Here is a 72,089-nt window from a genome sequence, read left to right on the forward strand (position 1 = left end):
TCTAGACGTTCCGCTAGCGGAACACCTGCTCCAATATCCAATGATAGGCGTGGCGCGAATTACAAATTCCTCAAAAATACAAAAACTTCAATTTTTCAAACATATGACTATTTCACAGCATTTTAAAGACAAGACTCTCCTTTATCTAACCACACTGTCCGATTTCAAAAAGGCTTTACAGCGAAAGCAAAACATTAGATTATGTCAGCAGAGTACCAAGCCAGAAATAATCAGACACCCATTTTTCAAGCTAGCATATAATGTCACAAAAACTCAGAAGACAGCTAAATGCAGCACTAACCTTTGATGATCTTCATCAGATGACACACCTAGGACATTGTGTTATACAATACATGCATGTTTTGTTCAATCATGTTCATATTTATATCAAAAAACAGCTTTTTACATTAGCATGTGACGTTCAGAACTAGCATACCCCCCGCAAACTTCCGGGGAATTTGCTAACAATTTACTAAATTACTCTCGATAAACGTTCACAAAAAGCATAACAATTATTTTAAGAATTATAGATACAGAACTCCTCTATGCACTCGATATGTCCGATTTTAAAATAGATTTTTGGTGAAAGCACATTTTGCAATATTCTAAGTACATAGCCCAGGCATCACGGGCTAGTTATTTAGACACCCGGCAAGTTTAGCACTCACCAATATCAGATTTACTATTATAAAAGTTTGATTACCTTTTGTTGTCTTCGTCAGAATGCACTCCCAGGACTGCTACTTCAATAACAAATGTTGGTTTGGTCCAAAATAATCCATCGTTATATCCGAATAGCGGTGTTTTGTTCGTGCGTCCCAGACACTATCCGAGTGGTAAAGAAGGGTCGCGCGCATGGCGCAATTCGTGACAAAAAAAATCTAAATATTCCATTACCGTACTTCGAAGCATGTCAACCGCTGTTTAAAATCCATTTTTATGCCATTTTTCTCGTAAAAAAGCGATAATGTTCCGACCGTGAATGTCCATTTAGCTAAACAGAGGAAAGAAAACAAAGCTTTCGGTCGACGCGGGCACGAGCCTGAGTCTCACAGTACTGTAACCAGCCACTACCCAAACGCGCTACTTTGTTTCAGCCAGAGCCTGCAAAGCCACGATCCAGCATTTTGCCGCCTTCTGAGAACCTATGGGAGCCGTAGGAAGTGTCATGGGACAGCTAAGATCCTCACTCTTCAATAAACAGAGACAAGAAGAACGACACCTTGTCAGACAGGCCACTTCCTGCATGAAATCTTCTCAGGTTTTTGCCTGCCATATGAGTTCTGTTATACTCACAGACACCATTCAAACAGTTTTAGAAACTTTAGGGTGTTTTCTATCCAAAGCCAATAATTATATGCATATTCTAGTTACTGGGCAGGAGTAGTAACCAGATTAAATCGGGTACGTTTTTTATCCAGCCGTGAAAATACTGCCCCCTAGCCATAACAGGTTAATGAATGTCTCTTTGAAAGATCCATTCTAACCGAGAGAGAGAGAGAGAGAGAGAGAGAGAGAGAGAGAGAACTCTCCAACAGAACGACTCTCCAACAAGGATCCCGACGACACACTGAGCGTAAATATATATTGATTGCAATTGTTCCCGAATGAGTGAGCGTTCATGTGCAAATAATTAGCATATCAATTGTTAATATTAATGAACTCTGTGTGCCTCCTCAGCTGACCATTTATGACCCTTTGTTTAACAAGACACCAGCCATGCCGGTTTAGCCCACTAGGGCACATTACTCTACCAATTCTTTGTGACGATAATTACTGTTTGTATGCTTTCTGTGAATTACTTAGTTTAGTAAATAAATGATTTTAAGACAATTGATGTATGGATGACTCTTAGTAAAGGCTGGGTTCGTGCAGATACAACAATTTACGACGTTTGGAATGAGACTGGATGCGAGGTAAAATACACCATTTAAACCAGAAGATAATCGGCCTATACTATAATAGAATATGATATATAGTGTTATAATATAGGAAAGTTATATTAGGAAAATTATAACTTTGTAATCAGAATATTTTCCTTGGTGCCCCGATCTCCTAGGTAATTACAATTAAACGATTAATCATTTTAATCGCGTGATAATAATTACAGGGAGTTAATTGATAAACATGTCTTCAGTTTAATGGTACCCCAAAGACACAACACATGTATGGAGAGTATATGGTATAAACCTGGAAGAATATGTAAAGCATATGATAATATTGTGTTTGCTATCTATTACATGTCTGAAGATATGAAATGTGTTTAATAGTATTATGTTACATACACACAATCCTACAGTATGCTAAAATAAAATCTAACACTAATCACAATTAGACATGTCATGATGAGTGGAGACATTATACAGTATGTCCCACTTGCATCAGGTTATCCCTTAGTAGCTTAGACCACTGCAAGCCTAATCTTGGTTGTAAATCAGTGGCCCAGTGACATATTGTCAGGTTTGGTTATTCTGATATACTGTAGTGAAAAAAGCCATTGGACACTGTTCACGTTTTGTAAATAAAGTTGGCATACCCACTTGTACTTAGTAAATCTTCTCCACTAAGAGAAAGATTATAAATACCAACAACTACCATCATGAGTATCTCCTCAAGATTTGATTGACATGATGGCGCAATTTAGAGAATCTATAGTACATGCTTCTTTATGATGTGGGATAAACTCAGGTACAGTTCTAGGATCAGGTTCCTCTGCCCCAATGCTAACCTTAATCATTAGTGGGAAAAATGCAAAACTTATCAGCGTCTACAGGGACAACTTCACCCTTTCCTAATCTAGGTCAGCCAACCATACTGCCCAAGGAGACGGCCATCTCCAAACACTAATCAACGTTTGAGAAAGGTTTTCTCAATTTTGATTCCCGGGGGGAGCCACGCGTCATTTCCAACCCTCCCCTCCCTCAGACCAGTGGTAGACAAATACCCGGAGGCAATGTTTACTGGATACCCCAGTAAAGTCTTCCTCATCAAAGCATGTTCATGTCTGGCATGGAGACACGATCCGCATGCTAACTCTCATCTGGTCAGATTTCTTGACTTGGATTTGTATTAATTGGTAATGCGTACTTTGTAACTGTCTAAGATGTTAACGATTTGATACATTATATCTATTCAGCAATAACTTCCATTGAAATATTCCAAAGCATACCCACCTGACTCCATTTGTAATATTGTCTGACGACATAGACATCTGGCAATAAGCTGTGATTTGTGGTAGATTAGTATATTATATGTGTGTGATATCCGTCTCATCACTTCATCAAAGCAGGGCCCCTTTGATGAACATTCAAACAAGCCTTGTGATCATAGCGAGAGCGTGTTATATTTTCCTCACTTTAATACATTGGATTTCCTTTAAGGGAAAATAATTGATAATCATGTTTTTTTTTTCCTCTCTCTCTTTTTAAAAGTAAATCACTGATTAGTCGTTGTGAGATCCCTGAGGACATCATAATCAAATGATGCTCTGGTCCTGTGCCACCACCTGACAGCTATTTCAGGGTTGTCTGATAATTGGCATCAAGGGGCCTGGGGTTCAGGGGCCATGGGGTTGATGTGTGGCTGGTAAGCTTCCTTACACACACTCACACTCACACTCACACTCACACCAACACGTCCCATCTGCCACCCCCACCCTTCCCCGTGGAGCTGCAGAAACACATCTGATTGGGGCTGTTATGTTGTCCCCCGTCATCTTGCCTGACGGAAAATAAAATATGTTCCGTCAATTATTTGCAATTTAAGTTATTCTCCATTCACCATTCCTGAGGTTGTCTCAGTACTGAAATTAAACGGGACAGCCTTTACTTTAGCTGGTTAGGTCTAAAAAGGTCACCAGGTTGTCCCATTTTCACACTGAATGTAATGCCTCCGCGATGAACAATTTGGAATTGACTAGAGAGCCTGACATCACACAGCCAGAGGGCCTGACATCAGACAGCCAGGGGGCCTGACACCACACAACCAGAGGGCCTGACTTCACACAGCCAGGGGGCCTGACACCACACAGCCATTGGACCTGACTTCACACAGCCAGGGGGCCTGACTTCACACAGCCAGAGGACCCGACTTCACACAGCCAGGGGGCCTGACAGCACACAGCCAGGGGGCCTGATAATCACACAACCAGGGGGCGTGACATCACACAGCCAGGGGGTTTGACACCACACAGCCAGGTGGCCTGACATCACACAACCAGGTCCGTTTTCAATAAGCACCAAACAGAATAATTTTTTTATTTAATTAAGAACAAATTCTTATTTACAATAAAGGCCTACCCCGTCCAAACCCTCCCCTAAACCGGACGACACTGAGCTAATTGTGCGCCGCCTGATCACGGCCGGTTGTGATACAGCCCGGGATCAAACCATGGTCTGTAATGACGCCTCTAGCACTGCGATGCAGTGCCTTAGACCGCTGTGCCACATGGGAGCCTAAAAAGAGAGGGACAACCTGGACTTGTTCTGTATGAAACGTTCCTATATTTAGTTTTCCGTTATGTGCCCTTATGAACACAACCAAGAACAAATACAAACATATAGGAGCAAGGTAGACACACTCAATAATTGACTTAAGAAATGATTTTTCTTCATAGCCTATTAATCTCTAGAGCACATGTCAATAGGATTTTCTTATTGCCAGGCAACCATAACTACCTAACAATATTTATGTCGATCGAATAAATCAAATGATGTGGACAACTCACAGCCATATCATGTTCAATATGTTTTACAGATGGAGAGAGTGCTGTGGTGTGTGGTCAATAGTGGTTAATAGACAGAGCTGGTTTTAATAAGTAGGTCATGGAGAGGTTAAGTCACTCTGTTAGTAACATAACCCTCCTCGTAATGGTAGAAATAATAATGGAATCATGTAGTAACCAAAAAAGTGTTAAACAAATCAAAATATATTTTATATATGAGATTCTTCAAAGTAGCCACCCTTTGCCTTGATGACAGCTTTGCATACTCTTGGCATTCTCTCAGCCAGCTTAATGAGGTAGTCACCTGGAATGCATTTCAATTAACAGGTCTGCCTTAATAAGTGCATTTGTGGAATGTCTTTCCTTCTTAATGCGTTTGACCCAATCAGTTGTGTTGTGACAAGGTAGGGGTGGTAAACAGAAGATAGCCCTGTTTGGGAAAATACCAAGTCCATATTATGACAAGAACAGTTCAAATAAGCAAAGAGAAATGACAGTCCATCATTACTTTAAGACATGAAGGTCAGCCAATCCGTAACATTTTAAGAACTTTGAAAGTTTCTTCAACTGCAGTCGTAAAAACCATCAAGTGCTATGATGAAACTGCCGTGTCTTTGTGAGAAGCAGAGTAGGTGAACGTATGACCTCTGCATATGTGGTTCCCACCATGAAGAATGGAGGAGGAGGTGTGATAGTGTGGGTGTGCTTTGCTGATGACACTGTCACTGATTTATTTAGAATTGAAGGCACACTTAACCCTTGTGTTGTCTTAAGGGTCAAAAATGACCCGCCACTATGTTAAAAAGCAGAGAAAACCCCCTAAATGATATTTTTTCAACTTTAAATTTGATGACTTTTCCTAAAGTGACCCCAAAATTAGAAAAAGTGAAACATTGCCTTTGTTCATATTTCCATGAAAGCTGTACACCACCAGGGTACAAATATTGTCTTGGGGTCACTTTTGACCCGGCATTAATAAAATAATTTACACACAACACAAAAAACACAAAGACACACACACACACACACACACACACACACACACACACACACACACACACACACACACACACACACACACACACACACACACACACACACACACACACACACAATGAGAAATTGAGATTATGTGTGGTACTGATTGAACTCAGCCAGCAGCTCCTGAAGAGGAAGATCACCATGGTTGGCACAGTTAGAAAGAACAAGCCTGAGCTCCCCCCTGCACTCCTCGCAGCAAAGGGGAGAGAGGCCTTCTCCTCAAAGTTTACCTTCACCACCACCACCATTCTATTTTTTTACCTCTCAAAGCGGAACAAGAATGTGGTCCTCCTGAGCACACTGCACAAATCGACTGAGATCAGTGATTGTGAGGACAGGAAGCCAGCCATCATCCTGGACTACAACCACAACAAAGGAGGCATGGACAACCTGGACAAGGTGATTGGAACTTACAGCTGCAGGAGAATGACTGGCCCCTGGTCATCTTCCATAACATCATTGATGTGTCCTCATACAATGCCTTTGTGATATGGAACAAGATCAACCCTACCTGGATGCCTGATAAGCGGAACAAGAGGAGGGTGTTCCTGGAGCAGCTGGAAAAGGCACTAGTAACCCCACACATTCAAACGGAGCACCTCCCCCAGACAGCAGCCTCTGCAGTGCTTGTGAAAGCTGTTCAAGGGGCTGAATCTTGTCCTGATCCACCGTAAGCTGCAGCTTGGGCAGGCAAAGGGAGGAGATGCCAATTATGCCCCCAAAGAAGGACTGTAAAACAAATACACATCTGAGAAATGCATCTGCAAAGTCCATGCACACACACTTGCATAGTGTCCTACATGTGCTAATTAGAGTTGATTGATTTATGTTCTTCACGTTTTTGCTTTGTATCTATTATCTTATTTTATTCTTGGTAACAATGATTAGGGAGACAGGCGCAGGAATGCGTAATAGTTTTTTTTATTATACCCAAAATTACGGCATGCCGTGAAAGGGCACGGGGACGAAGACCAAACAAACACGTAACAAAAACACAGGATTGAAACCCAAACAAAAGAGCGAGGAGTACCTCGAATAAATAACATGCACGAATGATGATTAACACACGGGATGAGACCCGTAATCATCTGCACAATCCACAAGGGCACGAAAGACCAAAACACACAGCACAGGTACTCACACGCACCAATGGACATAGTAACAATAATCGGCAGCCCAATGGAAACCAAAGGGCACACCTACAGTATACAAGTACAAATCAGTGGGAATAGGGGCAGGTGTGCGCAATGAAAATTACAGAGGGATCCATGACATATTGTTGTTGTTTATACACCTTGTGGGTGGGGCAATGGTTCAAAAAATGGAAGAAGACTAGTATTTTGTAGTTGAATTCCTCATTGTACACTATATAAGAATATATCAATATGTTGCCTAAAAAGTTCAAGACTTACTGTTTCCCTTCAATAAAATGGATTCAAAACTACTTTCTGCACATTTCTGCTACTTTCTTAGGCTTTACAAGTTCTATCTCTTGCTAAAAAACAATTATGTTTATACCTTTAGCAATAATAATAATAATACATCTCTACTTTAGTAAAGAAAACAATTATGACAAGTGTGTCCACTGATTAAATGCAGTCTTTCTGCATTGTGAAGAGGGAAAACCCAGATATTCAGGTATGACAGGTTGTTTCTTCATGCAAAATATATTTGGGGTTTAAAATTCAACTAAGCTGCTTTATTTTAGGGATTTAGTGAAGACGGGTATTTTTTTTCCATTAGAACAAGGGGAGTATACAGAATGATAAGACTACACAAGGGTTAACCAGCATGGCTACGACAGCATTCTGCAGCGATACGCCATCCCATCTGATTTGCACTTAGTGGGACTATCATTTGTTTTTCAACAGTACAATGACCCAACACACCTCCAGGATTTGTAAGGGCTATTTGACCAAGAAGGAGAGTGATGGAGTGCTGCATCAGATGACCTGGCCTCCACAATCACCCGACCTCAACCCAATTGAGATGGTTTGGGATGAGTTGGACCGCAGAGTCAAGGATGAAGGAAACGCAGCCAGCAAGTGCTTAGCATATGTGGGAACTCAAGACTGTTGGAAAAGCATTCCAGGTGCAGCTGGTTGAGAGAATGCCAAGAGTGTGCAAAGCTGTCATCAAGGCAAAGGTTGGCTACTTTGAAGAATATAAAATATATTTTGATTTCTTTAACACTTTTTTGGTTACTACTTGATTCCATATGTGTTATTTCATAGTGTTGATGTCTTCACTATTATTCTACAATGTAGAAAATAGTAAAAAATGAAGAAAACCCTTGAATGAGTAGGTGTGTCCAAAATGTTGACTGGTACTGTATGTTCTGAATGCATGTGAAGGGGTGTATGTGTCAGAGTTCATCAGCATGACTGTGTTTGGCTGTACAGTATGGTGTATTTGGGTTGTGGAGTACTCTGTGATTAATGATTATCATATCATGTGTTTAATTCTTAAGGATATCCACACAATCCATCATCTTCTCCTTATTAAGTGGTAACTTGATGAGAGTTGTAACTTGATGAGAGTGGAGCCATTGAGGTGAGATACAGTAAGACATTAGACAAGACATCTCTGACTTCTGGTCCATTGTAGATGGGAATTACATCACACTAGCACTGGACAATTAATACTGGAAAGTGAATAGAACAAAAACACTTTCTTCCCACATAAATCTATATTGGAGTGGTGAACTGCCTGGAGTTTTAGTACATTGATCAACATGAGGTAGTTTTTATCCCATAAGATTGAGTGAGGGTGAAAAGGTCTTGACCTAATGGAAATCATCCACACCACCGGGAGAGGTAAATCTTTATACATCTAGATACTGCAATAGAAATGTGTGTGAAACAACCTGATCTTTCGCCAGATTCTCAACAATGTAGCAATTAGGTTACTCATATTCTCAGACATAGATTTACAGGTGGGGTCATAAAAGTAAACCTGAAACAAAATTGTGTGGAGGAATAGCCTTTTCAACTATAACATTTTATTAACAGAAAGTAATTTCATTATTTCAATGAAGTATTAAAAAAACTAATAATGCAAAATGTTGACCTTCTTGACATCTCCTAGAGAAACCATAACCTGCTAGAGACTATCTTTCCTATCTATTCTTAACAAATACCTTTGGCAGATTAAAAATAATTTTAAATTACGCATCATTAGTACATAGCTTATCACATCCTCATAACACATCAAGAATATTAACATAAATTGAAACAATATTTGGAATACTTAACTCAGCGGGTGATGAAATCGTATGAAAACTTATTTTCCGAAACATTTGACTCTATTTTTCATAATATGAAGGGTAAATTAGAATTTAACTAGCATTCACTCTCCTTATGCTTTCAGGCATTATGCTAATAGTCAGAGTGGATGTGACAGATGTGGTATATTTTAATTAAAGCCTGGGCATTTCTGAAAGGCCAATCCCCTCATTTCTGCTGCCTCATTCTGGTTTGTAAAGTGAAACTTAACTATAATTATAGTGCTTACATAATCCTGTCATAAGACTGCCGATGCACCTGTCATAGGAACTAATTTTGATCTTAGACAAAAGGCAGCAGTTGAACTCAACTTGAACAGAGGTTATTTCCTTGTTGGTGATGTTATTGTTTTCTACCTGGAGGCGGAGAATGGCCAGCAGGTGTTTAGGACCTGATGGGAGTTGGGGAAAAAACATTTTTCACTCTTGTCAGTCATGCTTGTTGAGTAAGAGTTACGGCTGAATGGTCATGAAATAATCACGGCCGGGCACAATGCAGGTGTTTCCTTTTCTGAATGTTTTTGCGCTCGTCTTTCTCTCTGGGAATATGCTTTACCGCTAAACCATTCTCGTAATTACTTCCTTGTGTATGACTTCCCCTCTCCCATTGGTCACTTAAGGCAATGTGACAGGAAGTTATTACTCACCTCGGCAACGCTTGACACATTCTATTACATGTACATGGTCAAACGAATTACAAATCACTAGCTCATACATGTACTGTAATCGTGTATGCTTCAGAGAAACATCACTACCCAATGTGCATAATGATTCCGGACGTGGTGGCGATACACTTTTGCCTTTTTTGAATTTGCATTTCAGCGATTAGTTAGGGAAAGCATTCTCTTCATACACTTTACCAAGAAGACTCTTTATTCTCTTGAAAAGGGATTGTTAGGAATCCTGGGTAGGCTAGTGATCGCTTTCAAGAAATAATGCACAAATTGCAGAATTCATTCATTAAAGACAGATGTTAATAGCTCCTGTCAAGACACATGGTACCATTAGCCGGCGCAGGGTATTAAGATGATTGTTTATTAGCTGTCTGTTTACCCAGCACTTTGACGTATCGTACAAGCGAATTTAGAAAAATAACCATAATGCACTGCTGTTTGCTCTTTTTAATGAGGGAACGCAGACTCTGAACAGACAATAAAACAGACATGTATTCAGGGAAGGGTGTTCATTCTCTCTTCCCAAACCTCCTGCAGCACCTTGATACATCTCAACTCTAGCTACTGAGGTACCTAGATAAATCTCAAATCTAGCTCCTGGGGTAGCTAGATACATCTCAACTCTAGCTACTGGGGTACCTAAATAAGTCTCATCTCTAGCTCCTGGGGTACCTAGATATGTCTCAGCTCTAGCTACTGGGGTACCTACATACATCTCGGCTCTAGCTCCTGGGGTACCTAGATACATCTCAGCTCTAGCTACTGGGGTACATAGGTACATCTCAGCTCTAGCTACAGGGGTACCTAGAGACATCTCAGCTCTAACTACTGGGGTACCTACATACATCTCAGCTCTAGCTACTGGGGTACCTACATACATCTCAGCTCTAGCTACTGGGGTATCTAGATACACCTCAGCTCTAGCTACTGGGGTACCTACATACATCTCAGCTCTAGCTACTGGGGTACCTACATACATCTCAGCTCTAGCTACTGGGGTACCTAGATACATCTCAGCTCTAGCTACTGGGGTACCTAGATACATCCCAGCTCTAGCTACTGGGGTACCTACATACATCTCAGCTCTAGCTACTGGGGTACCTACATACATCTCAGCTCTAGCTACTGGGGTACCTAGATACATCTCAGCTCTAGCTACTGGGGTACCTACATACATCTCAGCTCTAGCTACTGGGGTACCTAGATACATCTCAACTCTAGCTACTGGGGTACCTAGATACATCTCAACTGTAGCTACTGTGGTTCCTAGATACATCTCAGCTCTAGCTACTGGGGTACCTACATACATCTCAGCTCTAGCTACTGGGGTACCTACATACATCTCAGCTCTAGCTACTGGGGTACCTAGATACATCTCAACTGTAGCTACTGGGGTACCTAGATACATCTCAACTGTAGCTACTGTGGTTCCTAGATACATCTCAGCTCTAGCTACTGGGGTACCTAGATACATCCCAGCTCTAGCTACTGGGGTACCTAGATACATCACAGCTCTAGCTACTGGGGTACCTAGATATGTCTCAACTCTAGCTACTGGGGTACCTAGATATGTCTCATCTCTAGCTACTGGGGTACCTAGATACATCTCAGCTCTTTTTCCTCCCCTCTGGCTCAACATGTTTCAAATGCAATCACTTCCGTCAATTCTCTGTTTACCAGCTAATTCAGAGAGTGAAATAGGATGATCAGCCTGTGTGTGTTTTCATCTCGTAATATCCTTTTCCCCTTTTCGTTCTCCTGAAGAGGCATGAGCGTACATTATCATAGCTGCAATAAAAAAGGCTGTTGGAAGTGTAACAAATTGCTTTTTTAATAGGATTATTTTGAAACGTTGCACACTGTGTTTTCCTGTTTTCCTTTGGCTTCATTTTACTCAGTGATTGGATTGTAATTTGAATTTATTTCAAACCAAAACATTCGCTTTGGATCTCTAATTTGTCCATTGTTTAGTGTTCTGATAAGGTACATAAGGATATTGATTTATATTTTATATTGTGCTAGCAAAGAAATGTCACCAAACTTTACATTACAAAACATAGGCCTCATACCAGACAAACTATACCAGTATAACTTTTGTCAACAATTATTTTTATTGAGTCAGGTTATCAGTACAATCAATGGGAAACAATTCTGTTTTTAACAGTCCATCCACCCCCCTATAATCTATGTAATTACTGAGTAACAACCATGTGCCTTGTACTTACAGTTCATGTTTTAGTATTGTCATGTGAAAATGAGATTCACAATCATAAACATTGTCTTTGAAAATGCTTGTAGTTACAAGTGTTGCCAGTGTGGGTGGGTATGTGTGTTGGTGCGTGCATGAGTGTAACGGGGTGCGTACTGGCAGCAGAGAAGTCAGGCGCAGGAGAGCGAAAACTGATTTACAACGGTGTCGTGTAATAAACATAAAAACCACCGTAAACAGAACAATCAATGAATGGGTCAAACAAAACCTGGTATCCATCAGCATAACGTAGACAAGCACTACACGAAACAATTCCGGACAAGGACATGGGGGGGAAACAGAGGGTTAAATACACAACATTGATTGAATTGGAACCAGGTGTGAGGAAGACAAGACAAAACCAATGGAAATTGAAAGGTGGATCGGCGATGGCTAGAAGGCTGGTGACTTCGACCGCCGAACGCCGCCCGAACAAGGAGAGAGACCAACTTCGGCGGAAGTTGTGACAATACCCAACCCCCCGTAACGCGCGGCTCCAGCAGCGTGTCGACACCGGCCTCGGGGATGACCCAGAGGGCGAGGCGCAGGGCGATCCGGACGAAGACGGTGGAACTCCTGCAGCATTGAAGGGTCCAACACGTCCTCGACCGGAACCCTGCACCTCTCCTCCGGACCATATCCCTCCCACTCCACGAGATACTGAAGGCCCCTCGCCCGAAGCCTCGAATCCAGGATGGAGTGAAAGGAGAATGCCGGGGCCCCCTCGATGTCCAGAGGGGACGGAGGAACCTCCCGCACCTCAGACTCCTGGAGCGGACCAGCCACCACCGGCCTGAGGAGAGACACATGGAACGAGGGGTTAATGCGGTAATCGGGGGGAAGCTGTAACCTATAACAAACCTCGTTCACTCTCCTCAGGACTTTAAATGGCCCCACAAACCGCGGACCCAGCTTCCGGCAGGGCAGGCGGAGGGGCAGGTTTCGGGTCGAGAGCCAGACCCGGTCTCCCGGTGTTCGCCTCACTGCGGTGGCGGTCTGCGTTCTCCTTTTGGCGCAGAACGGCCCTCTGAAGGTGAACACGGACAGCTTCCCATGTCTCCTCCGCCCGCCTGAACCAGTCGTCCACCGCAGGAGCCTCGGTCTGACTCTGATGCCAAGGCGCCAGAACCAGCTGGTACCCCAGTACACACTGGAAGGGAGAGAGGTTAGTGGAGGAGTGGCTAAGGGAGTTCTGCGCCATCTTGGCCCAGGGCACGAACGCCGCCCACTCCCCCGGCCGGTCCTGGCAATAGGACCGCAGAAACCTGCCCGTTACTCTTGGGGTGAAACCCTGAAGTAAGGCTGACCGAGACCCCCAGACGTTCCATGAACGCCTTCCAGACCCTAGACGTGAACTGGGGACCTCGATCAGACGCTATATCCTCAGGCACCCCGTAGTGCCGGAAGACGTGCGTAAACAAGGCCTCCGCAGTCTGTAGGGCCGTAGGGAGACCGGGCAGAGGGAGGAGACGACAGGACTTAGAGAAACGATCCACAACGACCAGGATTGTGGTGTTACCCTGTGAGGGTGGAAGATCAGTCAGAAAATCCACCGATAGGTGCGACCAAGGCCATTGTGGAACGGGTAAGGGGTGTAGCTTACCTCTGGGCAGGTGCCTAAGAGCCTTACACTGGGTGCACACTGAGCAGGAAGAAACATGAACCCTCACGTCCTTAGCCAAGGTAGGCCACCAGTACCTCCCGCTCAAACAGCGCAATGTCTGACCGATCCCAGGATGAGGAGGGTGACGTGTAGGCCCAATAGATAAACCGGTCACGAACAGCAAATGGGACGTACAGACACCCAGGGGGACACTGCATGTAACGCCTGCTAAATGTCCGTGTCCAGCTCCCACACTTCCGGCGCCACCAGGCAGGAGGCGGGGAGTAAGGGAGTGGGATCCATGGGTCGCTCCTCTGTGTCATACTGTCAGGAAAATTTGTCTGCCTTCACGTTCTGGGAGCCTGGTCTGTAGGAAAGGGTAAACACAAAATGGGTGAAAAATATGGCCCACGTTGCCTGGCGAGGGTTCAGTCGCCTCGCTGCTCGGATGTACTCCAGATTGCGGTGGTCAGTCCAGATGAGAAAAGGGTGTTTAGCCCCCTTAGAAAGCCCCCTAGCCATAACAGGTTAAAGACAAGACTCTCGTTAACTTGTTAGGGCTAGGGGGCAGTATTGACACGGCTGGATAAAAAACATACCGATTTAATCTGGTTACCACTCCTACCCAGTAACTAGAATATGCATATACTTATTACATATGGATAGAAAACACTCTAAATTTTCTAAAACTGTTTGAATGGTGTCTGTGAGTATAACAGAACTCAAATGGCAGGTCAAAACCCTGAGAGATTCCTTTACAGGAAGTGGATACCTGTGTGACCATTTCTTGAACTTCTTTTCCATCTCTATCATTTACTAAGGATCTCTGCTCTAACGTGACACTTCCCACGTCGTCCATAGGCGCTCAGAGCCCGGGAAAAAACAGAATGTCGTCATTCCAGCCCCAGGCTGAAACACATTATCGCCTTTCTCAAGTGGCCGATCAAGGGACACTGGGCTTATGCTCGTGACCCGACCGCCCCCGCCTTTGGGATTTTTTCCTCTGTTTGCCGAAAAGGAGATTCCCTGTCGGAATATTATCGCTTTTCTACGAGAAAAATGTCGTAAAAATTGATTTTAAACAGCGGTTGACATGCTTCGAAGTACGGTAATGGAATATTTAGAATTGTATTGTCACGAATTGCGCCATGCGCGCGACACTTCTTTACTATTTCGGATAGTGTCTGGAACGCACTTCCTGTAAAGGAATCTCTCACGTTTTGACCTGCCATTTCAGTTCTGTTATACTCATAGACACCATTCAAACAGTTTTAGAAACGTTGGAGTGTTTTCTATCCAAAGCCAATAATTATATGCATATTCTAGTTACTGGGCAGGAGTAGTAACCAGATTAAATCGGGTACGTTTTTTATCCAGCCGTGTCAATACTGCCCCTAGCCCTAACAGGTTAACAGGAAGCCTGTGTCGGGAGGCTAACACTGGAGTAATATAATATGATCACATTTTTTTGGTTCTAGTCAGGGTTCTAGCAGTTGTATTTAGCACTAACTGAAGTATATTTAGTGCTTTATCCGGGTAGCCGGAAGGTAGAGCATTGCAGTAGTCCAACCTAGAAGTAACAAAAGCATGGATTAATTTTTCTGCATAATTTGTGGACAGAAAGTTTCTGATTTTTGCAATGTTACGTAGATGGAAAAAAACTGCCCTTGAAACAGTCTTGATATGTTCTTCAAAAGAGAGATCAGGGTCCAGAGTAACGCCGAGGTCCTTCAGTTTCTTTTGAGACGACTGTACAACCATCAAGATTAATTGTCAGATTTTACCTGTTAGGGACAGACGTTCCGCTAGCGGAACGCCTCACCAATATCCAATGGTATAGCGTGGCGCGAAATACAAATACCTCAAAAATGCAAAAACTTCAATTTCTCAAACATATGACTATTTTACACCATTTTAAAGACAAGACTCTCCTTTATCTAACCACATTGTCCGATTTCAAAAAGGCTTTACAACGAAAGCAAAACATTAGATTATGTCAGGAGAGTACCCTCCCAAAAATAATCACACAGTCATTTTCAAAGCAAGCATATATGTCACAAAACCAAAACCACAGCTAAATGCAGCACTAACCTTTGATGATCTTCATCAGATGACAATCCTAGGACTTTATGTTATACAATACAAGCATGTTTTGTTCAATCAAGTTCATATTTATATCAAAAAACAGCTTTTAACATTTGCATGTGATGTTCAGAACTAGCATACCCACCGCAAACTTCTGGTGAATTTACTAAATTACTCACGATAAACGTTGACAAAAAACAAAACAATTATTTTAAGAATTATAGATACAGAACTCCTTTATGCAATCGCGGTGTCAGATTTTAAAATAGCTTTTCGGTGAAAGCACATTTTGCAATATTCTGAGTACATAGCCCGGCCATCATGGCTAGCTAATTTGACACCCACCAAGTTTTGCCCTCACCAAACTCAGATTTACTATAAGAAAAATTGGATTACCTTTGCTGTTCTTCATCAGAATGCACTCCCAGGACTTCTTCTTCAACAACAAATGTTGTTTTGGTTCGAAATAATCCACAGTTATATCCAAATAGCTCCGTTTTGTTAGTGCGTTCAATTCACTATCCGAAGGGTGACGCGCCGGCGCATTTCGTGACAAAAAAATTCAAAATATTCCATTACCGTACTTCGAAGCATGTTAACCGCTGTTTAAAATCAATTTTTATGCTATTTTTCTTGTAAAATAGCGATAATATTCCAACCGGGCAACGTTGTATTCGTTCAAACACTGAAAGAAAAACATGGAGTTGTCTCGTGCACGAGCGCTCCAGTGTCATTGTTCTCAGCAGGACCACTCACAAAAACTTGCCCAGAGACTGGAGAGCTCTCATTCCACTTTCTGGCGCCTTCTGAGAGCCAATGAAAGCCTAAGAAAATGTCACGTTACAGCAGAGATGCTGTATTTTTGATAGAGATGCCCTAGAAGGAGAACAAATTGTCAGACAGGGCACTTCCTGTATGGACTCTTCTCAGGTTTTGGCCTGCCATATGAGTTCTGTTATACTCACAGACACCATTCAAACAGTTTTAGAAACTTTTGAGTATTTTCTATCCAAATCTACTAATTATATGCAAATTCTAGTTTCTGGGCAGGAGTAGTAACCAGATTAAATCGGGTACGTTTTTTATCCGGCCGTGAAAATACTGCCCCCTATCCCAAACAGGTTAACGGAAGATCTCTTTCTTTCTTGGGACCTAGAACAAGCATCTCTGTTTTGTCCGAGTTTAAAAGTAGAACGTTTGCAGCCATCCACTTCCTTAGGTCTGAAACACAGGCTTCTAGCGAGGGCAATTTTGGGGCTTCACCATGCTTCATTGAAATCTACAGCTGTGTGTCATCCGCATAGCAGTGAAATTTAACATTATGTTTTCGATTGACATCCCCAAGAGGTAAAATATATAGTGAAAACAATAGTGGTCCTAAAACGGAACCTTGAGAAACACCAAAATGTACAGTTGATTTGTTAGAGGACAAACCATTCACAGAGACAAACTGATATCTTTCCGACAGATAAGATCTAAACCAGGCCAGAACTTGTCCATGTAAACCAATTTGGGTTTCCAATCTCTCCAAAAGAATGTGGTGATCGATGGTATCAAAAGCAGCACTAAGATCTTGGAGCACGAGGACAGATGCAGAGCATCGGTCTGACATCATTAAAAGGTCATTTACCACCTTCACAAGTGCAGTCTCAGTGCTATGATGGGGTCTAAAACCAGACTGAAGCGTTTCGTATACATTGTTTGTCTTCAGGAAGGTAGTGAGTTGCTGCGCAACAGCTTTTTCAATTTTTTTTGAGAGTAATGGAAGATTTGATATAGGCCGATAGTTTTTTATATTTTCTGGGTCAAGGTTTGGCTTTTTCAAGAGAGGCTTTATTACTGCCACTTTTAGTGAGTTTGATACACATCCGGTGGATAGAGAACCATTTGTTATGTTCAACATAGGAGGGCCAAGCACAGGAAGCAGCTCTTTCAGTAGTTTAGTTGGAATAGGGTCCAGTATGCAGCTTGAAGGTTTAGAGGCCATTATTATTTTCATCATTGTGTCAAGAGATATAGTACTAAAACACTGGAGTGTCTCCCTTGATCCTAGGTCCTGGCAGAGTTGTGCAGACTCAGGACAACGGAGCTTTGGAGGAATACGCAGATTTAAAGAGGAGTCCGTAATTTGCTTTCTAATGATCATGATCTTTTCCTCAAAGAAGTTCATGAATTTATTACTGCTGAAGTGAAAGCCATCCTCTCTTGGGGAATGCTGCTTTTTAGTTAGCTTTGCGACAGTATCAAAAATACATTTCGGATTGTTCTTATTTTCCTCAATTAAGTTGGAAAAATAGGATGATCGAGCAGCAGTGAGGGCTCTTCGATACTGCACGGTACTGTCTTTCCAAGCTAGTCGGAAGACTTCCAGTTTGGTGTGGCGCCATTTCCGTTCCAATTTTCTGGAAGCTTGCTTCAGAGCTGTATTTTTTGTATACCAGGGAGCTAGTTTCTTATGACAAATGTTTTTAGTTTTTAGGGGTGCAACTACATCTAGGATATTGCGCAAAGTTAAATTGAGTTTCTCAGTTAGGTGGTTAACTGATTTTTGTCATCTGATGTCCTTCGGTAGGCAGAGGGATTCTGGAAGGGCATCAAGGAATCTTTGGGTTGTCTGAGAATTTATAGCACAACTTTTGATGCTCCTTGGTTGGGGTCTGAGCAGATTATTTGTTGTGATTGCAAACGTAATAAAATGTTGGTTCGATAGTCCAGGATTATGAGAAAAAACATTAAGATCCACAACATTTATTCCACAGGACAAAACTAGGTCCAGAGTATGACTGTGGCAGTGAGTAGGTCCAGAGACATCTTGGACAAAACCCATTGAGTCGATGATGGCTCAGAAAGCCTTTTGGAGTGGGTCTGTGGACTTTTCCATGTGAATATTAAAGTCCCCAAAAAGTTGAATATTATCTGCTGTGACTACAATGTCCGATAGGAATTCAGGGAACTCAGTGAGGAACGCTGTATATGGCCCAGGAGGCCTGTAAACAGTAGCTATAAAAAGTGATTGAGTAGGATGCATAGATTTCATGAAGAAGCTAGAAGCTCAAAAGACAAAAACGTTGTTGGTTTTTTTTGTAAATTGAAATTTGCTATCGTAAATGTTAGCAACAGGGTTGCTGTCTTTCCAAGCTAGTCGGAAGACTTCCAGTTTGGTGTGACGCCATTTCCGTTCCAATTTTCTGGAAGCTTGCTTCAGAGCTGTATTTTCTGCATATCAGATGTCATCAGGAAGCTTGCTTCAGATGTTAGCCTTTGCGGGATGCACGGGGGATATGGTCACTAGTGTAACCAGGAGGTGAGGCCTCATTTAACACAGTAAATTCATCAGGCTTAAGCCATGTTTCAGTCAGGCCAATCACATCAAGATTATGATCAGTGATTAGTTCATTGACTATAACTGCCTTTGAAGTGAGGAATCTAACATTAAGTAGCCCTATTTTGAGATGTGAGGTATCACGATCTCTTTCAATAATGGCAGGAATGGAGGAGGTCTTTATTCTAGTGAGATTGCTAAGGCGAACACCTCCATGTTTAGTTTTGCCCAACCTAGGTCGAGGCACAGACACGGTCTCAATGGGGATAGCTGAGCTGACTACACTGACCGTGCTAGTGGCAGACTCCACTAAGCTGGCAGGCTGGCAAACAGCCTGCTGCCTGGCCTGCACCCTATTTCATTGTGGAGCTAGAGGAGTTAGAGCCCTGTCTATGTTTGTAGATAAGATGAGAGCACCCCTCCAGTTAGGATGGAGTCAGTCACTCCTCAACAGGCCAGGCTTGGTCCTGTTTGTGGGTGAGTCCCAGAAAGAGGGCCAATTATCTACAAATTCTATCTTTTGGGAGGGGCAGAAAACAGTTTTCAACCAGCGATTGAGTTGTGAGACTCTGCTGTAGAGCTCATCACTCCCCCTAACTGGGAGGGGGCCAGAGACAATTACTCGATACCGACACATCCTTCTAGCTGATTTACATGCTGAAGCATTGTTGCGCTTGGTGACCTCTGACTGTTTCATCCTAACATCGTTGGTGCCAACGTGGATAACAATATCTCTATACTCTCTACACTCGCCAGTTTTAGCTTTAGCCAACACCATCTTCAGATTAGCCTTAACGTTGGTAGCCCTGCCCCCTGGTAAACAGTGAATGATCGCTGGATGATTCGTTTTAAGTCTAATACTGCGGGTAATGGAGTCGCCAATGACTAAGGTTTTCAATTTGTCAGAGCTAACGGTGGGAAGCTTCGGCGTTTCAGACCCCGGAACGGGAGGAGTAGAGACCAGAGAAGGCTCGGCCTCTGACTCCGACTTGCTGCTTAATGGGGAGAACCAGTTGAAAGTTTCTGTCGGCTGAATGAGCGACACCGGTTGAGCATTCCTACAGCATTTCCCTCCAGAAGCCATGAGAAAGTTGTCCGGCTGCGGGGACCGTGCGAGGGGATTTATACTAACATTACTATCTGTACTTACTGGTGGCACAGACGCTGTTTCATCCTTTCCTATTGCCCTTGCCTAATGATTGCGTCTGAAGCTGGGCTTGCAGCACAGCTATCCTCGCCGTAAGGCGATCGTTCTCCTGTATATTATGAGTACAGCGACTGCAATTAGAAGGCGTCATGTTAATGTTACTTAGCTTCGGCTGTTGGAGGTCCTGATGAACCATGTCCAGATAAAACGTCTGGAGTGAAAAAGTTGAATGAAAAACAGTTGAGTGAGGGAAAAAATAAAAATGTAAATGGTAATTAAAAAGTAAAAACCGTAAAGTTGTCAGGTAGCAAAGTAAGGTTGGCAACAAAATCGCACAGCAGCACGTAAACAAGTCTGCAAGTTGTGACCGGAAATGACGAAAAAAGCAGGTGAGGGCAGGTGCTCCTTCCCTCCTTCTTCCCTCCTTCCCTCATTCTTCTTCACAAAAAAGCAACTCGAGGAGACAGGTGAAGTGGAAGACCGAATGTACCCCTGACGCAGGGATTCGGAGACATATGTTTCCATAGCCTCCATCTCCGCCTGTGAGAGGGGATACACGTGACTCCTGGGAAGTGCAGCGTCTACCAGGAGATTTATCGCACAATCGCCCCGTCGATGGGGTGGTAATTCTTCTTTTTAGAGTTGGAGAGAGCCAAATCGGCATATTCAGAGGGAATGCGCACGGTGGAGACCTGGTCTGGAATTTCCACCATTGTGGCACCAACGGAAACCCCTAAACACCTCCCCGAGCACTCCCGTGACCACCCCGTGAGAGCCCTCTGTGGCCAAGAAACAGTGGGATCATGACAAACTAACCAGGGTAGGCCTAGCACCACAGGAAACGCAGGAGAGTCAATAAGGAAGAGACTAATTCTCTCCTTGTGCCCCCCCTGTGTCACCATGCCCAGAGGAGCGGTGGCCTCCCTATTCAAACCTGACCCTAATGGTCGACTATCTAAGGCATGAATGGGGAAGGGCACAGCCACGGGAACAATGGGGATCCCTAAACTATGAGCGAACGATCTATCTATAAAATTCCCAGCCACGCCTGAATCGACGAGCGCCTTATGCTGGGAATGCGGGGAAAACTCTGGAAAAGTGACATACACAAACATATGGTCAACAGAGGGCTCTGGGTGAGAATGGTGCCGTCTCACCTGGGGTGACGCCAGAGCGCCCTGCCTGACGCCTCGATCCCCAGAGGAACCAACCCGGCACCGACCGGCAGTGTGACCTCTGCGGCCACAGATGGTGCACGAGCTGGAACCCCCTCCGGTCTCCCTGCGCACCACCCCTCCCAGCTCCACGGGTATAGGAGAGGGGGTGCGGGGGGATGGAACCAACAGATGTCCGCGGGTAGCTGATCTGGATGTCCGCGGGTAGCTGATCTGGATGTCCACCAGCTGGTCGAACGCGAGGTTGGTATCTCTGCAGGCCAACTCCTGACGGACGTCCTCGTGCAGACTGCAGCGATCATGGTCGATCAGGGCCCTGTCGTTCCATCCCACGCCGGCAGCCAGGGTCCTAAACTCCAGGGCGAACTCCGGGGCGCTCCTCGTCCACTGCCTCAGATGGAAGAGGCGTTCACCCGCTGCTCTACCCTCGGGCGGGTGGTCGAAGACTGCCCCGGGTGAACTCCTCAAACTGGTCCAAGGCCGCATCTCCCTCTTTCCACACGTCGTTGGCCCACTCCAGGGCTTTCCCAGTGAGGCACGAGACATGGGCGGACACCCTCTCACGGCACGAAGGAGCCAGGTGGACGGTGGCCAGGTATAGGTCCAGTTGTAAAAGAAACCCCTGGCAGTTCGCAGCCTTCCCATAGTATTCCTGGAGCAGGGAGAGAGGAATACCACTGGGACCAGGAGAAGGAGGGTTGCTTAGTGGAGACCCTGGTTGTGCTGGTGGAGGCACTGGGAGAACTCCCTTTCTCTCCCAGCGGTCCATGTCTGGACAACGCAGTCCATGGCGGTGCCAAGACGGTGGAGCATTGCTGCGTGCTCCCGGATGCGCTCCTCCACCCCTATACCCGGGGTACCTGCTCCTGCTGACTCCATAGCTTGGGTCCGGAATTTTGTAACAGGGTGCGTTCTGGCGGCAGAGAATTCAGGTGCAGGAGAGCGAAAACTGATTTACAACAGTGTCGTTTAATAAACATAAAAACCACCGTAAACAGGACAATCAATGCATGGGTCAAACAAAACCCGGTATCCACCAGCATAACGTACACAAGCACTACAAGAAACAATTCTGGACAAGGACATGGGGTGAAACAAAGGGTTAAATACACAAGATGTAATTGATGGAATTGGAACCAGGTGTGAGGAAGACAAGACAAAACCAATGGAAAATGAAAGGTGGATCGGCGATGGCTAGAAAGCCGGTGCCTTCGACCGCCGAATGCCGCCCAAACAAGGAGAGGGACCAACTTCGGCGGAAGTCGTGACAGTGAGTGCATGGGTACTGTAAGCATGTGTGTTCATTAGGGCACACATACCACAGAGGTCATGTCAACTGAAATTCTGATGCTCAAATGTTACAAAGCTTTTAATTGCCATGCTAAAGGACTAGAGGATGAGATAGAAAAACCCATTAATAAAGAAATATGAGTTACTTTACTGACAAGCACCCAATCCCATAGCCCTAAAACAGACAACCATGCCTAAACCATTTTACACTCCTAATCTCCTAATACAATTTTAAAAAGTGTATATTTGTTTATACATTACAACAGATAATTACATGTCTTGTCACATTACATACAACGCCTTAAATATGCCCTATATCTCTAAAATTAAGTACAATTTGCACAAAACATGAATAATGGATTTCAAAGTGTGTTCAATTAAAAGGCATACAAAATGCTATTTCAACCTCCAAGCCCTGGATTTACATTTCAGTATGAGTGTATAGGGAATTATAATGCACATTGATACACGTTTTCATGTTTTGAAAAGCTACCATTAGATGCTAAATTGATGTGAATGAATGGATGGTCAAAAGGTAACTGCGGGTTAACAGGGTTAAAATGTATTTATTTTCTTCCTTTAATCTCTATTATTTAAAAACTCGTTAAAGCTAAAAAAATATGCATAATTTTTTTTTATCAAGAAATTATAAATTAGTTTGATAACACTGTTTGTAAGCTTTTAAATGATATCAATCTTAACCATCCATATTTTTCAGAGATGAAGACTTTGATGTCTCATGGTATGGTGGGGTATGGAAAATGGGTTAACTTTGAACACCTGTATCTCCTGAATGTTTTGGCATTTCGGTCCAAAAAATTACTTTCTGGCCACTTCTACCATGGGAAAATATGTATGGAAAGTTTTGATCAAATCAAAAGGGGTGCATTCAAGAAGTGATTGAAATCAAATGGAACAACCCATTAATTATTTAGCTATATAGCCCTAGACAATGGAGTGGCTAACATGGGGATACTGAAAAACACTACAGGTGATAACATCAGGCCACGTGTTTGCAGAGCAGTCTGACAGAGAGATGCTCCTCGTGCTGGTTGTTGGTAATAGGCTCTTGGCTTTATAACTCTGCTCAGAGAGTGGCTCATCTCCTTTAATCCTCTGTGTGTTCTCATCTAAGAGAGAGAGAGAGAAGGCCAGGTAAGTTTGCTTTAACTAACTCCCTGACAACCAAGAAGCACACACCATAAAATCTGCTCACAAACACATTGAGACAAGCACTGAGGGTTTAAAATGGCTTCCTATAAGAGATAGAATGACCTTGCACACCAATAAGCCAAAATGCTTAAACTAACCATACAGGCAGTAAATAGGATGAGACCCAAATTATACGGCGTAAAATGATGCCAATTTCCTAAGGATCAAGTGGCACTAAAGTGAGATGCAATTCTCTCACGGCAAATTGCCAACATGAGAGTCCAAGGAAATGTTCCCAAAAAACAAGGCATATAGCCTGGTACATCCACCAGGAATGTCACAGTGGAGTAGCACACTGTGAAATGTGTAACCAGGAAGGCATGTGAAAATGAAACGAAACGTTGTGCATAAAATAAATGACATTAAAATAATGTATCAATGTAGAGTACAGAACCAGGCCAAGACTTTGTTAACACACTGTATTGTGCTGATAACTGCTTATTAAGCAGTAGCCCTTTAAGACTGTCAGTATGGGTGTTGTTGGAGGCTTGGATCTTTTCAACTAGTTCAGTGAAAAGAACAAATCAACTCATTTCATTAATTTGATTCAGTAATGCCCAGAGCACGCAGGACCCCCTACCAGCGAGGGATTAACTAAAAACTAGAAAGAATCATGATTCTACAAGCCTCTAGTTCACCATATGGGGCTCATTGGAGCTGCCATTGGTGACTGAGATGTATAAAAGTGTGCTTTAATGTGTGATTGTTATGCATACAAATAAGATTATTTCTTGAAACAATGTCTAGTTGTGGCCACAACCAGACTAGATTGTGAACGACTCTTGGCGGAATGCATTTGCAAGGGAGTAGCACAATATCGTTCACTAACTGCAGCCCCCCAAACGAGTAATTCTCTAGTTTAAGTTTGCTGAGCAGAGACTGTGTGTGTTTTGGTTCTACAAAGCTGTGTCCATCGATAACATTCAATAATCAATTAATTGCATTCTTTCTTGCACCATGCAATCAATTATCAGTTATAAACATGTACTTTCCTTCTCTATGCTGCCTGCAGCATGACCTATTTTCCTGAGTGCACACACGATAGACGGTTGATGGTGGCTGGAGCACGTCTCAGATACAGTATAGCATGTCAAACAAACGACTAAACTGAACGATTTACTCAGAAAACCAAATCAAGACTCGTGAGTAAGTAAAAGTAGTTATTTTAAAATAAAATGTTTGCAAACTGCACTTCACTAGTGCCAACTTGAATAAGGCCTACTGTTAGAGAAGAGCATTGTTTGCCAAAAACGTTCAGGCTTTTTTTCTCAACTATTAGACATTGAATAGAGCCATCAATTTTCATTGGACCGTTTGGATTTCTGTTGGATAATTGATATATATTATGATCTACGTTGGGATTATCTTTTTTTAAATCTTTTTTGAGGGGTTTTTCCATTTAATTGTATGTTTCCTCTGTTTGGGATTTTCAGTTATTTGACATTTGCTCATTGGACTGTTGGCTCTGAGAGGACTATGTAATGAAAATGAAAATATTGTATTGGTGGTCTTGGATCACACAGACACGTGGAAAAAATAGCCTTAGTCTCTTGAGTTGATCTCAATTTTATGTTGACTGGCTGTCGCTGAACATGGGTGCTGGAGCAGCATGGATAGGTAATATATATTGAATCAGGCCTATCGCATTTCAAATGACAGTCATTTGTTTTCAATTCCCTCGTGTTAAAACCAGTGTATTGCACAGATTCGTTCGGAACAAGTTATTCCCTCCTGTTATTTCACATCTCTGTTTGTGGGCCCCCGAGTGGTGCAGTGGTCTAAGGCACTGCATCTCAGTGCTACAGGCGTCACTACAGACACCCTAGTTCGAATCGAGGCTGTATCACAACCGGCCGTGATTGGAAGACACATACAGCAGCGCACAATTGGCCCAGCGTCGTCCAGGTTTGGCTGGTGTAACCCGTCATTGTAAATAATAATTTGTTCTTATCTGACTTTCCTAGTTAAATAAAAAACTAAGATTCCCAAGTGTATATACTGTATGTGTACTATACTTCCATTTTGTATTTTTCCCCCCAGTGTCTTCCCTCTGCATGATAGTCGCTGTAAGCAAATCAGCAGAGAGATGAACGCCTGCTCGTCTTAAAAGCAGATAGACCTTCGGTTCCAAGTAAATTCCTCACTGTAAATCCCCCACTGTAAACCCCCCACTGTAAATTCATCACTGTAAATTTCCCCTCTGTAAATCCTCCAGTGTAAATCCCCCACTGTAAACCCCCCACTGTAAATTCATCACTGTAACTTTCCCCGCTCTAAATGCTCCAGTGTAAATCCCCCACTGTAAATTCACCACTGTAAATTTCCCCACTGTAAATCCCCCGCTGTAAATTCCCCAGTGTACAGTAAATTCCCCATTGTACTGTAAATTCACCACCGCATCAAGAAAGAAAAGCTTTTCCATAACTCAGAGGTGAATTCCCAACAGTTTCTAATATATTCCATAAATTGGCCCTGAAACAACCGGCTCCGTTCACAACTCCATTCTACATTTTAATCCTCTGGCTTCTGCTTGGAGATAGCCATTCCCTGTATGGTAACTAGCAATAGTAGCGCACAACACATTGATGTAAAAAAAAAAACAAAAAAACTGGTATAAAATCCATATTTACCATAAGGCAGATGGTATTGGCATCCACGAACTTTATCTAGCTATGCGCTAAAACAGATGAATGACAATGAAAGTGAAAAACACTCTCCATAAGTTGAAAAGACAAACCTCACCTTTTGACCAATGGAAACTTTCTCTCCCACCCTAATGATCTCCAAACTAGATGATCTGCAAAATGGCTTCACTCTTTCTCTTTTTTATTTTTCTAATATGCCATCTCTTGTGTTTCATTATTCATCAGCCTTCAGGGGGGACGGCGGTGAAATCATAAAGCATGTCAGGATAAATACATGAATACATTCACATTGCAAATGAGGGCCCTCTGCTAATGTTTACTCTGCCACTGTGATTCATGACAAAGAAATTCAAAGCCTATCATTAGTTTAATATGAGTAAAAAGGCCTGCCTACTGCGCTTAATATTTTGACCACAGCAACCTTCTGGTAAATAAAGTAAAGTGTAGCTGTCACTTCTCTGCAGATAACATCTTTCAATACGCTTGGGGGAGAGCTTAATTTCAGCTCATTTTACTGAAAGCTGTGCGTCTCCTCGGAAAGATGGTGAGATACGGAAACAGTCGAGTGCGAGCAAAGAGGTGAATGTCGACCGGGGTAGTTTTTGTTGTTCGGTTTTCTGCAAGTTCTTTTTATTGTTTTGTCAACTGCTGAGTTCAAATATAGGCATTTTGGCACAGAGCGAGTCTCTTCCAGCTTCCGCCGCTTTTTTCACCCTTCTTTCATGCACAACTGAAATTGGTTTTTGTGTCTGGCTGCAGATAGTTGAATGAGCCTTTACCATATGATCAGAATTACCTGAGGCCTGGTAGGGGTTCTTGATATGGAATATTTCAGCCATAACCTTCTGTTTCCCCGTCTCTTCCATCCAAGGCCCAGAATGCTAATTATTCATAGGGCTGTCACATCAAGTAGGTGCAGCAGTCCTCCCTGAGGGTTTCACCAGTGTGAACACCGCAATTCCTGCTCCAAGTCCATGACAGCTACCTTAATGCCTCCTGCCTCTCACGTGATCGAAGGGCCTGGTACCCTCTTGCTGTGGTACATTTTATTTTCCCACAGTATGTTGACGCTTAATCAATCACTCCAGACGCTTTCACCCCCATATCTCTGACAGTGGCATGTATATTTAAAGGTATACCCCAGGACCTCCCAACTCACTGGTCCACCAGACCTCATTATTCACTAGCAAAAACAACAACAAAAATTTGAAAAATTAGTGGAATGGTCATTCATATTTCAAAGAACAATCCAGACAAATCAAACGCCTCACTGAAACTGGTATCGGAGGAGTTACAAATGGACATGACTTGATCCCATTAGTAGAGACTGGGAGGAATCACAGGGAGAGAGCAATATGCATGGAGGCAATTAATCTTACAGAAGGATTGGATTTTACACAGTCAATGTTTCTACTGGTTACGTGCTGAGTGATATGGTATGTTCCTATTGGTTACATATGGTATGTTGATATGGTATGTTCCTATTGGTTACATGCTGAGTGTTACGGTATGTTCCTACTGGTTACATGCTGAGTTTTACGGTATGTTCCTACAGGTTACACGCTTGAGTGAAACGGTATGTTCCTACAGGTTATACGCTTGAGTGAAACGGTATGTTCCTACAGGTTATACGCTTGAGTGAAACGGTATGTTCCTACTGTTTACATGCTGAGTGATATGGTATGTTCCTACAGGTTACATGCTGAGTGATACTGTATGTTGCTATTGGTTACATGCTGATGGATATGGTATGTTCCTACTGGTTACATGCTGAGTGATTTGGTATGTTCCTATTGGTTACATGCTGAGTGATACGGTATGTTCCTATTGGTTACATGCTGAGTGATACGGTATGTTCCTATTGGTTACATGCTGAGTGATATTGTCACGTCCTGACCAGTATAAGGGGTTATTGGTTTTTGTAGTTTGGTCAGGACGTGGCAGGGGGTATTTGTTTTATGTGGTTCGGGGTTTAACGGGATATGTATTTATGTAAGAGGGGTGTTTGATTTATGTGTTCCGGGGTTTTTGGGTAATGTTCTTGTTTTGTATTTCTATGTTTTTCTATGTTGTGTATTTCTTTGTTGGCCTGGTATGGCTCTCAATCAGGAACAGCTGTACATCGTAGTTGCTGATTGAGAGTCATACTTAAGTAGCCCTGTTTTCACCTGTCCCTTTGTGGGAAGTTGTTGTTGTACTACTGTGTGTTAGCCTGCAACACTGTTCGTTCGATCGTTTTCTTGTTTTGTTTGTTACGTGTTCTATTAAAGTTAAGATGAGCACTCAACCCGCTGCGCCTTGGTCCATGATGTACGACGATCGTTACAGATATGGTATGTTCCTATTGTCTTCCCTGTTGCTCAGTTGGTAGAGCATGGTGTGTGCAACGCCAGGGTTGTGGGTTTGATTCCCACGGGGGGCCAGTACAAAAAAAAGAAAAATGTATGAAATGTTTGCGTTCACTACTGTAAGTCACTCTGGATAAGAGCGTCTGCTAAATGACTAAAAATGTAAATGTACATGCTGAGTGATACGGTATGTTCCTATTGGTTACATGAGTGATATGGCATGATCGTGCACTGGGTTCTCATTGTGGTGGGACATTTTTCATATTTTGTCGTATCCGGTCTTTCTCAAAAATGTACTGTAGTATGCTATGTAGTACTTAATCTACCTTTTTATAATGCCCGGGTTGTCGTGTTTGTGTCCGCGTGTTTGTGCGCGCGTGTTTTGTGTTTGTCCACTGCCATATGAAAGATGGAGTAAAGACATATAAAGTATGTTATCCAATGCAGGTTGTACCATATTGACTGTCACGATTTCCACCGACGGTGGCGCCTCTCCCTGTTCGGGTTGCGGTCGTTGTCGCCGGTCTACTAGCTGCCACTGATCCTTTTCTTTTTCGTTTAGTCATGTCTGTTTTGTGCAACTGTTTCTTGTTTGGGTTGATTAGTGTGGGTATTTATTTTCTTTCTACCCGCTTTGTGTCGTGTGGGTTTATTTTTCGTTTCCCTGTTATGTTTGGGATTTTTTTTTTTTCATTCAGGTTATGTCATTGGGATTTCGTTCTTTTTGTCATTGTTGGACTGTATTTTTGTCCGATGACTGATGGACTTTATTAAACTCTGGTTATTGGAATGATCTTCGCTCCTGCGCCTGACTCCTACACCCGTCTCTCGTAGAGAGACATTACACACTGTCAATATCATATTGGCCTATCGTGGAAAATGAATGGGTTGGAAGATATAACAAATGTTGCCCATTGTAAGAAAACATTTACATATCTAACTCTCATATTCAGTGACAATCTCACTTTGCTTGATTGGCGGTTTAGCGCAAAACACTCAACTCTCAAACTGACTTTTTCTAAGTTACAACTTGTAAACATTTAGAGGAAGTTACATGCAGGAAAAAACATACCCCACTCACATATTCCCTCTCCAAATGGGAGAACAAAGACACATTTCCTCATTAACAGTGTTTTTAATGCATGAAGAAATAATCGATTCATTAAAATTAACAAATTATTCATTCCAGCTGAAAGTTCTTAGTCATTAAGTTGAGAGATATATACTGTTATTGCATTCCCACTTCTATGGTTGACATTAGAAGGATATTATGCATGCAGAGTTGATTAAATACATTTTTATCACACTCAAATTGCTAATTTAGCAGGTAGTCTGTCTCAATGATTAGCAAGTGTTGTTGATGTGCTTTTTTAGGGAGGTTGCATTATGTCTACAGCTAATCTTGAGATATTCTACATTTCTACTCTTTGAAAAACTTGACAAACTGTCTAAAAATCTTTACTTGGAGGCTTTTTAATAATTGAGAAAAGCAAGTTTAAATTCAAATGTCATCACAAACTTGAATAGCCTCTATGCCTGTGTTAGCCAACAGTTATACCCTCTATACAAGCCAACAGTTATACCAGCCAACAGTTATACCCTCTATACCAGCCAACAGTTATACCAGCCAACAGTTATACCCTCTAAACCAGCCAACAGTTATACCCTCTATACCAGCCAACAGTTATACCCTCTATACCAGCCAACAGTTATACCCTCTATACCAGCCAACAGTTATACCAGCCAACAGTTATACCCTCTATACCAGCCAACAGTTATACCCTCTATACCAGCCAACAGTTATACCCTCTATACCAGCCAACAGTTATACCCTCTATACCAGCCAACAGTTATACCCTCTATACCAGCCAACAGTTATACCCTCTATACCAGCCAACAGTTATACCCTCTATACCAGCCAACAGTTATACCCTCTATACCAGCCAACAGTTATACCCTCTATACCAGCCAACAGTTATACCCTCTATACCAGCCAACAGTTATACCCTCTATACCAGCCAACAGTTATACCCTCTATACCAGCCAACAGTTATACCCTCTATACCAGCCAACAGTTATACCCTCTATACCAGCCAACAGTTATACCCTCTATACCAGCCAACAGTTATACCCTCTATACCAGCCAACAGTTATACCCTCTATACCAGCCAACAGTTATACCAGCCAACAGTTATACCAGCCAACAGTTATACCAGCCAACAGTTATACCAGCCAACAGTTATACCAGCCAACAGTTATACCAGCCAACAGTTATACCAGCCAACAGTTATACCAGCCAACAGTTATACCAGCCAACAGTTATACCAGCCAACAGTTATACCAGCCAACAGTTATACCAGCCAACAGTTATACCAGCCAACAGTTATACCAGCCAACAGTTATACCAGCCAACAGTTATACCAGCCAACAGTTATACCAGCCAACAGTTATACCAGCCAACAGTTATACCAGCCAACAGTTATACCAGCCAACAGTTATACCAGCCAACAGTTATACCAGCCAACAGTTATACCAGCCTACAGTTTTAACCTCTATACCAGCCTACAGTTATACCCTCTCTACCAGTCTACAGTTATACCCTCTCTACCAGTCTACAGTTATACCCTCTATACCAGTCCACAATTATATCCTCTATACCAGCCTACAGTTTTACCCTCTATACCAGCCTACAGTTTTACCCTCTATACCAGCCTACGGTTATATCCTCTACACCTGTACACGGTTATATCCTCTATACCAGTACACGGTTATATCCTCTATACCAGTACACGGTTATATCCTCTATACCAGTCCATAAGTATATACTCCATACCAGCCTACAATTTTACCCTCTATACCAGTCCACAATGTATCCTCTGTACCAGCCTACAGTTCTGAGCTCTATACCAGTCCACAATTACATCCTCTAAACCAGTACACAATTATATCCTCTATACCAGCCTACGGTTTTACCCTCTATACCAGCCTACGGTTTTACCCTCTATACCAGCCTACGGTTTTACCCTCTATACCAGCCTACGGTTTTACCCTCTATACCAGCCTACGGTTTTACCCTCTATACCAGCCAACGGTTTTACCCTCTACACCTGTACACGGTTATATCCTCTATACCAGTACACAATTATATCCTCTATACCAGTCCATAAGTATATACTCCATACCAGCCTACAATTTTACCCTCTATACCAGTCCACAATGTATCCTCTGTACCAGCCTACAGTTCTGAGCTCTATACCAGTCCACAATTACATCCTCTATACCAGTCCACAATTACATCCTCTAAACCAGTCCACAATGATATCCTCTATACCAGCCAACAGTTTAACCTCTATACCAGTCCACAAATATATCCTCTATACCAGCCTACAGTTATACCCTCTTTACCAGTCTACATTTATACCCTCTATACCAGTCTACAGTTATACCCTCTATAGCATTCTATAGTTATACCCTCTATAGCATTCTATAGTTATACCCTCTATACCAGCCTACAGTTATACCCTCTATACCAGCCTACAGTTATATCCTCTATACCAGTCCACTACGATATCGTCTCTACTACCCTACAGTTATACCCTCAATACCAGTCCAAAATTATATCCTCTTTACCAGCCTAGAGTTATTCCCTCCATACCAGTCTACAGTTAACCTGTTAGGGCTAGGGGGCAGTATTGACAAGGCCGGATAAAAAAACGTACCCGATTTAATCTGGTTACTACTCCTGCCCAGTAACTAGAATATGCATATAATTAATGAATGGCTTTGGATAGAAAACACCCTAAAGTTTCTAAAACTGTTTGAATGGTGTCTATGAGTATAACAGAACTCAAATGGCAGGCCAAAACCTGAGAAGATTCCATGCAGGAAGTGGCCTGTCTGATAAGTTGTGTTTCATCTTGGCTCTTTTTATTGAAGACTGAGGATCTTTGCTCTAACGTGACACTTCCTACGGCTCACATAGGCTCTCAGAGCCCGGGAAAAAGCTGAACGATATCGAGGCAGGCTCTGGCTGAAACACATTATCGCTTTTGGCAAGTGGCCGATCAGAGTACTATGGGCTTAGGCGCGTGCCCGAGTCGACCGAATGCTTTATTTTCTTTCGTCTGTTTACCTAAACGCAGACTCCCGGTCAGAATATTATCGCTTTTTTATGAGAAAAATTGCATAAAAATTGATTTTAAACAGCGGTTGACATGCTTCGAAGTACGGTAATGGAATATTTAGATTTTTTTTGTCACGAATTGCGCCATGCTCGTCACCCTTATTTACCCTTTCGGATAGTGTCTTGAACGCATGAACAAAACGCCGCTGTTTGGATATAACTATGGATTATTTTGAACCAAACCAACATTTGTTATTGAAGTAGAAGTCCTGGGAGTGCATTCTGACGAAGACAGCAAAGGTAATAACATTTTTCTTATAGTAAATCTGACCTTGGTGAGTGCTAAACTTGGTCGGTGTCTAAATAGCCCGGCATCACAGGGCTAGCTATCTACTGAGAATATTGCAAAATGTGCTTTCACCGAAAAGCTATTTTAAAATCGGACATATCAAGTGCATAGAGGAGTTCTGTATCTATAATTCTTAAAATAATTGTTATGCTTTTTGTGAACGTTTATCGTGAGTAATTTAGTAAATTCACCGGATGTATGCTTGTTCTGAACGTCACATGCTAATGTAAAAAGCTGGTTTTTGATATAAATATGAACTTGATTGAACAAAACATGCATGCATTGTATAACATAATGTCCTAGGGTTGTCATCTGATGAAGATCATCAAAGGTTAGTGCTGCATTTAGCTGTGGTTTTGTTTATGTGACATTATATGCTAGCTTGAAAAATGGGTGTCTGATTATTTCTGGCTGGGTACTCTGCTGACATAATCTAATGTTTTGCTTTCGCTGTAAAGCCTTTTTGAAATCGGACAGTGTGGTTAGATTAACGAGAGTCTTGTCTTTAAAATGCTGTAAAATAGTCATATGTTTGAAAAATTGAAGTTTTCGGATTTTAGAGGAATTTGTAATTCGCGCCACGCCCATCATTGGATATTGGAGCAGGTGTTCCGCTAGCGGAACGTCTAGATGTAAGAGGTTAAACCAGTACACAATTATATCCTCTATACCAGCATTCAGTTTTACCCTCTATACCAGTCCAGAATTATATCCTCTTTACCAGCCTACAGTTTTACCCTCTAAACCAGTCCACAATTATATCCTCTATACCAGCCTACAGTTATACCCTCTATACAAGCCTACAGTTTTACCCTCTATACCAGCCAACAGCCAGTGGAATCGCGTGGCGCGAAATAGAAATACCTAAAAAATGCTATAACTTCAATTTCTCAAACATATGACTATTTTACACCATTTTAAAGACACGACTCTTGTTAACCTGTTTAGGATAGGGGGCAGTATTGACACGGCTGGATAAAAAACGTACCCGATTTAATCTGGTTACCACTCCTACCCAGTAACTAGAATATGCATATACTTATTACACATGGATAGAAAACACCCTAAAGTTTCTAAAACTGTTTGAATGGTGTCTGTGAGTATAACAGAACTCATTTGGCAGGCAAAGACCTGACAAGGTTTCAGGCAGGAAGTGGCCTGTCTGACAAGGTGTCGTTCTTCTTGTCTCTGTTTATTGAAGAGTGAGGATCTTAGCTGTCCCGTGACACTTCCTACGGCTGCCATAGGGTCTCAGAAGGCGGCAAAAAGCTGAATCGTGGCTTTGCAGGCTCTGGCTGAAAAAAAGTAGCGCGTTTGGGTAGTGGCTGGTTACAGTACTGTGAGACTCAGGCTCGTGCCCGCGTCGACCGAAAGCTTTGTTTACTTTCCTCAGTTTAGCTAAATGGACATTCCCGGTCGGAATATTATCGCTTTTCTACGAGAAAAATGGCATAAAAATGGATTTTAAACAGCGGTTGACATGCTTCGAAGTACGGTAATGGAATATTTAGATTTTTTTTGTCACGAATTGCGCCATGCGCACGACCCTGATTTACCATTTCAGATAGTGTCTGGGACGCACGAACAAAACGCCGCTATTCAGATATAACGATGGATTATTTTGGACCAAACCACATTTGTTATTGAAGTAGCAGTCCTGGGAGTGCATTCTGACGAAGACAACAAAAGGTAATCAAACTTTTATAATAGTAAAGCTGATATTGGTGAGTGCTAAACTTGCCGGGTGTCTAAATAGCTAGCCCGTGATGCCTGGGCTATGTACTTAGAATATTGCAAAATGTGCTTTCACCAAAAAGCTATTTTAAAATCGGACATATCGAGTGCATAGAGGAGTTCTGTATCTATAATTCTTAAAATAATTGTTATGCTTTTTGTGAACGTTTATCGTGAGTAATTTAGTCAAATGTTAGCGAATTCCCCGGAAGTTTGCGGGGGGTATGCTAGTTCTGAACGTCACATGCTAATGTAAAAAGCTGGTTTTTGATATAAATATGAACTTGATTGAACAAAACATGCATGTATTGTATAACATAATGTCCTAGGGTTGTCATCTGATGAAGATCATCAAAGGTGAGTGCTGCATTTAGCTGTCTTCTGGGTTTTTGTGACATTATATGCTAGCTTGAAAAATGGGTGTCTGATTATTTCTGGCTTGGTACTCTGCTGACATAATCTAATGTTTTGCTTTCGTTGTAAAGCCTTTTTGAAATCGGACAGTCAAGCTATCATGTGAACAAAGGCAGATGAACAAAACTGATGCCAAACTAAGATAAAACACTGTGACTTCTGACTTGATGGACCTGACAGACACAGACACTTTCATTCACAACAAGGGAGAATAAACTGCAACAGGGAATTTCCATCTAAAAGGACACATGAGCACCAACATATGTTCATAGGTGCATGTCAAATTGGGGGTCAAATGAAAGCTGAGAGTCATATATTGTTCAACCATTTTCCATCCTAGAAATTAGGAATGAACAAAGGCTTTGACTTCTGGACAAGTGGTCTTCGATATCATCTACCAGAAAAAGTATTAAAAGGTATTAGAAGTACATAAAAAACACGATAATGTTGACGACCCCTGCCAAATAGTATCAAGACTTGTATTTAGTTTTGGATACATAATTTGCCTTCTATAAGTTAACAAACATTGCCTTGTGCCTTGTAATTCCATAAGCTATTTTAAAATTTCTCTCCCTCATGAGGAGGGAGGATTGTAAAAGTTCACAGAAGTAACAAGTAAAGGTAGACTTATTAAGTAGTTGTGTTTTTACTGATATCAAGTTTGTTTATTAATGATTAAGTGATTAAAACGTGAAATTATGTTACCAAATTGAAAACGGAATTGCAGAAAAATCAGTAACGGAATTATTACTATTTAATTGGCTACAATGGGAAATCGTAGTAGTTACAAACCACATTTGGGTCACCTGCTACTGTGCTCCCTTTCACTGGCATACTGTTATGTTCAGCTCATAACTGTTTTCTTTCTCTTCTGCCCAAAGCATGACTGAAAACATACTGGACAACTCCTCCCTCTCACTCTCCCTCTCTCTGCTGCTATCTCTCTCTCCTCTCTCTCTCCAGTTAATGTTACCCATTCTGGCTCTTACTGCCATACTGTCATACTATCCAGGTCTGTGCCCAAACAATAAAAATCCAACTTTCCAGAAACAAGTCTCTCACCATTGCCACTAGTTATAGACCCACTTCAGCCCCCAGCTATGCCCTGGACACCATATGTGAATTGATCACCCCCATCTATCTTCAGAGTTCGCACAGCTAGGTGAAGCCTCAAAATTGCCCTCACTAGAAGCCTGTGTTTCAGACATAAGGAAGTGGATGGCTGCAACAGTTCTACTTTTAAACTCGGAGAAAACAGAGATGCTTGTCCTAGGTCCAAAGAAACAAAGAGATCTTCTGTTGAATCTGACAATTCATATTGATGGTTGTACAGTCTCAAATAAAACTGTGAAGGACCTCGGTGTTACTCTGGACCCTGATCTCTCTTTTGAAGAACATATCAAGACTGTTTCAAAGACAGCTTTTTTCCATCTACGTAACATTGCAAAAATCAGAAACTCTGTCCAAAAATGATGCAGAAAAATGAATCCATGCTTTTGTTACTTCTAGGTTGGACTACTACAATGCTCTACTTTCCGGCTACCTGGATAAAGCACTAAATAAACTTCAGTTAGTGCTAAATAGAGCTGCTAGAATCCTGACTAGAACCAAAAAATGTGATCATATTACTCCAGTGCTAGCCTCCTGACACTGGCTTCCTGTTAAGGCAAGGGCTGATTTCAAGGTTTTACTGCTAACCTACAAAGCATTACATGGGCTTGCTCCTATGTATCTTTCCGATTTGGTCCTGCCGTACATACCTACACGTACGCTACGGTCACAAGACGCAGGCCTCCTAATTGTCCCTCGAATTTTGAAGCAAACAGCAAACAGAGAAATAGGCTTTCTCCTATAGAGCTCCATTTTTATGGAATGGTCTGCCTACCCATGTGAGAGACGCAGACTTGGTCTCAACCTTTAAGTCTTTACTGAAGACTCATCTCTTCAGTAAGTCCTATGATTGAGTGTAGTCTGGCCCAGGAGTGTGAAGGTGAACGGAAAGGCTCTGGATCAACGAACCGCCCTTCCTGTCTCTGCCTGGCCGGTTCCCCTCTCTCCACTGGGATTCTCCGCCTCTAACCCTATTACAGGGACTGAGTCACTGGCTTACTTGGTGTTCTTCCATGCCGTCCCTAGGAGGGGTGCGTCACTTGAGTGGGTTGAGTCACTGACGTAGTCTTCCTGTCTGGGTTGGCTCCCCCCTTGGGTTGTGCCGTGGCGGATATCTTTGTGGGCTATACTCGGCCTTGTCTCAGGATGGTAAGTTGGTGGTTGAAGATATCCCTCTAGTGGTGTGGGGGATGTGCTTTGGCAAAGTGGGTGGGGTTATATCCTTCCTGTTTGGCCCTGTCCGCGGGTATAATCGGATGGGGCCACAGTGTGTCCTGACCCCTCCTGTCTCAGCCTCCAGTATTTATGCTGCAGTAGTTTATGTGTCGGGGGGCTAGGGTCAGTCTGTTATATCTGGAGTGTTTCTCCTGTCTTATCCGGTGTCCTGTGTGAATTTAAGTATGCTCTCGCTAATTCTCTCTTTCCTTCTTTCTCTCTCTCGGAGGACCTGAGCCCCAGGACCATGCCTCAGGGCTACTTGGCATGATGACTCCTTGCTGTCCCCAGTCCACCTGGCCATGCTGCTGCTCCAGTTTCAACTGTTCTGCCTGTGGCTATGGAACCCTGACCTGTTCACCGGACGTGCTACCTGTCCCAGACCTGCTGTTTTCAACTCTCTAGAGACAGCAGGAGCGGTAGAGATACTCTCAATGATCGGCTATGAAAAGCCAACTGACATTTACTCTTGAGGTGCTGACTTGTTTCACCCTCGACAACTACTGTGATTATTATTATTTGACCATGCTGGTCATTTATGAACATTTGAACATCTTGGCCATGTTCTGTTATAATCTCCACCCGGCACAGCCAGAAGAGGACTGGCCACCCCTCATAGCCTGGTTCCTCTCTAGGTTTCTTCCTAGGTTTTGGCCTTTCTAGGGAGTTTTTCATAGCCACTGTGTTTCTACACCTGCATTAGCTGCTGTTTGGGGTTTTAGGCTGGGTTTCTGTACAGCACTTTGAGATATCAGCTGATGTAAGAAGGGCTATATAAATACATTTGATTTGATGTCAAACGATGTTTACAATGAATCCTTAGGGTCTTTTTAACATAAATCTTCGATAATATTCCAACCGGACATGCTTAACACCCCGGCCATCCTACAATCTAAGCTCGATGCCCTCAATCTCACACAAATGATCAAGGAACCTACCAGGCACAACACTAAATCCGTAACCATGGGCACGTTCTTAGATATCATCCTGACCAACTTGCCCTCTAAATACACCTCTGCTGTCTTCAACCAGGATCTCAGCGATCACTGCCTCATTGCCTGCATGCGTAATGGGTCCATGGTCAAACGACAACCCCTCATCACTGTCAAACGCTCCCTAAAACCCTTCAGCGAGCAGGCCTTTCTAATCGACCTTGCCCGGGTGTCCTGGAAGGATATTGACCTCATCCCATCAGTAGAAGATTACTGGTTGCTCTTCAAAAGTGCTTTCCTCACCATCTTAAATAAGCATGCCCCATTCAATAAATGTATAACTAAGAACAGATATAGTCCTTGGTTCACCTCAGACTTGACTGCCCTTGACCAGCAAAAAAACATCCTGTTGCGTTCTGCATTATCACCGAATAGCCCCCGCGATATGCAACTTTTCAGGGAAGTCAGGAACCAATATACACAGTCAGTTAGGAAAGGTAAGGCTAGCTTTTTCAAACAGAAATTTGTTTCCGGTAGTACTAATTCCAAAAAGTTTTAGGACACTGTAAAGTCCATGGAGAATAAGAGCACCTCCTCCCAGCTGCCCATCGCATTGAGGATAGGAAACACTGTCACCACGAATAAATGTGTTTTTGTGAAAAGTTCTGTGTAAATTGTTTGAATTAGTCATTGTGCATGGAGTTGTATGCTTTGTTAAACTTCAAAATGAATGGTTGACGTACATTTTAAAGTGAAACATCTGAGTCAAAGCATAATTCTGTTACCATACCTTAAAAATATATATTTTTAAGGTATTTTCTGATTTTATTGAACAGGTAGATAAAGAGAGAGAGAGAATGACAGTATGTTTCAAAGGGTAGTATGCTGGATTCAAACCTATGCCCAACCGTAGACATGTGGTGGGGGCATTACTGCTAAACCAGTCAGGCTACACCTTTTTCCCACTGTCATAAAGAACATCATGACTCAACGTATGATGGGTATAGGATATTATTTAACCTGTATTTAACTAGGCAAGGCAGTTAAGAACAAATTGTTATTTACATTGATGGCCTACACCAACCAAACTCAGACGACGCTGGGCCAATTGTGCACCGCCCTATTGGACTCGCAATCACAGCCAGTTGTGATTCAAACCAGGTTGTCTGTAGTGACTCCTCTAGCACTGAGACGCAGTGTCTTAGACCACTGCGCCACTTGGGAGCCCAAGTGGTGCAGGATATTGAAATGATAAGGATATTGAAATGGGTGTCTGTGAATACTTTAGGGATTTCATCCATGTGCCTACTTAAAAATCTTCTGATAAAACTAGGTCATTTTTTAGTTAATTTCTTTATAGATTTAGTTTAATTTAAATGTTTAATTAGATGTGTGCATAACTTCAATGTCTGGTGACGTTTGCTGATTTCCCCGACACATCAACCTGTCTCGTATTGGTTTTGGCAAGACCATATTTCAGGAACATTCCACCAACTTCTCCTTGTCCATCACTCTTCTCTATGGGCCTGTCATTGGTATTGCCCTGCTCATGATATTTGCAAATGAACCTCTGCAAATCATTTCATTTGATTGATTCAGCAGCTGCTTCATATATGCTTGATTTCTGACCCACCACATTCTTTATGTGATCGGTTTTAGCTGGCCATGAAAGCTTTATGTGGCTCTCAACACTGACGTCATAGTTTCTGATATGTTGTGTACCATATGTCGCCTATGCATTTGATACTATCAGCTAGCACAGAGTGTGCAGTTTGCAGGAGATGGACTGGGGTCATGTTTTGTTGATTCATCTCTTTTTCTCCCAAACAGTTATCATAACTAAAGGCTGTATTTTTTTTCCTCACCTCAGATTGTTATGTTTTTGATGAGCTTCACACCAATATTCCCAATAGATAGCCAGATGAGGAGTTGCGGTTTTGGAGTGTGGACCCGAGCTCTGGTGGGACACAGTTGTCTGTTAATTAGCACCAAGCAGATGGAATAAAATACACATTTCACAAGGGATTATTCCTGTGAAGAAGCACCCTTATATATTTATTTACATAGCAACACACCAGTATTGTGTCCCCTCCCAATCAGCAAAGAATAACCCAAGAGACTTGAAGAAAGAAGCAGACACACACATACAGTATTGTAGACACACACACACACACTCAAGACCTGAGCGCCATATTTCTAGTTCCCTCTGAGGCTTTGGAAGAAGCAGGCGGCATATTCTGTTGACAAAGTTCGCGTCACTAGCTGATGTGATGAGACCAGTTTACTTATCATTATTTTGTTCGTAGCCATTTGTTTGCACACATTTCCCATCTTCTTGTCTCTTCCCACCATACACTGCAAGTCATATAGGAAGCCATGTTCTTAGCCCTTGTTTACCATCCAAGCAGCTGCTACTTTGTTCCTGTAAAGCAGGTTTCAAATTAGGGCAAAATTAGTGACACCATACTTGACTATCTTCCTATGCTGTGCTCTCCCAAAAGCCAACTTGAGAATCATGCTTATTCAGAGCTTTCAATTTGTTTCATTGCTGCTCTCTCAACAATGATAATTGCAGAGTTGTCTAGTGGAGGATGGGGTGGTATGGTGTACTGCTGTTGCGTCTTTTGTAAGCAAGTGAAAATGAGTCAGAGGATATGACGACATAAATATAGGAGGTGGGAATGTGAGATTTACTTATTTTTAGTTTAATTGTGTTCATGTCGCTGTCGAAGTGGTGGGTAGTGGTGGGAGGCTGTCTTTGCTACATGGGAGTAGGCAGGACGTGATTTGCATTCGAAGATGAGTGGTTTATTTTCCAGAGAACACAAAAGCCAAAGCGTGCTGTCAGTGACGGTATGTGCAGGCTATGAGAAGTGACATTTCTACTTACATAACGGGATAATAGCTCGCCGCATCAGTGTACTCACCCTGGAGGGTTGATTAGATATGATTAAAAACTTGTAGTGATTATAAAACTGAAGGGGGGTGGCGGAACCGCCACTGGATCGATGTAGCAAAATGTCAACGAGCGCTGTATCATCAACTGATTACAGACAAGACCAGAGGAACGTCAAATGCCAACTGTTGTCTGGAGCCAGGTTAAAATCACATAACAGCAGGTATAAACGACAGAGCACTTCCTGACATGATCAGGCCGTTTTATACGAGCAGCCTCATGAACTCCAAATCAAAACCCTTTGTAACAGTGAGTGCGGCACTGTCCTTGAGTGACATGAGGCGGGCCTTTGTGTGTGTGTGTGTGTGTGTGAGGAGGGAATGGGTTGCAGAGTGAAGAAATAAGTGACAGACAATGATAAAGCAACTCAGTCTCATGAGCTATGTGGTCCACTGCAATGCTTTTTGTAATATTTGCGTTTGAATCTTTTCGCAGTCAAACATAGCATTAATGCTAATAAGTACAATAATTACTAGTACCATATTATCTCATCGGTTACAACAGGAAAAAAGTGGAAGCAGCCACCATTTTCAGTGGGAATGGAAACCTAGAATAAGCCTTCTTTTAACCACTTTCTAGTATTATTTTGCATAATTGGCTCACTGTTCAGTTTGGCTCCTGGTTCTGTCAGGTTTAATTGCTGTAATTGACAGATGTAGGGAAGATGGAGATGCCTGGATTAGCAAGTCGATAGCCACATACAAAACCGAAGTGTGTCCGCGGCAGGCTCTATTTATGACCTCATCAGCCGCTCACGTCGCACAGCCCATGCCCTGTTCAATTACAAGCCATTCAGGAAAGAGAAGGAGAGGGAGGTGAAGGAGGAGAGGGAGGAGGTAGAGGGCTGCAGGGGGGGAAGTGGAGCATCTTCTGCAGAGAGCCGTTGGTCCCCAGGGCATCTCCTTGCCATATGTTTTCACTTAGTCAATCATGTAGACACTTCGAACAATCTGCTTCAGACGACCCGCGCCTGGCACGCTCGCCTTGCCACTTTGCATCCGCCATCAAGGCTGTCTCATAAACAAGATTTAATTTCCCTTTTCATCAATTCAAATTGGTTCCAAGGAAAGCGCAGTCTTTAAGGTTTCGACTGAGGCCATGCGTTGTCAGTCTCCTCTCTCCGTAGGGCCTACAGAGACCTATTTTCAATGATGACTGAAGTTCCGAAGAGATGCCTTTTCTACACACCTTGTTGTCACCACCTAAGACACACACAGTGGTGGCAAAAGGCAAAATTGGTGTTGAGACATTTCTACATTTTTGTGAGAGAAGTTGATCCATTTAAGCACTTGCAATGAATGACTCATCCATTCCTATGACAATTAATCCACAAATCATCCATCCAACCATCCTTTGTTAATAAAGCACACCTTGTTCAGCTGCACCCAGAGATCTTCGTCAGCTATCAGTCCCATTGCCTCAGCAGGCAGGCCTTCCATCTACTGGAAGTTACTAAGACTGGGGTTTGCCTGTTGCTGATGAGTCATGGGCCATCGAGTTGAGCTACCCAGGCCTCTAAATAGGCAAGTTAAAGCCAACGACTTGAGCTACCCAGGCCTCTGAATGGGTAACTTAAAGGCATCAAGTTGAGCTATCAAGGCCTCTAAATAGGTAACTTAAAGGCCCCAATTCATTTGCCTCATGCTGAGTGGAAGTAACTCGTCAAGGGTCGAGATTGGCTAGTCAATAAGCCCACTGCTGGACAGAGTAATTGCAATGATTAGTGCTTAATAATTAATGAACTGAGCTGGCCCTCCTGGAGACGGCCGTGTCCATTGGTTGTTGTTTTTCTCACTTCTAATATACTGAGTGGGTAGCTTTTTCGCTTTCCGAGCAACCTTTCTACGCTGTAGCACTTAATTACAAACAGCCTGCTACAATTAAGGGACGAGTATTTGTCTTCACTGGGGCTGCAAAATAGTGGCTGAGTGATCACTCCATTCCCAGTATGTTAGAAAGGCCAGGCCTTGTGCTTGCACAGGGAAACACATGGACAATTTAGCAGAATGTCACATTTAGCCTTTTTGAAGCATTGCAGGAACAGGCGCCATAGTGACTCATAGTGACCCACTTCACTGGAGGATTTTGTAGAGGAAAGGATGTCCCCCCTGTTTCATTCACAAGGCAAAACTGATTCTAGATCAGCACTTCTACTCTGAGATGCTTATGAACCCTAACCCTGGTCATTGTAATGTGACAGTAGGCCTTCCATTCTCTAAGGGGTAAATTCTGACCCGAGTTAAGCGAGCAAAAATGGAACGTAATTCCTTTTTATGCACTATTCTCTCTATGGGTGAGGTTAAGTTAAGCATGAGTATAGCATTCTATTCACCCTCGATTGGTTTGGGGTGGAGATCAAAGAAAGGTGTGGCGGAGATGTGTCTACAGAAACGCCGTATTCTGACCTCGACTTCATTCCCTCATAAATTCCACCAGCTTTGCGCTGAATGAAATTATGAATAAGGTCGAGCAACCCGTCAGTTCATCTACTTCATTTTTCAGATAGAAATAGCACCATTTTCCATGCACTGTTTTTCTGCTACAGTTGAAGTCGGAAGTTTACATACACTTATGTTGTCATTAAAACTTGTTTTTCAACCACTCCACAAATTTGTTGTTAACAAACTATAGTTTTGGCAAGTCGGTCAGGACATCTACTTTATGCATGACACAATCATTTTTCCAGCAATTGTTTACAGACAAATTATTTCACTTATAATTCACTGTGTCACAATTCCAGTGGGTCAGAAGTTTACATACACTAAATTGACTCTGCCTTTAAACAGCTTGGAAAATTCCAGAAAAGGATGTCATGGCTTTAGAAGCTTCTGATAGGATGATTGACATCATTTGAGTCAATTGGAGGTGTACCTGTGTATGCATTTCAAGGCCTTCCTTTGAACTCAGAGCCTCTTTGCTCTACATCATGGGAAAATCAAAGGAAATCAGCAAAGACCTCAGAAAAACAATTGTAGACCTCCACAAGTCTGGCTCATCCTTGGGAGCAATTTCCAAACGCCTGAAGGTACCATGTTCATCTGTACAAACAATAGTACGCAACTATAAACACCATGGACCCACGCAGCCATCATACTGCTCAGGAAGAAGACGTGTTCTGTCTCCTAGAGATGAACGTACTTTGGTGCGAAAAGTGCTAATCAATCCAAGAACCACAGCAAAGAACCTTGTTAAGATGCTGAAGGAAACAGGTACAAAAGTATCTATATCCACAGTAAAACAAGTCTTATATCGACATAACCTTAAAGGCCGCTCAGCAAGGAAGAAGTCACTGCTCCAAAACCACCATAAAAAAGCCAGACTACGGTTTGCAACTGCACATGGGGACAAATATCGTACTTTTTGGAGAAATGTCCTTTGGTCTGATGAAACAAAAATAGAACTGTTTGGCCATAATGACCGTCGTTCTGCTTTGCTGCAGGAGGGACTGGTGCACTTCACAAAATAGATGGCATCATGAGGGATGGAAAATTGTGGATATATTGAATCAACATCTCAAGACATCAGTCAGGAAGTTAACCTGTTGGGTCTAGGGGGCAGCATTTGCACGTCTGGATAAAAAAAATGTACCCGATTTAATCTGGTTACTAATCCTACCCAGTAACTAGAATATGCATATACTTATTATATATGGATAGAAAACACTCTAAAGTTTCCAAAACTGTTTGAATGGTGTCTGTGAGTATAACAGAACTCATTTGGCAGGCAAAACCCTGAGACATTTTCTGACAGGAAGTGGATACCTGATGTGTTGTATTGACTTTAAACCTATCCCATTGAAAAACACAGGGGTTTAGGAATATTTTGGCACTTCCTATTGCTTCCACTAGATGTCACCAGCCTTTACAAAGTGTTTTGAGTCTTCTGGAGGGGAGATCTGACCGAACAAGAGCCATGGAACGGTGATGTCCCATTAGACACCTGGCGCGCTACTTCATGTTGGGTACCCTCGTTCCAATACGTTATAAAAGACTATGCATTCGTCCACCTTGAATATTATTCATGTTCTGGTTAAAAAGGCCCTAATGATTTATGCTATACAACGTTTGACATGTTTGAACGAACGGAAATATATTTTTTCCCCTCGTTCATGACGAGAAGTCCGGCTGGCTTACATCATGTGCTAACGAGACGGAGATTTTTGGACATAAATGATGAGCTTTTTTGAACAAAACTACATTCGTTATGGACCTGTGATACCTGGAAGTGACATCTGATGAAGAGAATCAAAGGTAATGGATTATTTACATAGTATTTTCGATTTTAGATCTCCCCAACATGACGTCTAGTCTGTATCGCAACGCGTATTTTTCTGGGCACAGTGCTCAGATTATTGCAAAGTGTGATTTCCCAGTAAGGTTATTTTTAAATCTGGCAAGTTGATTGCGTTCAAAAGATGTAAATCTATAATTCTTTAAATGACAATATAATATTTTACCAATGTTTTCTAATTTTAATTATTTAATTTGTGACGCTGACTTGACTGCCGGTTATTGGAGGAAACGATTTCCTCAACATCAATGCCATAGTAAAACGCTGTTTTTGGATATAAATATCAACTTGATAGAACTAAAAATGCATGCATTGTCTAACATAATGTCCTAGGAGTGTCATCTGATGGAGATTGTAAAAGGTTAGTGTATCATTTTAGCTGGTTTTATGGTTTTGGTGACCCTGTCTTTGACTTGACAAAACATTACACACAACTCTTGTAAATGTACTGTCCTAACATACTCTAAATTTATGCTTTCGCCGTAAAACCTTTTTGAAATCGTAAAACGTGGTTAGATTAAGGAGATGTTTATCTTTCAAATGGTGTAACATAGTTGTATTTTTGAAAAATTTGAATTTTGACATTTATTTGGATTCAAATTTGCCGCTCTTGAAATGCACCTGCTGTTGATGGAGTGCACCACGGGTGGCACGCTAGCGTCCCACCTAGCCCCAAGAGGTTAAAGCTTGGTCGCAAATGTGTCTTACAAATGGACAATTACCCCAAGCATACTTCTAAAGTTGTGGCAAAATGGCTTAAGGACAACAAAGTCAAGGTATTGGAGTGGCCATCACAAAGCCCTGACCTCAATCCTATAGAAAATTTGTGCGCAGAACTGAAAAAGCGTGTGTGAGCAAGGAGGCCTACAAACCTGAATCAGTTACACCAGCTCTGTCAGGAGGAATGGGCCAAAAATCACCCAACTTATTGTGGGAAGCTTGTGGAAGGCTACCCGAAACGTTTGACCCAATTAAACAATTTAAAGGCAATGCTACCAAGTACTAATTGAGTGTATGTAAACTTCTGACCCACTGGGAATGTGATGAAAGAAATAAAAGCTGAAGTAAATCATTCGCTCTACTATTATTCTGACATTTGACATTCTTACAATAAAGTTGTGATCCTAACTGACCTAAGACAGGGAATTTTTACTATGATTAAATGTCAGGACTTGTGAAAAACTGAGTTTAAATGTATTTGGCTAAGGTGTATGTAAACTTCCAACTTCAACTGTATATGCACTGCTAAATAGTGGCCACCATTGGCCAAATAGTTTTTTAGATATCTTTTTCAAGAGGGTAAAAACGTTTTCCTTTTGCCCTCAGAACAGCCTCAGGACTCTACAAGTAGTTGAAAGTGTTTCACAGGGATGCTGGCCCATGTTGACTCCAATGCTTCCCACAGTTGGCTGGATGTCCTTTGGGTGGTGGACCATTCTTTATAGACATGGGAAATTGTTGAGCAGAAGAAGAAAACAGCAGCGTTGCAGTTCCTGACAAACCGGTGTACTTGGGACTTACTACCATATCCTGTTCAAAGTCACCTAAACATTTCATCTTGCCCATTCACCCTATGAATGGTACACATACACAATCTATGTCTCAATTGTCTCAAGGCTTAAAAATCCTTCTTTAACCTATCTCCTCCCCTTCATCTAAACTGATTGAAGTGGATTTAACAAGTGATATCAAAAACGGATCATAGCTTTCACCTGGATTCAGGTTATGGAAATAGCAGTCATTCTTAATGTTTCGTAAACTCAGTGTAAAAACTAGACAGTCAGGGAGAATTACAAATTCCAAAAATGGTATGGGGCCCCCATTGATTTTGTTATAATGTTATAGTCACTAAGATAGCAGATAATGTACACATTGATAAGAGCGATTAATAAGAGCTAGGTAAATGAGTAAACTGTTTGGATAAGGGGATTGTACATTTAAATTACAATTGTTTAAGATCTATTTTAACTTATGATCGAGGGAGACAAATGTAAAACCAGTCACATGGCAGCAAACTGAAGCATATCAACATTTCACCTTTTCCACAGTGTGAAGTTTCTGAAATGCTGGCCTTATAACTTGTCTGGTTGACATGTGGGGACCAAAGCTACAGGCTTCTGTAGCCATGCGCAAATGACAGTATAGCGCCAAACCTACAAAGTTGACTTATGCTTTTTAGAATGTTTTAATTATATGCCCAGACTTTTCACTATTTTTTGGGAAGAAGTTTTACTGTGTTAAATATTAGCCACTATCGGTAGCCACCGTCAGTTATACCCACATACATTTAGAACTGTCACTTTAGTGTTAGTTTCCTTACATTTTGTATCATTCCGTTCCATTGTTACTGTAGATTACCTTTCTTTCCTCTGTCACGTTCGTGTGGTTCTTCCCGGGAATCGCTAACAATAGTGGATCATATTTGGTTAACGTATTACAAGTTGTGCAATAATGTGGGACATGTAGCCTATTTGAATCGTCATGGAACTCAGCCCATACATAGCAGTTTAAAGCTGGATCCTGGCGCATGGTTCACGAGGACTGGCCCGTGGTCATCACAGTTCCATGATTAGTGAGGAGTATTAGGGTAGATTTATAGACTACTGTTGAACCCCTATTGTACACTTTTCTCACCTTTCATTGACTGAAAAAGTGATTATGGAAACTTCCAGAATGACACAAACCACTATATTTTTCAATTCACCAATATATTTTGTGCATAAAGGCTCTCCAAACCATTTTTTAAATTATTATTTATTTGTTATTCATACTTCATAACCCTAAATAATATACAAGATTAGAGTATTTTATTAATCTACCAATTGGTACTGAAAAGGAGACAAATATAAGTGTGCTTACATTTCTTTCTTTCATTGATCTCTAATATTCTGAACTAAATTTATGTTAAAGGCACACCAAATTTTAAGGGATGGCTTTACATAAATGTACTGAAAGCTCTATTGAATGAAAATTCCACGAGGAAATCTGTTGGCCAGCAAGTGGGAGGGTTTTCAGTTGTTGAATTACGTTTATTCAGCATGAGCAAGGGAACCACACCTGCAAAGCCTGTTAAGCACCTACATAAGGTAAGTCTGAATATCAACTACTGAGAAGTGTGTAGGAAAGGCATGTACTTCTTAAGTCTGAATTGGGCCTTAACCCGTGGTGTAAAGTACTTAAGTAAAAATACTTTAAAGGGGTATCTGTACTTTATTTTACTCTTTATGTTTAGGACTACTTTTACTTTTACTTCACTACATTTCTAAAGAAAATAATGTGCGTTTTACTCCATACATTCTCCCTGAAACCCAAAATGTACTCTTTACATTGTAAATGCTTAGCAGGACAGGAAAGTTGTACAATTCACATACTTATCATCTCTACTGCCTCTGATCTGGCAGACTCACTAAACAGAAATGCTTAGTTTGTAAATTATGTCTGAATGTTGGAGTGTGCCCCTGGCTATCTGTAAATAAATTAAAAAACAAGAAAATAGTGCCGTCTGGTTTGCTTAATATAAGGAATTTGAAATGATTTATATTTTTACTACTTAAGTATAATTTAGCAATTACATTTACTTTTGATACTTATGAATATTTAAAGCCAAATACTTTTAGACTTTTACTGAAATAGTATTTTAGTGGGTGACTTTCTTTTTTACTTGAGTAATTTTCTATGAAGGTATTTTTACTTTTACTCAATATGACAGTTGGATACTTTTTCCGCCACTGGCCTTAACATATTTGCTACCTAATGGTGTTGTGTTCAGTAATACCAACATTTTCTAGTTGATAACTCATTTTTGAAAGGAACAAGAAAGCAGCCAAACCATTCTACAATGTTAGGAAAGGATTACACAGCTCTGACCTCACAAAATGTATCTCTATTTTTACTGTTTCATTTTCTCTGTCTAGATACACCCAGTGTATCAGGGAATTCTGAGTGGCGCAGCAGTCTAAAGGGCTGCATCGCAGTGCTAGAGGCATCACTACAGACCCAGGTTCGTTCTCGGGCTGTATCACAACTGGCAATGATTGGGAGTCCCGTAGGGTGGTGCAGAAATTGGCCCAGAAACTTCCGGGTTTGGCCGGGGTAGGCCGTCATTGTAAATAAGAATTTGTTCGTAACTGACTTTCCTAGGAAAATAAAATAAAAAACCTTGGAATGTTAAATGTTACCACAAGAAATGAGAGCAAGCAGGAATAAGAGGAAAGTATTTTGGGCCATTTACATGGAGGACAGGAAGACTGGAAACGAAATAATGGGGGATCTCAATCAATGGCGGGCCAAATTGGTTTTATTAAGGAATAGTTGGTTAGCTAATTCGTGTCAAAAGCTTTGTCATTCAAAGTTCAATCTTGCTAAGGCGATTTCAGCCTCTCCCAGCCCATGGACCGAATGTCCCCAGAGACCAAATTGGGAGCAATGGGCTGGAGAATGTGACACTCAAATTTGAGAGCCAATGTCCTCTCCTGTCTCACCCATCTCACCCATCAGTCCGGCTGTAATTCAATCTGTTGGGCTAACACCTCTGGATACTCTGGATCAAAGACACAGTATCATTTTGATAAAATAAGATGTCATTATCTTACTCCCAGATGTATCGTTTTTGGCTCCCGTTTGCCTTTTTCCACAAAGGTAACAACACTTGTCAAGATAGACCTTTAAGATTTTAATTGGTGTCAAATGTTCCCATATGACAATAATAGGAGGGCAACTTCCAGAACCAAATACATGTACTTTGTAAAGAGTAGTCCTTGATGTCATTGTTCTTTTTTTATATAAACATTCAACCTATTCAACCTTTATATAAATGCTCATGGGGAAGAAGAGGATAACGATGACTAATCATCCTTCAATCATACTTCCTGGTCTGATGGCAGGCAAACAGATCAAAGATCTTAACTGACCTTAAGGATGAAACAGGTTCTCAATAGAAAATGTTCTCTTTCACATTTAACAAAGGGCTAAAATACACATTAACATTTTTTGTTTTAAATAAATTATTAAAATCGCCTTCCCCCGACATATTCTACATCAGCGACAAAGTACTTAACACATGTACATTAACTACATAGGAATTACAACTAGTATTATGAGTATCAAACATTCAGGTAGGACTGAGGGTACACGGTCCAGCTGGGGATGCTTGGGGGAGTCAAATCATTTTACACAGAACAACTTCATCCACAGGCAATTTGCATGACCCACAACATGCTCTGTAGGGAGGATCACACTGAAAACCAGTGTATTTCAGCAATCTTTAGTTTGCTATGAGATGGATGGGGATAAATGTAGAAACCATGCAATCACTTGGACAGCTTTTAAAATATGCCTTTCTGTATGTATGATCATGAAGATAATATTGAAAATGGCAAAAAATTTAAGTAAAATAACCAAGCAATTTCTATTTGATCTCAATACCTTTATCAGTCTCACTGTGACTGTCATCATGCATAGATCCGTCTTAAACTAATGTACTAGTACTAGATGAGACATCTGCTTCCACTAAAATGAAGTGTTACAGAGAGTTTATTGTTTATCCTTCTGAGCAGAGGTCTCTGCACACTGGATCAAACTTCAGACCGACTCTCACAGGTACTCAGTGGACACCTTTCGCATTGTCAAATCCAATCAGAGTAAATCATTTAGTTGTGTCAGCCTACCCATGCTCCACTGCAGTGAGTGTTGGCCAACCGAGGTAAGAAGCAGGGGAGGTTGGAACACCTCAATCCATAGAGTGGATGCACACCTTTACTCTGAGCATGGAGCTCAGCCCTAAACCTTCCACCTGTACTCTGAGCATGGAGCTCAGCCCTAAGCCTTCCACCTTTACTCTGAGCATGGAGCTCAACCCTAAGCCTTCCACATGTACTCTGAGCATGGAGCTCAGCCCTAAGCTTTCCATCTTTACTCTGAGCATGGAGTTCAGCCCTAAGCCTTCCACCTGTACTCTGAGCATGAAGCTCAGCCCTAAGCCTTTCACCTTTACCAAAAAGTTTTTGGACACTGTAAAGTCCATGGAGAATAAGAGGACCACCTCCCAGCTGCCCACTGTACTGAGACTAGGAAACATTGTCACTACTGATAAATCCACGATAATCGAGAATTTCAAGAAGCATTTCTCTATGGCTGGCCATGCTTTCCACCTGGATACCCCAAATCCAGCCAACAGCTCTGCACCCCCCACAGCAACTGGCCCAAGCCCCCCCGCTTCTCCTTCACCCAAATCCAGACAGCTGATGTTCTGAAAGAGCTGCAAAATCTGGATCCCTACAAATCAGCTGGGCTTGACAATCTGGAACCTCTCTTCCTAAAATGATCTGCCACCATTGTTGCAACCCCAATTACTAGTCTATTAAAACTCTCTTTAGTATTGGCTGAGATTCCTAAAGATTGGAAAGTGGCCGCGGTCATCTCCCTCTTCAAGGGGGAGACACTCAAGACCCAAACTGTTATAGACCTATATCCATCCTGCCCTGCCTTTCTAAAGTCTTCGAAAGCCAAGTGAACAAACAGATCACCGAACATTTTGAATCCCACCGTACCTTCTCCACTATGCAATCTGCTTTCCGAGCTGGTTACAGGTGCACCTCAGCCACTCTCAAGGTCCTAAATGATATCATAACCGCCATCGATGAAGGAAAGTACTGTGCAGCCGTCTTCATCGACCTGGCCAAGGCTTTCGACTCTGTCAATCACCGCATTCATATCAGCAGATTCAACAGCCTTGGTTTCTCTAATGACTGCCTTGCCTGGTTCACTAACTACTTTTCAGATTGAGTTCAGTGTGTCAAATCAGAAGGCCTGTTGTCCGGACCTCTGGCAGTCTCTATGGGGGTGCCACAGGGTTCAATTCTCTCAGGCCGACTCTTTTCTCTGTATTTATCAATGATGTCGCTCTTGCTGCGGGTGAATCTTTGATCCACCTCTATGCAGACGACACCATTCTGTATACATCTGGCCCCTCTTTGGACGCTGTGTTAACAATCCTCCAAACGAGCTTTCAACGCCACACAACACTCCTTCGTGGCCTCCAACTGCTCTTAAACGCTAGTGTAACGAAATGCATGCTCTTCATCCGATCGCTCCCCGCACCCGCCTGCCCGTCTAGCATCACTACTCTGGACGGTTCTGACTTAGAATATGTGGACAACTACAAATACCTAGAAGTCTGGCTAGACTGCAAACTCTCCTTCCAGACTCACATTAAGCATCTCCAATCCAAAGTTAAATCTAGAATTGGCTTCCTATTTCGCAACAAAGCCTCCTGCACTCATGCTGCCAAATATACCCTCGTAAAACTGACTATCCTACCGATCCTTGACTTTGGCGATGTCATTTACAAAATAGCCTCCAACACTCTACTCAGCAAATTGGATGCAGTCTATCACAGTGCCATTCGTTTTGTCACCAAAGCTCCATATACTACCCACCACTGTGACCTGTATGCTCTCGTTGGCTGGTCCTCGCTACATATTCGTTGCCAAACCCACTGGCTCCAGGTCACTTGTCACCATAGCTACACCCACCCGTAGCACATGCTCCAGCATGAATATTTCACTGGTCATCCCCAAAGCCAGCACCTCCTTTGGCCACCTTTCCTTCCAGTTCTCTGCTGTCAATGACTGGAACGAATTGCAAAAATCACTGATGTTGGAGACATATCTCCCTCTCTAACTTTAAGCGTCAGCTGTCTGAGCAGCTTACCAATCACTGCAGCTTTACACAGCCCATCTGTACATAGCCCATCCAACCAACTTCCTACCTTATCCCCATATTTGTTTTCGTTTTTCTGCTCTTTTGCACACCAGTATTTCTACTTGCACATCTTCATCTGCACATATATCACACAGTGTAAATTGCTAAATTGTAATTACTTCGCCACTATTGGCTTATATATTGCCTTACCTCCTTACTTCATTTGCACACACTGTATACAGATTTTTATATTGTGTTATTGACTGTATGTTTGTTTATCCCATGTGTAACTCTGTTGTTGTTTTTGTTGCACTGCTTTGCTTTACCTTGGCCAGGTAGTAGTTGTAAATGACAACTTGTTCTCAACTGGCCTACCTGGTTATATAAAGGTGAAAATATTCTTTTTTTTACACCTTTACTCTGAGCATGGAGCTCAGCCCTAAACCTTCCACCTTTACTCTGAGCATGGAGCTCAGCCCTAAACCTTCCACCTGTACTCTGAGCTGTACTCTGAGCATGGAGCTCAGCCCTAAACCTTCCACCTGTACTCTGAGCATGGAGCTCAGCCCTAAACCTTCCATCTGTACTCTGAGCATGGAGCTCAGCCCTAAACCTTCCATCTGTACTCTGAGCATGGAGCTCAGCCCTAAACCTTCCATCTGTACTCTGAGCATGGAGCTCAGCCCTAAGCCTTCCATCTGTACTCTGAGCATGGAGCCCAGCCCCAAGCCTTCTACCTTCCGGCGGGGCTGCTAGTTCAATTTAATTGCAATTGAAACAATTTGACAAAAGTAACAACTGAGTAGTAACTGATCACATGCTGAATGGGAATATTTTGAAAATATAAAATTTTTGCAATGTGCCATTAAAATAAAATGGTAGAAGCCAAGCATCTCATATGCCAATATGTGTCCAAAGGGGTGTAAGCCAGCATCCAGCACTGCTCTTGTTTTATTTCCTCAGAAATGGAGAAGGGGACCCTAGCCCAGTATAACCCCTCTGGCTGGATGTCACACTCCAGCCACCATGCCCCCTCAAAGCTTAGTCATCACAGCTTATCACGGAAACACAGCTCCTCCGTGTCACTCACACACACCCTCCGTGCCCTCCGTGCCACCCCACACACACACACTGGCCTGCAGCGACCGGAGCCAAACTGAGCGGTTCATCACATTTTAATAAGGATAATTTATCATTCTTTTGCATATATGTCCATACGGGTGACATTACATGCTTCAAGTAGCAATTAATACCTTTCTCAGGCCAAGCGTTTCACTTTTGAAATATATATGTTTTGAAAAACAATGACAACAACAACCCCATTGGGTCACTTTGAAGGAGAGCTAAATCAAAGTAGTGAACACTGTTGAAAACTTTCAAATTCATAGCACGGCTGTTACAGGGGCCACCATTTCCCAGGGCGCCTAGGGTAAATATCAGGACTGCGCCGCAGAACCCCTTTGGAGGGCTGCATTCTGTTGGCTCTGCCTACCGTTTTCCCTCCTACATGGAACCCAGGGAATAGCTCCAAATCTCCAAACCCCTACAGTCTTATAGCGACAGGCGACAGAGGACTGATTCGGGAACAGTATACTCCCCAATGCCTTCCACCAGCTAATTACCATCATACCCATCCCCAGCTGGCGCCAGGCCTGCCTGTTCATTTAGTCGCCCCGGCTGGGGCTCGAGACGCAAAGGGAGAGGGAGAACGTGGTGAGACATGCAACCGCTATGTCTTCTCTACTCCTCTCTCTCTCTCATCTCCTCACCACACACTGTTTATGGATGGTGAGGTTCTCTTTATAATTGTCCACCTGATGCTTGAGTTGGAGTTAGTGCGGGCCTAGCATGCTAAGTTTGGTTGTGTGACGAGACGAGGAGGCTGGCGAGACAAAATGCATTTTGTATTAGCTTTGCAGTCAGGCTTGCACAGATGGAATTAATGAACATATCAGTAGGTGGATATTATTTCATCAATATATGAATTCTCTCTTGAGAGGAAACCTATCGCTCCTTATTGACAGATTAATTCAACTATTTTAAAGGTTGAAATTGTTATTGAACGGTTTATACATTTATCGTTCAACTGTACTGAGGAAAGAGCTCAGTGCATGAATAGCAACGGGAAGTAACTTAAGAATGTACCTATATTTATATGTAATGTATACATATGTCTTTAAGTATGAGCGTGAGTATGTTTGTGAGAGCAAGTGAGTGTGAATGTGCGCTGCATGAGTGTGTGGGTGCATGTGTTTGTTTATGTCTGTGCTATCTAACAAGAGTCAAGTTAATGCTATTACACTATGTAGAAAGGGGATGCAATACTAGTACTTTGAGGTAATTCTGCCCAACGTGTAGGCCTATTATTTAAAGTTTTTAGAATATAAAGCTGGCTAAAGTCTAGTACTGTGTGTGTGTGTGTGTGTGTGTGTGTGTGTGTGTGTGTGTTTGTACGTACTTACGTAGGTGTGTGTGTGCTCGTTCATGTGTGTGTGTGTGTGTGTGTGTTTGCACGTACTTACGAAGGTGTGTTTTGTGCACGTGCATGTGTATCTTCATACAGTCATCTCATGGATTTGCGATCAGATGGGGAGTTGAATATCCAGCCAAGAACAAGAGGAAAGGTAACAGTCCAGAACAGGAGGAAAGGTGGTGGTCCAGAACAGGAGGAAAGGTGGCAGTCCAGAACAGGTGGAAAGGTAACAGTCCAGAACAGGAGGAAAGGTGACAGTCCAGAACAGGAGGAAAGGTGACAGTCCAGAACAGGAGGAAAGGTGGTGGTCCAGAACAGGAGGAAAGGTGACGGTCCAGAACAGGAGGAAAGGTGACAGTCCAGAACAGGAGGAAAGGTGGTGGTCCAGAACAGGAGGAAAGGTGACGGTCCAGAACAGGAGGAAAGGTGACAGTCCAGAACAGGAGGAAAGGTGACGGTCCAGAACAGGAGGAAAGGTGACAGTCCAGAACAGGAGGAAAGGTGGTGGTCCAGAACAGGAGGAAAGGTGACGGTCCAGAACAGGAGGAAAGGTGACAGTCCAGAACAGGAGGAAAGGTGGTGGTCCAGAACAGGAGGAAAGGTGACGGTCCAGAACAGGAGGAAAGGTGACAGTCCAGAACAGGAGGAAAGGTGACAGTCCAGAACAGGAGGAAAGGTGACAGTCCAGAACAGGAGGAAAGGTGACAGTCCAGAACAGGAGGAAAGGTGACAGGCCCCAAAGCTCCCATGGCTCCATTTTAATTTTTATTATCGAGGCTCAGCAAAATAAACATTTGATTTTCACAAAGGCGATATGAAAGTGGGAGCTGTTCTTGAAACGGAGTTCCCCACAAATAATATTAGTTATCTTTCTTTTTACAGTTATCCCAAAAAGATGAACAAGTCATTGGGACTTGATACTGCTGACAGAAATAGATGTTTCCACTAGCTTCTGTGGTTAGTTGAGGTGACAGTAATTTTTCTCATAGATTATACATGTATGAACTACATATTGACACATCCAGCCCAAAGCTGGAGGTTTAAAAAATACTTAATAGTCACCAAAGTTCCAGAGCATGTCTTTGAATAAAAAATATGAACGTTTGAGTAGGACTAAATAAACAATTTTTTTCTTATTTCTTCGATTTTGTAAATGACTGTGTTGACGTTGCTAGAATGCTCTGCTACATGGTGCTTGTCAATGCTCTCAACCCAAACTCTGCAAATTGTTCTGACATGTATTACGAGTCAGTGATTTCATGCTTTAAGTGTACAACCTTAATAACTAGCTGCTAAGGAATATAATATGATATCCTGATAAAAAATACAATATGATAATGACTTTTAAAGATGAGCTTTAACTCTCGAAACGTGACAAAAATAACTTAATGATAGCATTAATACTTGTGGTCACTGGTAAATGTGGATAGCAAGGAAGGAAAATTGCACGTGAGGACAAATATATCAATTATCTGTTGTTATAGTGAGATTCTAATCCCCCGACACAGCGTGTAGGCACTTGCATTAGCAAGTGCACAAACACAGTGAATGTATGGTCTATAGTGTATGTATGGTCTACTCGCTCTCCGTCCCTCCCCATCTCTCTACTTCCCTCCTCTCCCCCTCTCTCTCTCCCTCCTCTCCCCTTTTCCCCCTCTCTCACCCTCCTCTCTCCCTCTCCCCCTCTCTCTCTCCCTCCCCCTCACCCCTCTCTCTCCCCCTCCCCATCTCTCTACTTCCCTCCTCTCCCCCTCTCTCTCTCTCCCTCCTCTCACACTCTCCCCTTCTCCCCCTCTCTCTCCCTCTTCCTCTTCCTCTCCTCCTCCTCTTCCCCTCTCTCTCCCTCCTCTCCCCCTATCTCTCCCTAATCCCACTGCCTCCCACTCTCTCTCCCTCCTCCTCTCCATCTCTCTCCCTCTCTCTCTCCCTCCTCCTCTCCCCCTCTCTCTCCCCTCCTCCCACCTGCTCTCCCCCTCTCTCTCCTTCCTCTTCCCCTTTCTCTCCCTCCTCCTCTCCCCTTCTCTCCCTCCTCTCACACTCTCCCCTTCTCCCCCTCTCTCTCCCTCTTCCTCTCCTCCTCCTCTTCCCCTCTATCTCCCTCCTCTCGCCCTATCTCTCCCTAATCTCACTGCCTCCCACTCTCTCTCCCTCCTCCTCTCCATCTCTCTCTCCCTCCTCCTCTCCACCTCTCTCTCCCCTCCTCCCACCTGCTCTCCCCCTCTCTCTCCCTCCTCTTCCCCTTTCTCTCCCTCCTCCTCTCCCCTTCTCTCCCTCCTCTCACTCTCTCTCCCTCCTCCTCTCCCCCTCGCTCTCTCTCCTCTTCCTCTTCTTCCCCTCTCTCTCTCCCTCCTCTCCCATCTCTCTCCCTCCTCTCCCCTCTCTCTCCTTCCTTCCTTTCCCCCTCTCTCTCCCTCATCTCACCCTCTCTCTCCCTCCTTCCTCTGCCCTTCTCTCTTTCCGTCCTCCCCTCTCTCTCCTTCCCTCCCTCCTTCTTCTAACACCCTGGATCCTTACCAGTTTGAGGAACCAGCTCCCTAGCTGAACTTTAATTGGCTGGACCCTTTTCTCTTGTCTTTTATTTATATATTCCCTCATTCCAGCAAAATGTCAGATCTCACTTCTCATCTTTGGCCCTCTGTCATCTCTCATCTCCCCCTGTATTGTGTCTGCCTGGCTCATTTGAATAGCTGTGTTTGGAGTGACGCTGAATATGGATTTCTAATTTGCTTCTACCGCAGTAGAGATGGCATGGCACTGAAATGGCCTACAGGGGGACGGGTTGTTGCACTGAGAGGCCTACAGGGACAGGTTGCCGTACTGAGAGGCCTACAGGTGACAGATTGCTGTACTGAGAGACCTACAGGGACAGGTTGCTGTACTGAGAGACCTACAGGGGACAGGTTGCTGTACTGAGAGGCCTACAGGGGACAGGTTGCCGTACTGAGAGGCCTACAGGGGACAGGTTGCCGTACTGAGAGGCCTACAGGTGACAGATTGCTGTACTGAGAGACCTACAGGGACAGGTTGCTGTACTGAGAGGCCAACAGGGGACAGGTTGCCGTACTGAGAGGCCTACAGGGGACAGGTTGTCATACTGAGAGGCCAACAGGGGACAGGTTGCCATACTGAGAGGCCAACAGGGGACAGGTTGCTGTACTGAGAGGTCTACAGGGGACAGATTGCTGTACTGAGAGACCTACAGGGGACAGGTTGTCATACTGAGAGGCCAACAGGGGACAGGTTGCCGTACTGAGAGGCCTACAGGGGACAGGTTACCGTACTGAGAGGTCTACAGGGGACAAATTTCTGTACTGAGAGACCTACAGGGGACAGGCTGTCGTACTGAGAGGCCTACAGGGGACAGGTTGCTGTACTGAGAGGCCTACAGGGGACAGGTTGCTGTACTGAGAGACCTACAGGGGACAGGCTGTCGTACTGAGAGGCCTACAGGGGACAGGTTGCTGTACTGAGAGGCCTACAGGGGACAGGTTGCTGTACTGAGAGGTCTACAGGGGACAGGTTGCTGTACTGAGAGGCCTACAGGGGACAGGTTGTCATACTGAGAGGCCTACAGGGGACAGGTTGTCGTACTGAGAGGTCTACAGGGGACAGATTGCTGTACTGAGAGGCCTACAGGGGACAGGTTGTCGTACTGAGAGGTCTACAGGGGACAGGTTGTCGTACTGAGAGGTCTACAGGGGACAGGTTGCTGTACTGAGAGACCTACAGGGGACAGGTTGCTGTACTGAGAGGCCTACAGGGGACAGGTTGCTTTACTGAGAGGTCTACAGGGGACAGGTTGCTGTACTGAGAGGTCTACAGGGGACAGGTTGCTGTACTGAGAGACCTACAGGGGACAGGTTGCTGTACTGAGAGGTCTACAGGGGACAGGTTCCTTTACTGAGAGGTCTACAGGGGACAGATTGCTGTACTGAGAGGTCTACAGGGGACAGGTTGTCGTACTGAGAGGCCTACAGGGGACAGGTTGCTGTACTGAGAGGTCTACAGGGGACAGGTTGCTTTACTGAGAGGTCTACAGGGGACAGATTGCTGTACTGAGAGGCCTACAGGGGACAGGTTGTTGTACTGAGAGGTCTACAGGGGACAGGTTGCTGTACTGAGAGGTCTACAGGGGACAGGTTGCTGTACTGAGAGGTCTACAGGGGACAGGTTGCTGTACTGAGAGGCCTACAGGGGACAGGTTGCTGTACTGAGAGGTCTACAGGGGACAGGTTGCTGTACTGAGAGGTCTACAGGGGACAGGTTGCTGCTTTGACTCCTCAGAGCTGGTGATAGAGATCAGTCTGTTTAGTGTTTTGCTCTGTGAGGAGAGTTAACAAAGTACATGGGATACTGTTGATTACATGCTGTATTTCTTCTGTTTGTCATTTTTTATTATCACCCTCTACACTACTCTATTGGTCATTTGTGAGTAGCTTTTGTAGTGGGATTGTTTTGAGAGAGAGAGAGAGAGAGAGAGAGAGAGAGAGAGAGAGAGAGAGAGAGAGAGAGAGAGAGAGAGAGAGAGAGAGAGAGAGAGAGAGAGAGAGAGAGAGAGAGAGAGAGAGAGAGAGAGAGAGAGAGAGAGAGAGAGAGAGAGAGAGAGAGAGAGAGAGAGAGAGAGAGAGAGAGAGAGAGAGAGAGAGAGAGAGAGAGAGAGAGAGAGAGAGAGAGAGAGAGAGAGAGAGAGAGAGAGAGAGAGAGAGAGAGAGAGAGAGAGAGAGAGAGAGAGAGAGAGAGAGAGAGAGAGAGAGAGAGAGAGAGAGAGAGAGAGAGAGAAACACTAAATGTATGCCATAGAGCCACCCCCCGTTCCTCTCTCTGTATTCAAACGGAGTGCTCCTTTCAATGCTTGCTAAGCAAAATGGGCTGAGCCCAACAAGAAAGCAGGAAGTTAAAAACATTAATTTATAGTTACTATCTCTGCCAAGGCGCACTTGACTTGAGTAATGGTCCTGCTTAATCCTGCTCTATGTGTAAATGTGATTATTTAGTTTCACTGCTCTCCATCCCTTTGAAGACAAAGCTGTTTATCTTGATTCAAAACATTCTCCTTCTCTATAGAAAGATATGGGCCCTTATGCTGGGCTGCACGCAAACTTACTGTGTGAATGCTGCTGTTACTCTTTTCTAAAGCAATGCGCTTCTGATGAATTTGCAGGGCCTCACTCATGCCTAAGGAGAGCATGCATGCTTGAAAAAAACAAGGTGGTCAGAACCTGGGTTACTCTCATAACTTGTCCAAAGACTGCTTACAGGGTAAGGAAAACAATATGTAATTTAGTAATTTAGGTGAACTATCCCTTTAACATTGAGGAGGGAGGCGGCTTTAAAAAGTAAATCACCTGGGATGACCCCTTACGCTTTCTTGCAGGAGTGGGCCATGTTCTCCTGTGAGGGTCAGTGTAGGTGCTGTCTTTTACTCCAGTCAAGCACATCTGGTTCTCACTATAAGTCTTGCAGGTTAAGGTTCTCACTATAAGTCTTGCAGGTAAAGGTTCTCACTATGTCTTGCAGGTAAAGGTTCTCACTATGTCTTGCAGGTAAAGGTTCTCACGATAAGTCTTGCAGGTAAAGGTTCTCACTATAAGTCTTGCAGGAAGAGGTTCTCACATTAAGTCTTGCAGGTAAAGATTCTCACTATGTCTTGCAGGTAAAGGTTCTCACAATAAGTCTTGCAGGTAAAGGTTCTCACTGCAAGTCTTACAGGTAAAGGTGATTAGGAAAACGAGGTGGGTTATTGCTTGGTAGAAACTAAAGCTTGCCCCAGCCCTCGCAGGGTAAGAATACCAACCCACGCTTTGGTGTAATGACTCAACAATGATTAATGCTGAGTCATGTTTTATTTCATATCGCCTAAAGCACAGTCAAAACCCATTAGCCTGTCTCCTTTCCGGCGTCTTCTATTCTATTTGTGGGTCAGGCATGTTCACAGGGAATGTAGACGGGAGGCGAGAGGGCCGTCGAGTGAGCTGCCTTCCAGGCACTGGAGCCACTGACGAGCGAACACAGTCGCTTAACGAGAGCACTTTGCAATCAGACTGACAACCGCAGCAGTGACTGAGATAGTCAATTAGGCGGGTCCTGGGGTTGTCACAATACCTGCACTCAGCGTGCCATGGCAGGGGTGCTAAGAGTCAAAAGACGTCGCTGTCATCTCACAGATGTAACCTTGGGGTCAACTCAGTGGGGGGAGCAAAGGTTAGCTGACTGAGCCTCTGTGTGATCGTTCAGATTATGATGCCACGCTGGCTTCTGTTCTCTCTCCTGCACACTCTCTCTATCTCTCTCATGTCTCTTCATGGCGATGTGGCATCACAACCCTATATAAAGGTTGCCTTCGCTGCATGGTGAATCATATATAGGCCTGCTTGATAGCTCAACCTACTGCACTCTGCCCTCCTCCCTTTCCATATTTCTTTTCCTTTATGTTCCCTTTGTCCTTTAAAACCTCTCTGGGACATCTGGGACGCTAGTGTCCCATCCGCGGTACACACTATCAACAGCCTGTGAAATGGCAGGGTGACAAATTCAAAACAACAAAAATCTCATAATTCAAATTTCTCAAACATACAAGTATTATACACCATTTTAAAGATAAGATTCTCCTTAATCCAACCACAGTGTCCGATTTCAAAAAGGCTTTACGGCGAAAGCATAAAATTAGATTATGTTAGGACAGCGCCGAGACAAGAAAAACCACACAGCCATTTTCCAAGCAAGGAGAGGCGTCACAAAAACCAGAAATACAGCTTAAATTAATCACTAACCTTTGATGATCTTCATCAGATGACACTTCCAGGACTCAATGTTATACAATACATGTATGTTTTGCTTGATAAAGTTCATATTTATATCCATAAACCCCATTTTACATTGGCGCGTGATGTTCAGAAAATGTATTCCCTCCAAAACTACCGGTGAATGAGCACATCAATTTACAAAAATACTCATCATAAACGTTGATAAAATTTCCAACAGTTATTGAAAGAATTACAGATACACTTCTCCTGTTAGGGCTAGGGGGCAGTATTGACACGGCCGGATAAAAAAACGTACCCGATTTAATATGGTTACTACTCCTGCCCAGTAACTAGAATATGCATATAATTATTGGCTTTGGATAGAAAACACCCGAAAGTTTCTAAAACTGTTTGAATGGTGTCTGTGAGTATAACAGAACTCATATGGCAGGCCAAAACCTGAGAAGATTCCATGCAGGAAGTGGCCTGTCTGACAAGTTGTTGTTCATCTTGGCTCTTTTTATTGAAGACTGAGGATCTTTGCTATAACGTGACACTTCCTATGGCTCCCATAGGCTCTCAGAGCCCGGGAAAAACCTGAATGATATCGAGGCAGGCCCAGGCTGAAACACATTATCGCGTTTGGCAAGTGGCCAATCAGAGTACTATGGGCTTAGGCGCGTGCCCGAGTCGACCGAATGCTTTATTTTCTTTCGTCTGTTTACCTAAACGTAGATTCCCGGTCGGAATATTATCGCTTTTTTACGAGAAAAATTGCATAAAAAATGATTTTAAACAGCGGTTGACATGCTTCGAAGTACGGTAATGGAATATTTCGACCCTTATTTACCCTTTCGGATAGTGTCTTGAACGCACGAACAAAACGCCGCTATTTGGATATAACAATGGATTATTTGGGACCAAACCAACATTTGTTATTGAAGTAGAAGTCCTGGGAGTGCATTCTGACGAAGAACAGCAAAGGTAATAACATTTTTCTTATAGTAAATCTGACTTTGGTGAGTGCTAAACTTGCTTGTCTAAATAGTGTCTAAATTGCTATCTACTGTGATGTCGGGCTATCTACTGAGAATATTGCAAAATGTGCTTTCACCGAAAAGCTATTTTAAAATCGGACATATCGAGTGCATAGAGGAGTTCTGTATCTATAATTCTTAAAATAATTGTTATGTTTTTTGTGAACGTTTATCGTGAGTAATTTAGTAAATTCACCGGCAGTGTTCGGTGGGAATGCTAGTCACATGCTAGTCACATGCTAATGTAAAAAGCTGTTTTTTGATATAAATATTAACTTGATTGAACAAAACATGCATGTATTGTATAACATAATGTCCTAGGGTTGTCATCTGATGAAGATCATCACAGGTTAGTGCTGCATTTAGCTGTGGTTTGGGTTTATGTGACATTATATGCTAGCTTGAAAAATGGGTGTCTGATTATTTCTGGCTGGGTACTCTGCTGACATAATCTAATGTTTTGCTTTCGTTGTAAAGCCTTTTTGAAATCGGACAGTGTGGTTAGATAAAGGAGAGTCTTGTCTTTAAAATGGTGTAAAATAGTTATATGTTTGAGAAATTGAAGTAATAGCATTTTTAAGGTATTTGAATATCGCGCCACTGGATTAGACTGGCTGTTGCGTAGGTGGGACGATTTGGTGCCACCTACCCTAGAGAGGATAAATCTTCCCTTACCTTTGCTGATCTTCGTCAGAATGCACTCCCAGGACTCCCACTTCCACAAGAAATGTTCGTTTTGTTCGATAAACTCCATATTTATGTCCAAATACCTCCGCTTTGTTCGCGCGTTCAGATAACTAATCCAAAGGCATAATGCGAGAGCGCAATACCAGAGACAAAAAGTCAAATAGTTCCATTACCGCTCGTTGAAACATGTACATTTCGGTGTTCCTCAAGGTTCCGTTGTAGGACCACTATTGTTTTCACTATATATTTTACCTCTAGGGGATGTCATTCGAAAACATAATGTTAAATTTCACTGCTATGCGGATGACACACAGCTGTACATTTCAATGAAGCCCCAATTCACACCATATGTGAATTGATCACTCCCCATCTATCTTCAGAGTTCGCACAGTTAGGTGAAGCCCCAAAATTGCCCTCGCTAGAAGCCTTTCTCTCAGACATAAGGAAGTGGATGGCTGCAAACGTTCTACTCTTAAACTCGGACAAAACAGAGATGCTTGTTCTAGGTCCCAAGAAACAAAGAGATCTTCTGTTGAATCTGACAATTAATCTGGATGGTTGTACAGTCGTCTCAAATAAAACTGTGAAGGACCTCGGCGTTACTCTGGACCCTGATCTCTCTTTTGAAGAACATATCAAGACTGTTTCAAAGACAGCTTTTCCATCTACGTAACATTGCAAAAATCAGAAACTTTCTGTCCAAAAATAACGCAGAAAAATGTATCTATGCCTTTTGTTACTTCTAGGTTGGACTACTGCAATGCTCTACTTTCCGGCTACCCGGATAAAGCACTAAATAAACTTCAGTTAGTGCTAAATACGGCTGCTAGAATCCTGACTAGAACCAAAAAATTTGATCATATTACTCCAGTGCTAGCCTCCCTTCACTGGCTTCCTGTTAAGGCAAGGGCTGATTTCAAGGTTTTACTGCTAACCTACAAAGCATTACATGGGCTTGCTCCTGCCTATCTTTCCAATTTGGTCCTGCCGTACATACCTACAGGTACGCTACGGTCACAAGACGTGGGCCTCCTAATTGTTCCTAGAATTTCTAAGCAAACAGCTGGAGGCAGGGCTTTCTTCTATAGAGCTCCATTTTTATGGAATAGTCTGCCTACCCATGTGAGAGACGCAGACTCAGTCTCAATCTTTAAGTCTTTACTGAAGACTCATCTATTCAGTAGGTCCTATGATTAAGTGTAGTCTGGCCCAGGGGTGTGAAGGTGAACGGAAAGGCTGGAGCAACGAACCGCCCTTGCTGTCTCTGCCTGGCCGGTTTCCCCTCTTTCCAATGGGATTCTCTGCCTCTACCCCTATTAAGGGTGCTGAGTCACTGGCTTACTGGTGTTCTTCCATGCCGTCCCTGGGAGGGGTGCGTCACTTGAGTGGGTTGAGTCACTGACGTGGTCTTCCTGTCTGGGTTGCCGCCCCCCTTTGGGCTGTGCCGTGGCGGAGATCTTTGTGGGCTATACTCGGCCTTGTCTCGGGATGGTATGTTGGTGGTTGGAGATATCCCTCCAGTGGTGTGGAGGCTGTGCTTTGGCAAAGTGGGTGGGGTTATATCCTACCTGTTTGGCCCTGTCAGGGGGTCTCATCGGATGGGGCCACAGTGTCTCCTGACCCCTCCTGTCTCAGCCTCCAGTACTTATGCTGCAGTAGTTTATGTGTCGGGGGGCTAGGGTCAGTCTGTCACATCTGGAGTATTTCTCTTGTCTTTTCCGGTGTCCTGTGTGAATTTAAATATGCTCTCTCTAATTCTCTCTTTCTCTTTCTTTCTTTCTCTCTCTCGGAGGACCTGAGCCCTAGGACCATGCCTCAGGACTACCTGGCTTGATGACTCCTTGCGGTCCTCAGTTCACCTAGCCGTGCTGCTGCTCCAGTTCCAACTGTTCTGCCTGCAGCTATGGAACCCTGACCTGTTCACCGGACGTGCTACCTGTCCCAGACCTGTTGTCCCAGACCTGCTGGAACCCTGACCTATTCACCGGACGTGCTACCTGTCCCAGACCTGCTGTTTTCAACTCTCTAGAGACAGCAGGAGCGGTATAGATACTCTCAAAGATCGGCTATGAAAAAGCCAACTGACACTTACTCTTGTGTTACTGACTTGTTGCACCCTCGACAACTACTATGATTATTATTATTTGACAATGCTGGTCATTTATGAACATTTGAACATCTAGGCCATGTGCTGTTATAATCTCCACCCGGCACAGCCAGAAGAGGACTGGCCACCCCTCATATCCTGGTTCCTCTCTAGGTTTCTTCCTAGGTTTTGGCCTTTCTAGGGAGTTTTTCCTAGCCACCGTGCTTCTTCACTTGCATTGCTTGCTGTTTGGGGTTTTAGGCTGGGTTTCTGTACAGCACTTTGAGATATCAGTTGATGTAAGAAGGGCTATATAAATACATTTGATTTGATTTGATGTCAAATGATGTTTACAATGAATCCTTAGGGTCTTTTTAACATAAATATTTGATAATATTCCAACCGGACAATAGCGAATTCAATTCCCGCTCCTCCGCTCTCTCCACTGGCTTCCAGTTGAAGCTCGCATCCGCTACAAGACCATGGTGATTGCCTACGGAGCTGTGAAGGGAACGGCACCTCCATACCTTCAGGCTCTGATCAGGCCCTACACCCAAACAAGGGCACTGTGTTCATCCACCACTGGCCTGCTGGCCCCCCTACCTCTGAGGAAGCACAGTTCCCTCTCAGCCCAGTCAAAACTGTTCGCTGCTCTGGCACCTTCCGGAGACACCTGAAACCCCACCTCTTTAAGGAATAGCTAGGATAGGATAAAGTAATCCTTCTAACACCCCCCCCCCCCCTTAAAAGATTTAGATGCACTATTGTAAAGTGGTTGTTCCACTGGATATCATAAGGTGAATGCACCATTTTGTAAGTCGCTCTGGATAAGAGCGTCTGCTAAATTACTTAACCTGTTGGGTCTAGGGGGCAGCATTTGCACGTCTGGATAAAAAAAATGTACCCGATTTAATCTGGTTACTAATCCTACCCAGTAACTAGAATATGCATATACTTATTATATATGGATAGAAAACACTCTAAAGTTTCCAAAACTGTTTGAATGGTGTCTGTGAGTATAACAGAACTCATTTGGCAGGCAAAACCCTGAGACATTTTCTGACAGGAAGTGGATACCTGATGTGTTGTATTGACTTTAAACCTATCCCATTGAAAAACACAGGGGTTTAGGAATATTTTGGCACTTCCTATTGCTTCCACTAGATGTCACCAGCCTTTACAAAGTGTTTTGAGTCTTCTGGAGGGAGATCTGACCGAACAAGAGCCATGGAACGATGATGGCCCATTAGACACCTTTGCGCGAGTTCATGTTGGGTACCCTCGTTCCAATACGTTATAAAAGAGTATGCATTCGTCCACCTTGAATATTATTCATGTTCTGGTTAAAAAAGGCCCTAATGATTTATGCTATACAACGTTTGACATGTTTGAACGAACGGAAATATATTTTTTCCCCTCGTTCATGACGAGAAGTCCGGCTGGCTTACATCATGTGCTAACGAGACGGAGATTTTTGGACATAAATGATGAGCTTTTTTGAACAAAACTACATTCGTTATGGACCTGTGATACCTGGAAGTGACATCTGATGAAGAGAATCAAAGGTAATGGATTATTTACATAGTATTTTCGATTTTAGATCTCCCCAACATGACGTCTAGTCTGTATCGCAACGCGTATTTTTCTGGGCGCAGTGCTCAGATTATTGCAAAGTGTGATTTCCCAGTAAGGTTATTTTTAAATCTGGCAAGTTGATTGCGTTCAAGAGATGTAAATCTATAATTCTTTAAATGACAATATAATATTTTACCAATGTTTTCTAATTTTAATTATTTAATTTGTTACGCTGACTTGACTGCCGGTTATTGGAGGGAAACGATTTCCTCAACATCAATGCCATAGTAAAACGCTGTTTTTGGATATAAATATGAACTTGATAGAACTAAAAATGCATGCATTGTCTAACATAATGTCCTAGGAGTGTCATCTGATGGAGATTGTAAAAGGTTAGTGCATCATTTTAGCTGGTTTTATGGTTTTGGTGACCCTGTCTTTGACTTGACAAAACATTACACACAACTCTTGTAAATGTACTGTCCTAACATACTCTAAATTTATGCTTTCGCCGTAAAACCTTTTTGAAATCGTAAAACGTGGTTAGATTAAGGAGATGTTTATCTTTCAAATGGTGTAACATAGTTGTATTTTTGAAAAATTTGAATTTTGACATTTATTTGGATTCAAATTTGCCGCTCTTGAAATGCACCTGCTGTTGATGGAGTGCACCACGGGTGGCACGCTAGCGTCCCACCTAGCCCCAAGAGGTTAAATGTAAATGTAAATGTAATTACAGAGGAAAAAGAAGGAGCGGCGCGCTTGTGTGCTTGCGCAGTAAACAACTCACTGGTCCCAGGCAGTCTACTGATTGACTGAGCTCCTATTCTCTGCCCAGTAACAGTAGAAGCATGAAACAAGTTTCTAAAGACTGTTGACAGTCAATGGAAGCCTTAGGAAGTGCAAAATGACCCCACAGACACTGTAGTTTGAATAGGGATTAGATAGAAAAACTACAAGTCACTTCCTGGTTGGATTTTTTCTCAGGTTTTTGCCTGCCATATGAGTTCTGTTATACTCACAGACATCATTCAAACAGTTTTAGAAACTTCAGAGTGTTTTCTATCCAAATCTACTAATAATATGCATATCCTACCTTCTGGGCCGGCCCGAGAATCAGGCAGTTTAATTTGGGCACGTATTCATCTGAATTTCTGAATACTTCCCCCTGTCACCAAGAAGTCTTGTGTTAGTCTAAGACTTGTGTTAAAATATATTTAATTTCAGATTATTTTAAAGCAATACCACAACTGTTGAAGGTTGTGTTTTAAACACTTGCTTAGTTGCAAGCACTGTGTCTGATAAGGTTTACAAATGCATTCAATCTTTTCAGAAAATGATTGGAGGGAAAACAAAACAAAATTGTCCAAGCAGGACAGAAAACTGTTTTGCAGAGAATATTATTTTTTTCATATATATATATCTCAAATAGAATATTTCAGTCTGCTTTCAGGTATAACAGATCAGATTCGATATTGTAGGCGGCACAATTCAATTCAGCACCACGGACAGCTACATCTAAGGTTACATGGAGTTTAGTCCCATGGACAGCAAACTATGACTAGCAAGGGGAGAGGAGATGACTATGAGGTGAAGTGAAGCCTGCAACAGGTTTGCTTTACCATGAGATGCCAGTCATCCACTTTGCACCCTATATATGTGAGACTCAAACAATTCAGTCAATGACAGACAGACAGCACAAGGTAAATCCGCCCATCGTTAGCTTATACAGTAAGAAGCTCCATTTTCCACTTTTGCTAGTGTTGCAACCACAGCCTTAATGAGATGTTATGGAACCAGAATATCTTATAGTTATAACGCCTCATCCTAGATAACCTCATGGACAACACCTGTAGATCACATGGTGAGCTCGCAGTAGGCCTTCCCACTCCCACAGTCCAGCATGCAGAAGTCAGAGCTCGCAGTAGGCCTTCCCACTCCCACAGTCCAGCATGCAGAAGTCAGAGCTCGCAGTAGGCCTTCCCACTCCCACAGTCCAGCATGCAGAAGTCAGAGCTCGCAGTAGGCCTTCCCACTCCCACAGTCCAGCATGCAGAAGTCAGAGCTCGCAGTAGGCCTTCCCACTCCCACAGTCCAGCATGCAGAAGTCAGAGCTCGCAGTAGGCCTTCCCACTCCCACAGTCCAGCATGCAGAAGTCAGAGCTCGCAGTAGGCCTTCCCACTCCCACAGTCCAGCATGCAGAAGTCAGAGCTCGCAGTAGGCCTTCCCACTCCCACAGTCCAGCATGCAGATATCAGAGCTCACAGTAGGCCTTCCCACTCCCACAGTCCAGCATGCAGAAGTCAGAGCTCGCAGTAGGCCTTCCCACAGTCCAGCATGCAGATATCAGAGCTCACAGTAGGCCTTCCCACAGTCCAGCATGCAGATATCAGAGCTCACAGTAGGCCTTCCCACAGTCCAGCATGCAGATATCAGAGCTCACAGTAGGCCTTCCCACAGTCCAGCATGCAGAAATCAGAGCTCGCAGAAGGCCTTCCCACAGTCCAGCATGCAGAAATGATGTAGTTGTTTTGTATCATCCCAAAGAGCAGACTACTCAGTGCAGTGGGGTTGCTTTCTTTTTTTCCATGGACTGTTAACTTATTTACGAGCATGTTTCCATTAGCGGCAATGTCCTACAGATCCCTGCGCAGGTTCTGCTTCTTCCTTTTCCAGTTCTTCTGCTCAGGTGCTGGGCAGTTTGTTTGGAGAGCTGTTGCATCATAGCAGCTCGTTTGCCATTTAGATCGTCCATCATTAGGGGTTTGCATTTTGTTTTCCTCTCACTTTGTTTGGATTGATTGAGCCTTTGTGCAACCATGTGACTGGCATGTGTTAAGTTGCCTTGATCCCTTTGACTTAACACAGACATGATGGTGGCTGGCCATTTCCATTTGAAATGACAAGACTGTCAGATATGTTGTGTTTGTGGTTTGGTAAAGCAGATGGGTTACCATAGCCTTTACTCATGCATGTGGAAGAGGCAGTTACACAAATCAATGTCTTCTGCAGTCAATGGATGTGATTCTGTTCCCCACGACTGTTGTTCCTTAATGAGTTGACATGAACACCACCTCTGTGCCTTCTAAATAAGTGGCAGCATTCTGTATCTAAGATATGCTTGCAGCTCCCTTCTAAGTTGCGGGACTGAATCATTTTTTACAAATTATCTCACTAATGGCTTAGCATTCCTTTTGTCATTTCCATATCACTGCAAGGAACAGTATTTCAATGACATTTAGCTTAAAATGAGAAATACCTATGGGACAGAAAGATATGTACTTGCGTGTTTGTGAATAATGTTTCATGTACTGTCATCCAACAAGGTAATATAATGTATGAGCCTTGACCTGAAATAGACAGGCGATCAATCTGTCATTCAGTCAATCAATTAACATCAATCAGACTATTACACAAGGCTTACAGAACCCTTGTGGGACTTTGTGACATTACTTTTAAAACAACCTCTGTGTACCCAAATGTTGCTCACATACAGAGTTATCAGGGGAACTGTTACATTTCAGTTAGTCTGAGTGGCGCAATTATTACCATTTCTCGACTTGCTCTTTCCTTAATTGTGTTTTAAGCATTAATTATCTCGAAAACAATCAACTTCAATCATTCCCTTTTTGTGCCGAGAATTAGATTTTTTTTGCCCTTTTTGATGATTGCCTAATTATTCCCTTTCATTCTCTTGCATATCTAATTCTACAACTCCTTTATCTTCTGTTGTACAGCAGCTCTGTGACGTGCCTGTCAAAAACACTCAATGGGAGAGGTCTAGTAGTTAGTAGCAGGGCTGTTGTATTTTATTAGACAAGGTAAAGCTTCTGTTGTTACCCCTAACTACAATTGTGTTGTTTAGCC

The sequence above is a fragment of the Salmo salar genome, chromosome ssa05 (assembly GCF_905237065.1).
Source record: "Salmo salar chromosome ssa05, Ssal_v3.1, whole genome shotgun sequence".
Lineage (NCBI taxonomy): Eukaryota > Metazoa > Chordata > Actinopteri > Salmoniformes > Salmonidae > Salmo > Salmo salar.